This window comes from Oryx dammah, unplaced genomic scaffold (assembly GCF_014754425.2).
Source record: "Oryx dammah isolate SB20612 unplaced genomic scaffold, SCBI_Odam_1.1 HiC_scaffold_14, whole genome shotgun sequence".
NCBI classification, from domain to species: Eukaryota; Metazoa; Chordata; class Mammalia; order Artiodactyla; family Bovidae; genus Oryx; species Oryx dammah.
The window spans coordinates 38,576,395-38,647,784 of NW_024070198.1; the positions used below are offsets into that span (position 1 = coordinate 38,576,395).

At 46.7% G+C, this 71,390-nt stretch overlaps 1 protein-coding gene across 1 annotated transcript; it reads left to right on the top strand.

Moving 5' to 3' along the window:
* The first annotated feature begins 12,248 nt into the window (after positions 1–12,248).
* Positions 12,249–35,085, top strand: BAG3 (BAG cochaperone 3). Its single transcript, XM_040254868.1, has 4 exons — positions 12,249–12,778; positions 27,973–28,296; positions 30,099–30,503; positions 33,709–35,085. Exons 1-4 carry the CDS (start codon positions 12,593–12,595, stop codon positions 34,522–34,524), a joined length of 1,731 nt encoding a protein of 576 aa, XP_040110802.1. The 5' UTR covers positions 12,249–12,592; the 3' UTR covers positions 34,525–35,085.
* Positions 35,086–71,390: the final 36,305 nt, after the last annotated feature.

Genomic DNA, 71,390 nt, shown 5'->3' on the forward strand with positions numbered 1-71,390 from the left:
TTTAAAGCACATTTTCAAACAACAGTGCATCTTATTTATTATTTATGTACCCAAAATGAACACCACTAAAATAAATCCAAACAAAAATAAAGGAAATGCTGCTAATTATTCCCCTCTATTTACTAAGGATAATGCATCTTTTGGTGAGTGAAGAGTGATAAAAAACTAAACCAGTTTGGCCTGTCAGGGTGAATAGTTGCTGCCCAGTAGAAGAATTCGACCTTTAAACACAAAAACGAAACCTTCCCCCCAAAAACATTAAACTAAAGAGGCTGAGTTTCCAGGGAGAGCTAAGGAAAAAAATGAAAAGGGTCCTTCAAATTGAACACCCCATTTTGTATAAAATGGAAATGGCTCCAGAGAAATGCCCTGAGAGGTCTGTTCCCCACAGTCTTGGAAGGGGAAAGGAAAATGTGTATTCAAGCGCAGCAACAATGAAAGACTGTGTGTGCAGCAGCCAAGAGGCCGCCCAGGAACACCCAAGCTGGGCAAAGCTTAGATTCTGTGAGACTCTCTCTAATCTGCCCAACCCTCCTGGAAGGCAGGGAAACCGTGTGTCTGACTTTTACCTTTGTTTTCAGTCCCTAACACACAGCAGTAGGTGTGCAATGAATATGACAGTCCTGGTTCAAGAGCAAGCTAAAATTCTGACAATGTGGCAATAATAACAAGAATGGTGATTTTAAAAAAATTGTTTTTGTTAGAGAGGAGACTTCCCTGGCAGTCCAGTGGTTAAGACTCGGCTCTTCCACTGCAGGGGACTTGGGTTTGATCCCTGGTTAGGGAACTAAGATCCCACATGCTGCGTGGCCAAAAAAATATTTGTTTTTAACTGAAGTATAGTTGATTTACAATGTTGTGCTAGTTGCTGCTGTACAGCCACGTGAACCAGTTATACATATATCCACTTTTTTTCAGATTCTTTTCCCATATAGGTCATTACAGAGTATTGAGTAGACTTCCCTGCACTGTACAGTAGGTCCTTATTAGTTATCTATTTCATATACATTAGTGCATATATGCCAATCCCAATCTCTCAATTTATCCCTCCCCCCACTTTCACCCCTTTTGGTAACTGTAAATTTGTTTCCTCCATCTGTGACCCTATTTCTGTTTTGTAAATAAGTCCATTTGTACCATTTTTTAGATTCCACATGGAAGTGATACATGGTATTTGTCTTTCTCTGTCTGGCTTACTTCACTCAGTATGACAACCTCTAGGACCATCCATGTTGCTGCAAATGGCATTATTTTGGCAGTTAAGGGTGATTTAATGTTATTTAATTTCCATCTCATTTCCAGGCAGTGGGACTACAGAAGTTCTATTTTCTATTTGTCTGCATTGTCCGAGTTGTTCATGAGTACGTTTTTTAAAAATAAAGGAATAAAATTATCTCCCCATTGGGACATAGTAATTCTCTTAACCATCACTGCCAATTTCTTGACCCCTTTTGGAACAAGGTTGGGAATTCATTCTTCCATAGATTATAATTCAATATGAGGACAAAGTGAATGCCTTCACTCCATAAATATTTATTTAACACTGACTCGTGAAGGATCTAGGCAGGCATGGGGAATACGCATGCTCAGAAAATACCAGTTTCCAGCCTGAGATGGAGTCAGACATTAAGCACATACTTCCACTAACAAGGTCCAGTTCAGCTGCAGAGGAGAAGGGGCCTGGAGCCAGGAGCCCAGTGTCTCCGTCGAGTCTTCTGCGTGGGTCTCACGCCACAACTTTCCTCTGCTGTCTCCCCTCCCAGAAGGCCCTTCCCCTTTCTTGCACCTACCCAGACTTGACCTTGCTTCAGAATCCTCCTCAGCTTTCCAGGACTTGCTCAAGGCCCCCCTGACTCCCGAGGCCCCCACTTCCTCCCTCCGCTCAGCATCTCTTTCCACCTGGGCTGAGTCAGATACTGCCTGGAGGGCCACACAACCCACAGTCATTACATTTGTCAGAGTTCTCCAGACAAACAGGACCAACAGAGTCCATCTATCCAGCTGTCTATCTGCCTATCTATCTACAGAGTGATACAGAGGAGAGAGGGACAGAAAGACATTTATTTTAAGGAATTGGTTCACACGATTGTGGAAAGGCAAGTCCAAAAGCTTCAGGGTAGACCAGCAGGCTGGGGGCCCAGTAAAGAGTTTTAATCCAAGTGCAGTCTGCTGCAGGACTCCGTCTTGCTCAGGGGGACATCACTTTTCGTTCTGATTAAGACCTTAGTGGATTAGACGGGGTCGACTCACATTATGGAGGGCAATCTGCTTTACTCCAAGTCCACTATTTTTAAACCTTCATCTCATCCAAGACACATCTTTACAGAAACATCCAGAATGTTTGACCAAGTATCTGGGCTCTGTGGCCCAGCCAAGTTGACACAGACAATTAACCATCACAGTACTCTTATTCCTCTAATTAGGGTCTAACATTTTGGAAGCCACAGGTCAGCTTCTACATGTCTGAGTCTGTGGGAACAGGGCCAAGCCCAGGGACTACTGTCAATAAATCCACCAAGAATGGAAGAATGGAACAATGATACCTGACAGACCCTCTGGAAGCCACCTCATGCACTTTCTAGAAACAATAGAGGGTGTGTGACTGACATCTGCCTGATTCCCAGAGTACAAACCACGTGACTGCAGAGACACCAAAGCATAGCTTGATCCTTTCTCAGTTCTGAAAACAACTCTTCAGACATCCTCAGTCATACCTTCCAGGAAAATAAAGACAGGAGAACAACAACACAAAAGCACGTTGTGGCCTAGAGAGGAATTTCTGAACTTGGCCGCTGACTGTCTTGTTAGGACATACGGTCCTGTTTTAGGCTTCATCTCTTTCCTAAATCGATCACTAATTCAAGCCACGAGCTCCAACCTCTTACGCCCCTACCTCCCCTCTACCAACTTTAATCTGCCTGTTGGAGATAAACCAGGCTCAAGAGGAGGGGCCTAGTGATTTCTCAGACAATTTACAGTCCAAGCTCAAATCTGCAATTCTAGACCTAGAATGTAATTTCCAGACTTCCCCTCGGTACCTGAGAAGGCTGTCGCTCAGGGTGGAGGAGGAGGAAAGGCCTGGCCCAGATATCTCAAGCAACTGCAGAGGTGGTAGGTCCTCAAGCTATTTTTCAATGCCAGTCCTCATCTTCCTGTGCCCCACAATTATCCAGTCCCTTTTAAAATTCCTTCTTGCTGCATCTGTAAAAATCCTTTTCATTCCTCCTCAGTTCCAGCAGAAAAATGGGCAAAGGATAGGTACAGGCTGTTCAAAGAAAAAGAATACCAAATATCTCTTAGACAGATGAAAAGATGCTTGATTCTGCTCATAATAAAATAAATGCAAATTTAAAGTACAAAGGGAATATTTCAGATTGGCAAAGATCGGAAAGTAAGGTACACAGTCTGGAAAGATTGCAGGGAAGCAGGCACTGTAAACACAGTTGGGGCAAGGCCGACCTTTACTGACCTCCTTGGAGAACAATTTGGTAAAACATCTCAAAATGCACTGGTTCGATGACCAAGCACTTCCCCCTCCAGGTATTAATAGATGTACTTGTATATTCATGCAGAATGACGTATGCCCAAGAATATACATTGTGCTGTTGTTTGTAATAGGTCTCTAAAGGTCTATTAACAGGGTTCCAGTGAAATAAATTATAGCCTATTGTACAGCCACTTAAGGAAATAAGGAAGGTCTGTGTGGACTGATGTGGAAATTTTCACAGGGTATTAAGTGAAAAGAATAAGGAGGTTTCCAGTGCATGTGATGTGCTAGAATTTGTGTGGGGGAAGAATGTAGATACATTGCTGGGAAATGCATGGAGGACCCCTGGGGATATTGGTTGCAGGGATTTGGCAGCCAGAACCCAGCAGACTTGGGAACATCTGAGAAAAATAATGAGATTTACCTTTTTTCTTAATACTGTTATGGGTTGAATTGTGACTCCCAAAAGTTATTTGCAGAAGCCATTTATCCTCAGTATCTCAAAAGGAGACCTTATTTGGTAATAGGGTCATTGCAGATGTAATTAGCTAAGATGAAGTCACACAGGAGCAGTGTGGGCCCCTAATCCAATAGGCCATGTATCCTTATACAAAGGGGACATTTGGACCCAGACAGGCACACAGAAAACACTGATGATGTAGACAGAGATTGAAGTCATTCTCAGCAAATTGTTAGAAGCCAGGAGAGAGGCATGGGAACAGATTTTTCTTCCCTTGCAGTTCTTAGGAGCTATCAACCCAGCAGACACCTTCATCTTGGACTTCTAGCTAGCAGATCTATGAGACAGTACGTTTCCATTGTTCTAAACCATCCAGTTTGTAGTACTTTGTTACAGCAACCCTAGCAAATGAAAATAGTTTCCCTGGGTGCCCTTTGGAGGTGTGTAAGCAGGCAAATGTATTACCCACTAAAAAATAATTTTTTTTCCAGTATAAATGTCCAGTGCTCCCTGAAGCCATCTCAGATTTGCCAGTCTGGGTTGATTTCTCTGTCTTTCTAGCTCTTAGAACATTTTATTCTCTGCCACAACATTTTGACTGTTTTGTTATGTGATTTAACTGTTCACGAGGTTCTCACCTCCACAAAGGGGACTGAGCCCACATTTCATCCATCATTATGATCCTAGAGACTGGCCCTCAAGTGTCAGGTGGAGTGAATGAATACTTAGGTAACTAGGCATTTTTCACCCCTTCCTCCATTTCTATTTTGTTTTTGGCTTGATAAACTATCAGTTCATTGATGGTTAGAATAACGTCACTGCAACCTGACCCTAAGATTTGGAGAATTTGATAGGTGAAAGGAAAATTAAAAAAACTCATTTAAAAATGCACTTAGGGGACCTCCCTGGTGGTCCAGTGGCAAAAACTAATTCCCACTGCAGGGAACCCAGGCTCTGTTCCTGGTCAGGGAACTAGATCCCACATACCACAGCTAAGGTTCAGTTCAGTCGCTCAGTCATGTCCGACTCTTTGCAACCCCATGGACTGCAGCACGCCAGGCCTCCCTGTCCATCACCAACTCCTGGAGTTTACTCATATCATGTCCATTGAGTCGGTGATGCCATCCAACCATCTCATCCTCTGTAATCTCCTTCTCCTCCTGCCTTCAATCTTTCCCAGCATCAGGGGTCTTTTCAAATGAGTCAGTATTGGAATTTCAGCTTCAGCATCAGCCCTTCCAATGAACACTCAGGACTGATCTCCTTTAGGATGGACTGGTTGGATCTCCTTGCAGTCCAAGGGACTCTCAAGAATCTTCTCCAATACCACAGTTCAAAAGCATCAATTCTTCGACGCTCAGCTTTCTTTATAGTTCAACTCTCACATCTGTACATGACTACGGGAAAAACCATAGCCTTGACTAGAAGGACTTTTGTTGGCAAAGTAATGTCTCTGCTCTTTAATATGCTATCTAGGTTGGTCATAACTTTTCTTCCAAGGAAGAAAGTGTCTTTTAATTTCATGGCTGCAGTCACCATCTGCAGTGATTTTGGAGCCCAAGAAGTCTGTCACTGTTTCCATTGTTTCCCCATCTATTTGCCATGAAGTTATGGGACCAGATGCCATGATCTTAGTTTTCTGAATGTTGAGTTTTAAGCCAATTTTTTCAGCTAAGGTTGGGCACAGCCAAATAAATAATAATAAAAACAATATACAGAAACTCAAAACACATTCAAGTGTTTCACTTCAAATGAATTGAGAGTTTAGTATTTTGCAAGGGAGATCAAACCAGCCAATCTTAAAGGAAATCAACTCTGAATACTCATTGGAAGGACTGATGCTGAAGCTGAAGCTCCAATACTTTGGCCACTTGATGCAAAGAGCCAACTCACTAGAAGGAACTAATTCACTGAGGAACTAACTCCTCAGACAAGGAAAGCTGATTTGGGACGATAAGGAATTAAGAAAGTCTTCCTGCCTGCATGGCTATTCTTAATGAGGGACAAGTGAAACAATCTGTCAATTACGCTTCAAAGGGTAGTTCTTGTTATGGATTACAGAGGCAACGTTTGGGACAGGCAGTAGAGATTGAGAGTATGGCTGCTATATCAGGTTCCTAAGGCTGCCTTAACTAAGTACTACAAACTAGATGGCTTAAAACAACAGAAATTTACTGTCTCAGGACAGGATCCCTCCTTACCTCTCCCAGCTTCTGGTGTTTGCTGGCAGTCCTTGGCTTGTAGGGGAATCACTCCCATCGCTGCATCACATGGTGATTTCCCTGTGTGTTTGTGTCTGTGTATCCACATTTTTCTCCTCTTATAAGGACACTTGTCATTGGATTAAGGGTTGCCTTAATCCCCTGACCTCATCTTAACTTGAATACATCCGCAAAGCAAGGTCACATTCCTGGGTTCTGGCTAGATATGAATTTGGGAGGAACACTATCCAAGCTGGGCTTCCCTGGTGGCTCAGTCGGTAAAGAAGCTGCCTGCAGTACAGGAGACACGGGTTTGATCGCTGGATCTAGAGATCCCCTGGAGAAGGAAATGGCAACCCACCAGTATTCTTGCAGGGGAAATCTCATGGACAGAGGAGCCTGGCCGGCTGTAGTCCATGGGGTTGCAAGAGTTGGACACAACTTAGCAACCACCAACTACCACCTATCCAACCCAGTACAGCTGCTCACCTGGGTCTCACTGAGGGTGGAGAAGCACAGGCTATAGAATCAGACAGATTTCATTTCAAATCCTTATTCTACCTGCCAATCAACTGTGTGAATATGGGCAAGTTACTCACCATCTCTAAACCTGTGTCCTCCTCTGTGCAATGGGCTTAATGCCTCCTAGAATTGCTGAGTGGAATAAAGGTCCTGGGGTGCTTAGCACCAGTGCCTGATATTTTAAAAAATTAGATTTTAACACTAGAGTCCCCATTTCCAATGCTCCTGCCATCCTTTCAGGGAAGAACATAGACAGTTAAATAGCAAAACAGAATAGTTTATGATTAAAGGCCCAGCGGCCTGGAACAGGCTGTACCTGACTCAGGAGGTCAGAGAGCACAGGGCTGGAGCAGGCACAGACTTTAACTTTTAATAACAAACAGATGCAAAGTTAGTGCTGAAATCTGAAACTTTGAGCTAAACCATATTGATTTCCCCTCCCCCTCTGCAGGGCATATATCTAGAGCTTATTCTCGAGGTCTCTACAGCAGAACCAGACCAGGTATCTATTCCTCTCTCCCATCAACTACCTCCTGCCTGTGGCCTTCTCCCAGTGAACCTGACCATCAGGACATTCCAAGAGGCCAGAGCTTCCATCCTAATGGCCCTGGCCTCCCCTAGTCTAGGCTGCCCATAGAGGAAGGGTCCCCTTGGGAGGCCCTGGCTGGTGAAGCTGTGCATGTGTTGATCTCTGAACACATTCCAAAGCAAACAAAAACAACTTGGGATACTCAGCATTTTGCACAGATCAGGGAGAACTGGCTGTTCTACACCAGCTCATGCGTTCCATTAGAAATGGATTAAATCATCCAGACACAGAGATCTTTCAGGTGACATTTTCATTTAGAACTCACCATTAGAGCTGGGCTTGAGTCCCTTCTCGGTGACCTGCACTATGAGTCAGCCAAGCCTGTCCACACCGTTGACAGGACAGGCTGTGATCATCCACAGCCGTCCGCTGCTGCCCTGGTTTCCTTGGCATTGAGAAGATAGTATGCACAAAGCTCTGTTTCTGGATGTTAGTCACTCAGGCGTGTCTGACTCTTTGAGACCCCATGGACTGTAGCTCGCCAGGCTCCTCTGTCCATAGGGATTCTCCAGACAAGGATACCGGAGAGGGTTGCTATTTCCTTCTCCAGGGGATCTTTCCAGCCAAGGGATGGAACCCAGGTCTCCCACATTGCAGGCAAATCTTTTACCATCTTAGCTACTAGGGAAGGATAGGAACTAAATTTTTTTTACCTTGGTGACTAGTGGAAAATAAGCCATCAATTCACTGACTGGATTTATCGAGTGCCTGGTTAGAAACATAGGCTCTAGAGTCAATTGACTGAGTTCAGATCTCACCTCTCCAAGTCATGAGCTTTGGGACACTGAGCAAGTTACCTAGTGTCTTTAAACCTTAATTGAGGAGAATTTTAGTAATAAGTATCCATTAGGCTACTGGGAGGATTGTTCCAGGGTTAGTTCCTTGAGAAGCAGATGGTGAGAGAGAAATTGGCCAACAGGATTTTATGAAGGGATCCTCCTAAGAGTAACACCAGTAAAAGTGAGACCAGGAAGCAGGACTGGGCAGAGGGAGAAGCTGAGCTGGGATGCAGTCTCAAGCAAGTAGCAGCCCACCCCAGGCGCACGCTCTGGAGCTGGGAGAGCACATTAGCAATGCCTTGAGTTGAACCCAAAGGACAGGGTCCTGGCGCCCCTCAGTCAAACAGTCACTGGATCCAGGATGCCCTGAGAAGGAGATGTGACCTTGGGCAAGACAATTTTCATCAGCTTAGTCAGTCTGCAAAGGACGCTGGTGATTGGTTTCCTACAGTGTTCTCAACATCTAGATCCTTCATTCCTCCAAGGGGATTACACTCACTATCACAAAGATTAAATGAGATTATCCACATAAAGCTCATACCACAGTACCTGGCATTCAGTAAATGCTTGCCACTTGGCCACCATTACAATCATTGTTTTTACAACTATTTATTGCCAGGCACTGTGCTAGAGGCTGGGGACTCAGTGCCAATCGAGATTCTGCTTCTAGGCTCAAGAAACTCAGTGCCTAGCAAATCAGACCATCAGGCAAGCAACTGCAACGCAGTGCGCTTGATAGGGTGCCCCAGGATTTGTATGGGAGCATCTAGAAAGGACACATGACCCAGACTAGGAAGGCAAAGGAAAGTGATACCAAAGGTGATACCTGGAGATGGAGCGGAGTCAGCCAGGCAAAGGGTGTGGGAGCTGTCAGCAGTGGCGAAGAAGGTTGAGGAGGTAGTGTGCTCATGATATAGTCCAGCAGAGCCAGCAAAGAGTGGGCATCAGAGAGAGTGGAAGAAGGGTCTTTTATACACCAGGCCAATGAGTGTTGGATTTGGAGATAAAAAGGGCGATGGGGAGCCATTCAAGCATTCTAACCAGAGAAAGGACATGGCCCACTTGTGCTTGAAAATGGTCACTCTGGCCACCATTTTGGCAATGGATTGGACATGAACAACCTAAGAGGCTGTTTCCAGGGTCCACATGAGGGACAAGGATGACCTGGACTAGGCTGGTGGTACTGAAGAAAGAGAGGATACCCATAAACAAAGAGTACCGAGGTGATGCCATCTACAGACTTGATGATGATTGGATGGAAAGAGAAAAACGGAAATTCAGGGTCATGCTTCAGCTTCTGATAGGCAAATGAACCGCAGAAGGCCTTGTGTCTTGGTCCATTCGAGCTACTATACCAGACTAACTCAGACTGGGGGCGCTTATAAACAATAGAAATTTATTTCTCACAGTTCTGGAGGCTGGAAATTCCAAGATCAAGGCACCAGCTGATTCAGTGTCTGGCAGGTACCAGAGGACAGCCATCTCCTCACTGTGCCTTCACATGGTGGAAGCAAGCAGGCAGAGAACTCTCTGGGTTTGAAAAAAAAAAATATATATATATATATAAGGGCATTAAACTCATTCATAAGGGCTCCATCCTGATGACCTAAGCATCTCTGAAAGGACCCACCTCCAAATGGCATCACATTGGGGAATATGTTTCAATATATGAGCTTTGGGGGACACAAATGTTCAGTCTATAGCCCCTGGGGAATGAGTGTCATAAGATCTAGAAAAAGAAAAAGCCATCAAGAGTAGACATGTGCCTCATTATTCAGCACGGCTTAAAGGAGCTTCTTCTAGACAGTTCTCCAAGATTTATGACTCCATTGTAGACAAACCCACTTGAAACCCCTGATGGGCTATAACTCTCAGAAGCGGGGTATGTTAATCCCAGAGGAAACTGTTTCCTCCCTGTTTCTCTAGCAAATCTAACAAAAAAGCAAACAAACGTTAACACTAGCAAAGAATGTTCCATCTTTAAATGTAGTTGTAGTGAAATCGAGCAAAGGAAGAAAATACAAATAAACATTCACTTTGGAATCAACCTTCAATAAACATCCATATTTATTGAATATGGACTCTGGGCCCAACCTTCTGCTCAAGGCTTCAGAAATAAGGAAAAATATGAGAGCCACTGGGATTTCCCTGGCAATCCAGTGGTTATGATTCTGTACTTCCAATACAGGGGACACAGATTCAAGATCTGATCAGTGAATTAAGATCCCACGTGCCACCCAGTGCGACCAAAAGTAAAAATAAAAAAGAGGCCCACTGACTAGTGCCCTTGAGGGCCCAGCTCTTTCAATAATAATACTTCTTATGGTAAATTTGGCTCAGACAGTAAAGCATCTGTCTACAATGCGGGAGACCCAGGTTCGATCCCTGGGTTGGGAGGATCCCCTGGAGAAGGAAATGGCAATCCACTCCAGGACTATTGCCTGGAAAATCCCATGGACAGAGGAGCCTGGTAGGCTACAGTCCATGGGGTCGCAAAGAGTCGGACACAACTGAGCGACGTCACTTCACTTCATGGTAAATTGGTGCACTAGCATTTGAGTTTATACCTCAGTCTCTTGTGTATTTGGTGGTGACTTGAGTCAGTTGTTGTTTAGTCACTAAGTCATGTCTGACTCTTTTGTGACCCCATGGACTGCAGCCTGCCAGGCTCCTCTGTCCATGGATTTTCCAGGCAAGAATACTAGAGTGGGTTGCCATTTCCTTCTCCAGGGGGAACTTCCTGACCCAGGGATCAAACCTGCGTCTTCTTGTTGGCAGGTAGATTCTTTACCTCTGTGCCACCCGGAAAACATGACCTAGTACAGGGGCTTAAACATCTCTGTGTTTTCACAAAGCTGAGTTTTTGTACTTTAAAGCTGATGAGTAGGCATATGTAAGTGAGACCCCCTTTCCACTGAAAATGACTGGCAGGTCTCTTCAGCATTTGCTCTAAAAGGAGTAATTTGGGGGTGGGAAGAGACCCCAAAAAAGTGTTTCTGAGGGTTCCAGAATGTCCTCTGCATTTGAGTTGGAATATTGGGCCCAATATTACTTTAGCCCAAGGCACCTTCTCAAAAATGTTTCTGGGGAAGGGAATGAGCCTGCAGGCCTAAAAATCTAAAATGAGACCTCCCAACATACCACCTCTGGGGGCATACTTTCTCTCTCTCTCCCAGAGGAATTGAGGTGCTTGGTGGAGGTTACAAGTGCAACCACCATTTCATTAACCACACAAATTTTTTTTCATAATTTGTATTCTTTCCTACTTTCCAAAGGGCTTCCCAGGTGTCTCAGTGGGTAAAGAATCCGCCTGCAGTGCAAGAGACATGGGTTTGATCCCTAGGTCGGGAAGATCCCCTGGAGAGGGAAATGGCAACCCACTCCTGTATACTTCCCTGGACAGAGGTATCTGGAAGGCTCCGAAGGGTCGCTAAGAGTCGGAGGTGACTGAGCACGCATGATTTACACTACTTTCCAAATGAAGGTCAGATTAAGATAGCAAGAACCAACTTGCACCATCAACAAGCCCCAAACCCCAAAGAATGTTTTTTCTTTAAAGTTCTTCACTGCAACGACAGAGTCTACGTTTAAGACATGTGCTTCAGCAACATGCACGCGCTGATGCAATCTTTCTTTAGGATTCGAAAGAAAGGCAGGTGAATTTCTATTTGTACTTCCATTATTCTCCCTGGCTTGCTTCTGGTGTCGGATCAACATTCCAGAGCCCTTTCCGGACGGCCCTTAAGCCCATGGGGAAAAAGTGATTAACTGACGGTCACCAATGTCCCGGAGTATCAGTAATCTGGGGGTACAAAGGCGAGGTGGGAGAGACTCTAGTTTAATCCCCAACGACTTAAAAGGCTAACTATGAGTTTGTTTTTACGCGAAGGAGCCAGTCCCGGGAACAGCCACGCGGCTCGAAGACGACCAAGCCAGTCTGAAAACCGAAACCGGCCCAGGACACACAGATGACGTCCCCGGGAGTTCGCTCGACCTGCCGCTCGGCGACACAGGGATCCCGCGGTTGCAAACCCCCTGCCCAGCTCAGGGAAGACTCCGCCAGGAGCCCCAGACCCCGGGAGCCGCGAATAGGGGTGAGAAGTGGCGGGGTGGAGGAGGGGCGGTCGGCGGAGGCCCCGCCCACGCCCCGCCCACGCCCCGCCCCGCCCCGATTATAGCTGATGACTCAGGGCGGAGCTCCGCATCCAACCCGCGTCGCCGCCAACTTCTCTGGATGGGACCAGAAGTTTCTAGCCGGCCAGTTGCTACCTCCCTTTATCTCCTCCTTCCCCTTTGGCAGCGAGGAGGCTATTTCCAGACACTTCCAGCCCTCTCCGGCCACGTCACCCCCTCCTTTAATTCATAAAGGTGCCCGGCGCCGGCTTCCCGGACACGTCGGCGGCGCTCCCGACTTTCCGCTCCGGCCGCGGCCAGCGAGCGACCCTACACCTGGAGGTCCGGCACCCCGCGACCCCGTGACCCGGCACCCCGCGACCCGGCACCCTGCAACCCAGCACCCCGGCGGCCGCCCCTCCGGGCCGACCCCGACCCAGCATGAGCGCAGCCACCCACTCGCCCATGGTGCAGATGGCGTCCGGCAACGGCGCCAGCGACCGCGACCCCCTGCCCCCCGGCTGGGAGATCAAGATCGACCCGCAGACAGGCTGGCCTTTCTTCGTGGACCACAACAACCGCACCACGACGTGGAACGACCCGCGCGTGCCCCCCGAGGGCCCCAAGGTGAGCAAGGCCCGCGCCGCACCCTGGCCAGCGGCTCCCCCTCCACCTTCCCCCAACCCCCCATCGACGGCCAGTCTGGGGACAGGGCCGGGCGGGGGCGGCTGGACTGGGCCCGGCTGCGGAGACGCGAGGCGCCAGGTGCCCGCCGGCCGCAGCCGGTGCCTCGGAGGTCAGTGAAGGCCGCCTGGAATGCACGGATCCCCAGGAGGACGCCAGCTCCCAGGGGGGGTCGGCCTGCTGCGCCCCCAACGAGCCCACTCTCCAGGCCCGCCCTTGGCCGGCGTCTGGGCCAGTTTGGGGAGCTTCCCAAGAGGAGTGCCCTCCCTGGGCCGTGTTTGGTTTCCGGGGGTCGGGCGGGAAGCGGGACCCGCGCGGTGGCACCAGCTCCCGTCCACCGGCTCCATTCGAGGGGCCCTGGGCCAGGAGACGACGGGTGGCCGGCCTGCTCAGCACCAAGGCCCGGGCCAGGCCCTGCCACGGTCTCCACCCGGCTTCCAGGGCTCAGATCCTCGTTTCTCTCTGCTGACCGCGCTTTGGCAGACGCCAGGGGACCGTTGGCAAGCTTCTGTGGCGGTCCTTTAGGGTCTCTTAGGAATTTTACATCCTCAAGTTCCTGAACTTGGTTGAGGGTATCTTGACTTCACTCTCCCACCTCAGGCACACAGTGACTCAGGAGACTGATGTCAATGCATTCCTTTTCTTTTTTTTTTTTTTCCCTTCTGTATTTGAAATTAAAACTGTAGTATCGTTTGAAAGTTGTGTTCACTAGGAATACATTCTAGTATGACTTGTTAAAATAAGATGCAATCTTCCAGGCAATTTCTAAACTGAAGATGCGAGACTGTCTCCTAGTTGGCTATTGCCTTAGATACTGCCTCACCCTGGTCAGAAAGAGATTAAAAAAATATATATATATCAATACATTCCCTTTCTCCTTATGCTACTAAAATATTTAGGATTTGTTTCTTATCCCCAATACACAAATAATTTAGTAGTAATACTTTTGTTTTAGAAGTATGCCTTATTTACATATATGCAGGGGTGTATATACTACTTAATCCCTAGAACCATGAAAATTTGAAAATATAAACTTGGAATGAGTCCGTTAATTTAAAAAATTATAACTAATTGTACTGCTCTTGTAATTTTCTATAACTTTGAGCTTTTTCAAAACGTAAAGCTTGGCAAAAATAAATAGTCTGGGCAAAATAAAAGATAAAGAGCTGGTAAATTATTTTGAAGATTTAAAAATTCACAGAATTAAAAATGTTTTGTAAACCATTGTTTCAGAAGAAAAAAATCTGTGTTAACCATCTTCAGTTTTATGCAGCTTTTTCCTTTAAAATATTTATGAAACTCTGGTACCCAACAGTGAGATATTGTATAATCAGCAGCTTATACTTATAAGAAATTAATTGTATATTTATTCTTGAAAATTATTTCAAGAGGCTGTAATTAGCTGGGATTGACATAACCGTGTATTCCTTTCGCTTGTCTGTTCAGCCCATTTTTGAGTGAAACTAAAGCTCATTTTAAACCAGCTCTGTTACTGCAGCCTGCAAGGGTGTAGATCTTTACTGAGGCCAAAAAAAAAAAAAAAAAAATCCTGTCTTTTTGAGGCTTCCTTCCTATAGAGACAGGAACCTATAGAGACAGGAAGAGTCAGAATCCACTGGCGTCGGTGGTGGTAAGTGTAGGTCAAGTAGGAACATATCCACTGTGAGTTCAGTGTACATGCCACATTGCTGGCGCTTGATTTTCAATGTGAAACTCACCCAGCAGGTTGAGATCTTATGTATGATGGATGGGTTAGGCTGTGGTTTTACAAACTTTTTCAAGGGGTGGGGGAGAAACAGGTTAAGTTACTGTTATTTTTCTCAACAAGTAGAACATAAGAGCTAGTAAATCAGAAGTTTGATGCCGTAAAAGTTGATTTGAAAATTTAACAGAATTTTAAAGTCAAAAGATAGTTTAAGATCTTTTAGCTCGGCCTCTCTTTTTTCTGAGAAAGGAACCCAGAGAGTTCATGTGTGTTTCCAAAGGCCATTCAGCCAGTACCAATAGCAAAGAGAGACCTACACCGGAAAGTCCTAATTAAGAGGCAGTTTATTGTTCAGAGGAAGGTAGAAGAGTCTTAAATTTCTATGAGATTTAAGTGTGAATTGTGCAGGCTGGAATACTTGATTGTTTTTCTGCCCTTCTGACTTTTGTGACTACTTGGATGGTGATGGCTGGATGTGATCAACTCAAAAAAAGAGCTGCTTACCAAAGTAATTGAGATTTCTCAACGTGGCACTAGAACATAAAGGGAAAACTAACATTCACTTTGTTAGCTCTGTGGGCTTCATGGCTTTCAAGACTGTGCTTTGATGTACACAGAACAACTATGTGACTAATTCACTTTAACTTCTGTGAATGACACCTCACTCCAGAATAAATACAGTGGAAAATTTTTCAGTCAGTTCAGTCAGTCAGTCATGTCCGGCTCTCTGGAACCCCATGGACTGCAGCATTCCAGGCTTCCCTGTCCATCACCAACTCCCGGAGCTTACTCAAACTCATATCCATTGAGTCGGTGATACCATCCAACCATCTCATCCTGTCATCCATCCCCTCTCCTCCCGCCTTCAGTCTTTCCCAGCATCAGGGTCTTTTCCAATGAGTCAGTTCTTCGCATCAGGTGGCCGAAGTATTGGAGTTTCAGTTTCAGCATCAGTCCTTCCAATGAACATTCAGGACTGATTTACTTTAGGATGGACTGGTTGGGTCTCCTTGCAGTCCAAGGGACTCTCAAGAGTTTTCTCCAACACCACAGTTCAAGAGCATCAATTCTTTGGTGCTCAGCTTTCTTTATAGTCCAGCTCTTACATCCATACATGACTACTGGAAAAACCATAGTCTTGACTAGAAGGACATTTGTTGGCAAAGTAATGTCTCTGCTTTTTAATACGCAGTCTAGGTTGGTCATAGCTTTTCTTCCAAGGAACAAGTGTCTTTTAATTTCATGGCTGCAGACACCATCTGCAGTGATTTTGGAGCCCCCCCCCCCAAAATAAAGTCTCTCACTGTTTCCATTGTTTCCCCATCTATTTGCCATGAAGTGAATAGCCTTCTCTAGCACTTTATATCAAAAATTGGTTTCTTAATGTGGATTGAGAAAAGAGCTCTGGCAAAAAACAAAGGGTCATTTTAGAGGAACTGAGCTAAGAGGACCCTCTGAGCATCCTTACCTTCCAGGGAAGATGCTGTCAGTCAATAAAGAGCTATTCACTGAACATGAAAAGCAGAGAAAGCCCTCTTCAGGGGAAGACGGTTTCTGGGGTGTTTGCAGTTTAATCATATGGGTAAATGAATGAATTTCTTGGAAAGAAGAAGACTAGAACTTTGTGTATGGTTTAGTTTTATTTGCTGTTGTCTTAGAGTTGATCCTCTCTCATTTCCCTGAGGTGTTTAGAGTGACCTTTCATCCCATTTTTAAAGAGGGGGCAAGTGAAAGTATCTTGCCCTTCACTGCAGAGGCAGGACAGCTAAAGGCAAAGGCTCTGGGCCTACTCCAGCTCCACTCTGAGAATCTGAACCTCCCCACCTTCAGTCTTCCTGGATATCGATTTTCTGCACACGTCTCCTGGCAAGTTCCTACCAGTCCAGGCCCCTTCTCTGGAAGAGGGCTTGGCATCCTCTTTGAGATGTACAGTTTCTATGCAGGCCGCTCCTCTGGCTCGCCTTGTGAAATAAACAGAGGCCGGATGCTTTGGAGTGTGGCGTTGTGCCGCTCCCTTGCAAACCTCCCTGGGCAGAGGAGCAGGGCAGTTCTAGCTTTTCCGGTCCCGGAGGTGCCTGGGCACGGATTCCCGAGCCTGGCAGTCTCCAGGGAAGCCTGAGGAGAACACAGGTTGCCAGCTGTGAGTACTCCCTTGTTGGATCCAGGTTGTTCAGGGTAGGACCCAGAAATCTGTATGTCAAAAAAAGCTGCCCTGTTGGTTCTTGATTGTGGCGCCAGGGCACTTGGGAGTCACCAAAGGACAATGATCCCACATCCTAGAGGGGGTGGCGTGGGGGAGCTATGACTTTGTGTGCACCTGTGTGAGCCTTGGCATCCTCAAGGGAGCCTGCTTCACATCTAAACCTGCAGAGCTATCTCCCAAGCCTCCCTTCCTTCCTGGTGAAACTCAGCAGGTGCCTGAGTTTCTGGGGGTGACCATGAGGATAGCAGGGGGAGGGATGGAGCCTGGCAGGGTGCCAGTGCCAGGTGTGGGGAGGTGGTCCCCAGACCCTTGTGAACCCCAGGAGAAGCAGGCCAGAGGCTTGCCCTGCCAGCTGAATCTCACCACAGTCATTTGACAGATTATCCTCAGGCCCTATAGGAAACAGATAGGAGCATCCTTGCAGAGGAACTCAGAGCTGGTTTGAGTTTCAGTTGAAGCAGAGACCCATTTGTTCTCCTTCACATTCAGGAGAGCTTCCTGAATATTCCGAGAGATGAGATCATCTTGTGGTTTGCAGATCGATCGCAAGCTCTTGTGCCTCTTAGAATCAGAACACAGGAAAGGAGCGGCCGTTCTTTCCTTTGTATTTCCAGCCAGTTGCAGTGACTGGAGCAAATGTCTGTATCACAGATGAATAGCAATTTGCTGAGCATTTGATAAAGAACATGGCCAAACAAATACCTTTGGAGCCCAGCTCATCCAGGACCTTCATTCTCCCCTCTGACGAACAGTCTGTGTTTGGGCTATGCAAGACCTGACCAATAACTTGTCGCCTGTGTCGCGGTGTATATTTGCCCTTTACAGGGGGTAGAGACAGCGCGCAGGAACTGTGGCGGTGGTTGACGTTAGCCAGGGCCGGGAAGGCTTAGCTGTTTGATGCTGCTGGGGCTGCCTGTGAGTCAGAAAGCTTCATACCACCCATGAGGCTTGATTAGCGTTGTCCTCGTTTCTGGAATGACACATAGTTGCCTTATATAAACCACTCTACACGTTGGTTCCTTCCCATTGACATTTAAAAATGACCTGGCATTTTTCGTAAAAATTAGGAAGCCATGCATAAATCCAAACCTACTCTTTCTCCTTCATAGTTTTGCTCTGTTAATGTTGCTCTTAACATGTTTAAGACGCCTTATATAGAGAAACTGGGAGCAGTAGCTGAAGGCTTTGCTTATTGGGAACCTCTGAGGATCCTCTAGTGTTGATGAACTGCAAGGAAACCTCTCTCATACCCGACAGTAGAGTTGTCCAGGCCCTCGCGGCTCCCCATGGCTCGTGAATCAAGTCTGCATGCCCGTGATCCTTTTGTGCCTCAGCTCTCAGATAAAAAGCTGGACTTCTGAAGCGAGGCTCCAAGTCCCCTCCTTTTGCAGATGTGAAAGTTGATCTCCAGCCCTTGTTTGGCATCGTGCGGCCGGGTGAAATAGCTGGTGGTGTTCAGTCTTCACATATTTCTAGGACGATTTCTTTGGGGGCCTCAGCAGCTTTTCAGCCAGTCATGCAGCTCGCAAAAGCTTAATCAGAATTTCTGTAGGAAGGGAGGAACTGATTTTTCCCATCTGTCAACACCTTTGCAGACATGTGCCAGACACAGGTGGGTGCTTTTACAAACCTTATCTGTTTAAACCCTCAAAGGCGCTCACAAAGGTGGAAGCTGTCAGATTCACCTTATACACGAGGAGGCAGACGTGGAGAGAGGGGAGGTGCCTGGCCTGAAGCCTGTCAGCTGTGACAGAACAGACTGCTGTGAGCAGAGCTTTGCCTCCACCCCAGGTGACAGACTCGCTGCTAGCAGGCCTGGCTGCTGCTTTAAACTTAGACCTTTATACTCCGAGCTCACCGGGCACAGCCCCGATTTTAAACAGCCTTGAGTCCATCTCCTACAGCTCGTCAGGCACATTGGCTCCTTTCCTGAGCCTGGATCTGAGCTGAGAAGACGAGCTCCGGTCTCCACTCATTCATCTCTGCCGAAATTTTTTGAGTGCCCGCTCTCTGCAAGTCATGGTGTTAAATGTCACACAGAGGACAGTTCTGCCTCCTTCAGGGCCATTTTCCACAAAGCGTTTCCCCCATCTCTCGGATTGGAAGCAGCCCATCCCGGCTCTAGATGCTACCTTACTTCAATTTGAAACTTTCCTCCAAAAGGCAGCACGTTCCTGCTTTGCCTCAAGGTCACGTCCCTGTGGGCTGAGCGTCCCAGAGGCAGAGGCAGACTCTGCGTCTCTTTCATCTCTCTGCCTCTTCAGGGCCTGGCAGGGTCCACGGGGTCAGTATGTGCGACTCTGTGCGGAGAAGAGGAAAACGTGGGCCTGGGCTCCGGAGTGGACAGGCTGTTGAAGAAAAGCGTCCCTTACTGACGTGCGTGTTGCAGGAAGCCTTCTGTCGGTTCCTAAGCGGCGTCAGCCTCATCCCCAAACGTCTCCCAGTTGCCGGTTCCTTTTTATTGAATTTCTGAATGGCCTTTTCTCCACAGGGGACATGGGTATTGATTCCCTAAGTTCATCCTTACACGTCTGGATGTCCCCGCCAGTGACACAGCATCTTAGAGCCGGCCTGCCAGGGAGGTTGGTTGCTCTCAGCAGCCAGACGCCACTAAGCCAGGGCTGTGCGAGGAGTCTGTCTCCAGTTTTTCCGTTTGTGAGGCTGGCAGTAAGGTCAGACGCTGCAGAGCGGCGGAGCCTCTTACTCACTGTTCGTTCTGAAGAGCCCAGGATTGTAGATTGCTCGCTGCCTCTATAATATTGTGTATAGCGTGTGTGTGTGCTCAGTCATGCCCGACTCTTTGTGACCCCATGGACTGTAGCCCACAGGCTCCTCTGTCCGTGGGATTTTCCAGGCAAGCATACTGGAGTGGGTTGCCATTTCCCACTCCAGGGGATCATCCCGACCCAGGGGTCGAACCCACGTCTCTGTGCCTCCTGCACTGGCAGGCGGATTCTTTACCACTGTGCCACCTGTGAAGCCCTATGTACATTAGGTGCCTCCTGAGAGGCAGCCCCCAGAGCTGCGTCCTGAGTGAGGGAAATGAGACTTAGCCCTGAAAATTCCCTAGCATCCTGTGGAAGAACAGGCATTTCCTATTTTGAAGTAACTTCCTCTGTTTCTTGAAAATTTAAAGTAGAATTGTGTTTTTTTCAATTACATTAAAAATTCTTTCTTGGACAAAGAATGAATGAATGAATGGTTTAGAAGTGGAAATGGCAGGAAGATAGGAAAGAACACGTGTGTAGCAGGGAAGGCAGCCACATGGCTTTTTTGAATGTTCCAGATTATCCCACGGAGCCTGAGGGTCAAAGTAGGACCCGGCTCTGCTGCTGGGCTGGACCTGGGTTTGCTTCCAGCAGAGGCCCTGGGCTGGGCCTGAGGAGTCTCCGGTCTGTGGTGACTCAGAACTGAGTGCCCCACTCTCGCTGCCCTGCCTCAGCCAGGCGGTGACTCAGCATTGAGCCTTGGCTCCCCGGCCCGGAGCACACTTGAACTGAATGTTCCAGGTCTGCGCCTCAGCTCAGCTCCACCAGGTGAAATGAAATGCTTTCCCTCCTGCTGCGATTTCACCCCCGAGAAGACGAAGGGTTTGCAGATGTTCATTTGACCTTAGCCACCAACAGTGATTAATCCCACAGTGTACAGGTGTGGCAGGAATAGCGAAAGGGTTCACATGTCCGGTGGTCTCAGGTAAAATCACTCACCTCCCCACCCCCAGCCTCAGTCTCCCCTTCTGAGAAATGGGCGTACACCAGTACCCGTCCAGCAGGGTTGTGAGGAGCCAGGGCCTGACCTGAGGCGTGTGTGCAATCTGCGGGGAGACCCCCAGCCTCCACCAAGAAGTCGGAGGGGATTCTCGGAGAGGGGCTCTGCTTCCCCACACGGTAGAGAGTGCTGGCTGGATGTGGGTCTGCCGATTCCCAAATGGGCATGAAGTCTTGTTTCCCAAGGCAAGGGCTCTTCTTACCCTGAACCACCTCAGCTGATTGTCCTTCCACCAGTGTCTGGACGCCCTCAGCACCCTTCCCTGGAGATTCCTATGCCCCTCGTGGGGGATGCACAGGAGCTGGGCAGGAACTCAGCACGGGCATCAGCCTTCTGGAGCCTCAGCCAGACCTGTGGCCCACAGCCCCAGCAGCTTGTAGCCTTGGCCCCAGATCCCCTGCCCAAGACAGGCCAGGGCAGTTGTGTGTTCTGTGTTCTTCAGGGAGTGCTGTGTTTACCCTCAACCCTGTCTGATCGAGGGGAGGGTCTCTGGGCCTGAGGACAGTGCCAGCAGCAACCAGGTGCCCAAGGGTGTTGGGGGGCGGGGGGCATCGGCCATGTGCACAGGTGTTCTGGACCCTGCCCTAAGGGGTGGAAGAAGAGGGACGGGGTTTCTAATTTCCACCATCCTCTTGAGGGAGTGTGGTTGTTGGGAAAGGAGTGCTTTGAGAAGCTGCTTAGGTGGGGAGGAATTCCCCGCCCCCCCCCCAAGAACTTCCTCCCAGGCGTTACAGTCACTGCAGACTGGGTGTTGATTGTCTGCAAGGCAGCCCCTCCAGGGTTGGGGGCCTCCTGAAGGCAGAGGAAAGTGTAGGGCTCAGGCCTCTGGAGTTGTCTTGGGCTGTGTTTGCCTCCAGTATGAAACATTAGATAACGTCTTAACAGAGAAAATGGCATCCCTGCTAATTAGTGCTCTTAGGACTCTCAGATAAAAGGGCTTCAAACTTTTAACAGGCTCATTACCAACTTGGGTGAGACCACTGAGGAATCAAACCTGAATTTACAACTTTCTGAATAGTAGGCCCAACCAGCAGTTGCTTGGGAGAAGCTGGGTCCATCAGTCACTATTTGTGGAATGGAAGAGCGCAGTTGTACAGGGCACGGGACAGCTCAGAGTTCACAGAGACTTTCTTGTGCCTTATTTCACTTAAATATGGCAACAGGCATGGGGATTTTTATAAGCTAGGGGACCTGAGGCTCAGTAGCAAGGAGTCCTGTCTGAGAGCACACAGCTGGCAAGCAGCAGGGCGGGATTGGAGTCTAGGATGGCAGCTTGGAGATGGGGGCTCACGCTGGTTCATTCCTACCTATTGGGACACAGCTGAAAGGAGAAGCAATGTCATGTTTTTTAAAAAAAATTTTCCCTAGTAAAAGCGCATAGGGACACCCATCTCAGTAATCCCAGGATCAGGGCCACATACTTCTTTTAAAAAAATTGCTGTTGGGATATAGTTGATTGACAATACTGTGTTAATTTCAGGTGTATAGCCAAGTGGATGAGTTATACATTACCTATATCCACTATAGGTAATGTACTCTTTTTTAGATTCTTTTCTCATGTAGGCCATTACAGATATATTGAGTAGAGTTCCTTGTGCTATTCAGTAGGTCCTTATCAGTTATCTGCTTTATGTATCATAATGTGTATATGTCAATCCCAATCTTTCAGTTTATCCCCCCTTCCCCGCTGGTAACCATAAGTTTATTTTGTACATCTGTAACTCTGTTTTGTAGAGAAGTGTACATACTCTAATAACAGGTATATTAGATGAAACCTTCAATCACTGGGACTAGATTGCTTAGAGTGTAGACTCTTGTCCCACCAGGAGTGCTGTAAACAGACTTTGGTGGATGTGGTCTTTGCTTATTATTCAGAGTTTGCCCAATGTCTCTTAATGTGCCCCCAAGCAGGGTTGGGGGCAGTGGAAGAGACCCTTTACCACACGCTAGTGGGAGCTTAGAGTTTGGCTGTGGGGATGTAGGTATCTGTTTATATATCACATTGGCAATAATTCCTGTTTCTCTTCTGTGGCCTATAATACCAAGCGGAAGGTTTTGTAGGACCTTGAAGCTCAGGTCTCTGTGTGTGCTTTAGAAGGAAGCTTTTCTTTTGTTTTGCTTCCTGCCTGAGAGAGGCAAGCCCAGGCCACTTTATTTTGATCCAGGTCCTTGCTAAATGGGGAGTCCCAGGATTCTTATTTCCCTTCATCTTTTTTTTTTTCCCTTGTTTTAGAAGTCTTGGAAGTATCATTAGTAAAAGTCACTAGCTGACAGGCATGAGGCTCTTCTGGCCTAAAAACCCAGTTAATAGAGTGTGTCCTACTTAAGACTCCAGCGCTGTCAAGGCGGTGGTGCTCTGAGTTGCCTTTGTGGCTGTTCCCCTTCATTCAGATCATGGTTTGTAGCGGCTAGCCCACGTTTTAAAGAACACTGCACTGTGGAGCTGAGGTTGGGGCTCACGGGGGCACGGTTTTCAGGGCTTATGGTCCCAGCCTGCTTTTAAGGTCCCAAATCTACTGGATAGCACAGGGAACTCCTCCTCTTCCTGGAACTTCGGGGCGCCTTGAGTTCCAGCGATTATTGATGTGATTTAACTGAGTACAGTTAAGAGTGATCATTTTTAGATTTCTGCAGCATCAATTTTTCCTTGTGTTTGAGCCTTATGTAGGTGTTTACAGCTAGGAGAGATCTTGGGATCAGAGGTCAGGGAGAAGGTCAGCTGGAAGGACCCTCATTTAGAGCTGTGCTCCCAGGGCCGTTGGGGCTGGGTTTCCCCACAGACCTTCTGAGTCAGACTTTGTTAGGACTGAACAGCGAATCTGCATTTTTTTTTTTTTTTAATTTCCTGGGTGTTCCAGACGCCCCTAGAGTCTGAGAACCACTGCTTTATAGCACATTATTTCGCAGCTCAGGAAACTGGAGGTGGGGGGGGTAGGAGTAAGCTGCTTCCGTAGTGCCTCCTTAGGGGCAGAGCTGGCTCTGGGACCACGCTTTCCAAGTCTCTTTCCAAGTCTACTAGCTGTCCCTTAGTGCCCACACTGTTACTAAAAATCAGTGGTGAAGTGTAGTCATCCTCTCAGAGTCCCTTGGACTGCAAGAGATCCAACCAGTCAATCCTAAAGAAAGTCAACCCAGAATATCCACTGGAAGGACTAACACTGAAACCGAAACTCCAATACTTTGGCGACCTGATGCAAAGAGCTGACTCACTGGAAAAGACCCTGATGCTGGGAAAGATTGAGGGCCAAAGGAGATGGGGACCGCAGAGGATGAGATGGTTGGATGGCATCACCAACTCAATGGATGTGAGTTTAAGCAGACTCCAGAGATAATGGAGGACAGAGGAGCCTGATGTGCTACAGTCCATGGGTTTGCAAAAGTTGGACACAACTTAGCAACTGAACAACAACAATGAGTAAATAAGACCTGTTTGTAAGCCACACCCTTGTCCAAGCTCAGAACCTGACCCCAGGCTTATCTATTAATAACACCTGATAGTTGCTAGGGCAAGTTTTGGCTCATCTGAGGCAATTTTTCCTGCTTTTCGTCCTGGCCTTCTCGTGGAGTTGTTTGGCACCTGCCGAGGATTTTAAAGTAATGCCCAAAGAAGAAGAATTGGCCGGTTCATTTTATAAATTAGTGCAGTGAGATAAGTGGTGGAGTCAGGCTTTGATTTCCTAATTGGATTTTGTATGAATGTATTCCTGATGGCTCTGCCATCAGATAAGGATAATGAGCTGAGCTGCCTGGAGGGTAATTCCTGGGATGCTGTCACCGCTCCTCAGGAAGCGAGGCAGGCGGTGGTGGGAAGGCTGGGCTGGCCGTGGTCTGCTGGGCCACTTCGCTGGCAACCCGTCCCTATTGCAGGGCCTCGCAGGAGCGAAACCCCCAGGAAACGGAGGCCCCAGGCCCCAGCAAGGTCAGGGCGGGCCAGGTAGTGCATCTTCATGACACATGCCGGCCAGCATAACCAAGAGGCTTGGGCTTGAACTTGAGAACACTTCTTATGGGACTAAGGAGGCATGTTCTAGACGTTTTCTAGGAGAATTATAAATATTTATAATAGATATTTATTATATACATTTGAATGTATAGAAAGAAAGTGAAGTCACTCAGTCATGTTCGATTCTTTGCAACTGCATGGACTGTAGCCCACCAGGCTCCTCCATCCATGGAATTTTCCAAGCAAGAGTACTGGAGCGGGTTGCCATTTCCTTTTCTAGGGAATCTTCCTGACCCAGGGATCGAACCCAGGTCTCCTGCATTGTAGGCAGACGCTTTACCATCTGAGCCACCAGGAAAGCCATTTGAATGTATACTTATTTTAAATACATATAAATACTTTAATATAAATTAAACATTTTAAAGTCTTCCCCCACCCCACCCCTGGAAAAAAAGTACATCTTTTCTTTCACTAGACTCTAATGAAACACCGCAGAAGGTTAAAAGGGCAGTATGGCTCTTCGAGGTCCTGCAGTTTGGTTTGTAGACCTGAAGCATTTGTTGCTGACAGGGCTCTAACGAGAGCAGAGTGGGAACGGAGGCGGCATCAGCACCCCGTGCAGACCTTGTCATGGGCGGGCGTTTCACTCGGGTTTAAATTTTCGTTCACGGAGAAGTGTCAGTTTTCTAATCCATAGACGTGAGATGGTTTTTTTAAACTTACCTCAAGCAGTGTTTTCTAAGCAAAGCCTGCCACACACCCCCGCCGCTGCCCACCAGAGTATCAGGGCGCCTGCCTTCTTTTAGACACGACAGTCATGAACAGATGCATGGGGTTTTTATTAAACGGCATAAATGAGCCATTCGTTCACAGGAACCGGAAGTGCAGGCCGCAGATCTATAGGAAAGCAGCCTCCGGGCCCCTCCCAGCCTCCCTTCTTTCCAGCTTGGCCCCTGACGCCCCCACCCTGGCCTACAGCGACCTCGTGCTTCCCTCCACTGCCCCAAGACCCAGGCCTGGTATTGGCTGTGCTCTCATAGCCCCAGGGCAGGCAGAACTGCTCCTCTGCCTCCTCCCCTTCTTCCTTCCTTTTTCTTCCCTTTCCGTTTTCAACTGAGGCACAAAATATATTCGGCGAGATGCATAAAATGTATTGGCAGGCCCGCCCTCGGACCTTCTGGATCCAGGGGCTTCCCCCAGGGGTGGCCAGGCCTCACTCAGCCAGGCCTCTCTAAGGTTTCCAGGCCCCGGGAGGCTCTGAGGTGGAGGCACGGCTAACAGCAGGGTGGTGGGGGGTGGCCGCCCTCAGGGGTTCAGCCTGGGTGGACTGAGGCAGGAGATGGACAGCGTGGGGGCTCCAGAGACAGGAGACTGTGAGAGACTGCTCTTATACATGGGTGTACACTCATTTATCTCCACCACCCAGAGAGAGAGAACTTTTCCATCTCCTCAGAGGGTCCCTTCCCAGACGACTACCATTCCTCCAGGTGCGTCCACCTTCCTGACTCCGGTTACCACCGGTTAACTGAGTCCTTCAGATTTGATTCCTTTGATCCCTGGGCGTCTTGAGTTGAAGCATCCTGTGCCCGTTTAAGAAGGGAATGTCTTTCAGCCCCCTGGGCAAACCCCTCGCCATGGGCGCTCGTAATAGCTCACTACAGACCTGTGAAGTGGGTGTTGCTAGCTCCACATTCTAGCAAAGGGGATTAAGGCTCTGAGAGGTGAAGAGACTTACCCCCAATGAAAGAATGGTTACTAACGGAGGTAAGAAAGAACGGGAGCCCTCTTTAGGAAACCCCACCCTACTAGAAAAGCCCAGATGGGCCCCTGTGCTCTCCAGGTGGTCATCCTGTTTGTTTCATGCGGCCCCCGGCCGGCAGGGATTGAGCCTTGCTGGTTGTAAACCATGGTACCCAGTAGCTTGGGAGCAGGGCATTCACCAGGGGCCAGCCAGTGGACGAGGGCTGCTAACCTGCCCATCTCTGCTCTAGTGCATGGCCAGGAGGAGGCCAGCAGGGACACCGCCCCCCGCACTTGTCCAGGCTCCACTCCAGGCTGGAGGGATGGTGCCCCAGGGTGAGGACGAGGTGCCTAGCCGGCCTGTGATGAGTCAGCACCCAGCAGCACGGGCCTCCTTCAGCGCTGCTGCTGCCTTCCTTCTGGTGCCTGTCTCGTGGCAGGAATGCGCTTCTGAATGTGACGCCTGGACCCACTCCCTGCTCTTGGGTGACCCGAGAGTTAAGCAGGCTAAAATAATGCCGCCACCCTGAGCACGTGAGTACTAATCTGAGAGTACTGCCTGTCTGCCGGTGTCCCCAAGGACACGGCAACACCCGGGCCTCTCCTGAGTGCTGGGAGGCCCACTGGGGGGGCCAGCTCAGCAGGAGGCCAGAGGGAGGTTCACAGGTCTGAAAGATCTAAGGTCCAGGGCTTGCCCTCCTTGTGACCAGCTTCGCTCCAGCGGGAATAGAGCCTCAAGCCTTCTGGTGTTTGCCGTTCAGGGGGATGCCTCGTAAGGAGGCATAATAGCTTGTCCACTTGGATCCATGGAAGTGGCACGAATCCTCAGCCCCCTCTGTGAAAGGACCCTCTAGTGCTCAGGAGATGGTCAGGACAGAAAGCCGCAGGGGTCCCTGGCTTCAGTCGCCCAGCCTCTGCTTGGTGAGGAGTGACATTGCCTGGTGAGTGACTGGCTAGCCTTGTTGTCTGAAACAGGATCTTTCTCTGTGGTACATCTGGAACTTGGCCTTCTCAAGGGTCCCAAAATAGCCAGGCCACTGAAGGGAGAACTCCATGAGAGGACATAGGAGGGACCCCAGCCGCTCCTCGCCAAGCAGGCTTTGTTGGCATCACAAGACCAGCACAACTAATCCCTGGGTTTTGTTCTCATCCTGTGCCTCTTCGATGCATTCCTCGGGTATCTCCCTTTCTTGCCGCTTGTTCTGAAAATATTCCTGAGCCTGCCCGCTGCTGCCCCTTCTCTGCAGATTTCTGAGCTGTGGACTGTGTCGGGGTCCCACGCGAGTCTGCATTGTCAGGAAATGTGAGGACCGTTTAGGAAGCCGAGATGCTGGCTGTAATCCCCCTTAGCGAGTTGGCATTGAATCCTCCTAGCATCTTCTGATCTGGGTCTCTGAAGGTTTGGGAGGCTGTCGGGGACTCCGCTGTATGCAAGGCTGCCTTGTCATCCAGAACAAAAACCTCTTACCAGCTGGGGAAACTGGGACTTCTCCTGTGCACTACAGATACCTTGCTTGTCTCTTGCTTTCTCTTGATGCTTCTCATTCTTAAACTGCTGGGCCAACAGCAGCTTCAACAAGGGAGGAGGTGTCTGGAAGAAGTAGGGGATCAGGGGAGGTACCCACAGTTTCTGTGCTCAGCTGTCCTGGCTCCTGGCTGGCACCATGGGGCCCAGAGTCACTCTGGAAGATTGGAGCACATGGCATTGTGCTTTCTTCTCCTCAGGGCTGTTTCCTTCCCAGTTTCTAACAGGTCTGTGTGTCTCCTCTCACTTTTAGGAAACCGCATCCTCTGCAAATGGGCCTTCGCGGGAGGGCCCCAGGCTGCTGCCCACTAGAGAAGGTCATGCTGTGTACCCCCAGCTCCGGCCAGGCTACATTCCCATCCCCGTCCTCCATGAAGGCGCCCCGAGCCGGCCGCACCCTGTCTTCGCCTACTCCCAGCCCGGGACGCAGCGCTTCCAAACCGAGGCTGCTGCAGCGGCTCCCCCAAGATCCCAGTCACCCCTGCGGGGTGTGGCGGAAGCCAGCCAACCAGATAAACCGAGTGCACCGGCAGCAGCTGCTGCAGCAGTCCAGCCTCCAGCCTCCCATGGACCCGAGGTAAGGAGAGCCCTGGCTCACAGGCCAATATGACCGTGACCTGCGCGGGCAGGGGGAGGGATGGCGGGGAGCTGGGTTTCATGCTTCCTGGGCTGCCCCAGACCACAGATGACCCCAGACCCTCATGGCAGCCCCGTGAGATGTGGGGCATCGGGGCCTGGCCGGCGTCACCCAGCAAAGATCGCTTGCTGACAGCCCCATGTCCCCCCAGCATTTCACAGGCTGGTTTTTCAGATGAGCAGAGGTTGTGGTTTGTTTCTGAAGCTCAGGAATTGGGGCTCAAGAAGGGGTAAACAGCTTGGTCCAAAAGCATAAAGTTGGAAGTGGCACTGTAGGGCCCGAAAGCCTGGCTTTTTGGCTCTTCCTAGGACACCCCTCATTCCCCCTGAGCTTTCTGTCAGAAACACAGAGAGACTCTGTGGCATTTCACTCAGTTCAGTGTTCACGGGTGAGTCTTAACTGCTCGGAGCTACGCTGACTTGAAAATGAGACCGCATGCCTGCCCTCACAGTGTCCGCCGTTTAAAACAAAACATAAAATAATATTTTCAGGCTTTAAGTCTGAGGTCAGCATTTCCTTGCACTAACATTTAAAGCATAGTGCTTAACTTGGTTCTTAGCTGAGACTTGAAGGCGAGTCGACCCCAGCAGGAACCCTGAGCCATAGGCCCTCTGGGTTTTCCTGTTGGCACACCATCCCGCTGTGTCCCCCGCACTGCTCTTGAGCAGAAATGCTCACTCCAGGCGAAAAACATAGTTAATGGAAGCGTCAGGTGGTGCAGTGGTAAAGAACCCACCTGCCAGTGCAGGAGAGGCAAGAGACGTGAGTTGGATCCCTGGTTTGGGAAGTTCCTCTGGAGAAGGAAATGGCAATCCACTCCAGTATTCTTGCCTGGAAAATTCCATCCACAGAGGAGCCTGGTAGGCTGCAGTCCATGGGGTCACAAAGAGTCGGACATGACTGAGCACAGTCTCACACAGGAGGCACTTTCCCTTTCTTGGAGTGCATTTGTAATGTTTTTGTTGTAAAAATCAAAAGTGATGCGTCAGTCAGAGAAATCTTCACAAATTTAACCTAGCAGGGGCCTTAGAAGCCAGCTGGGGAAACACTCTTCTGCTCTTCCAAAATAGAAAGTAGGCAGTCAGGAAGGGAGAGGGGCCTGGCCTGCCTCGGTCCACATGGGGACGTGGTTCCCGCTGTCCCCTGGGTTCTCTGGGGATAAGCAGGAAAAGAGTCCAGGAAAGCGGAAATGGAAGTGACAACAATAACTAAAACTTAGTGAGCACTTCCTGTGGGTGGTGCTGGTGCCAGACACACCCGCTGATTCTTTTATAGACTCTTCAAGTCAGTCAGGTGAGGAGGGGTTACTCTTTTCTGTACTTTAAATGCAGCTCATTAACAGTAAAGAATCTGCCTGCAATGCAGGAGACCAAGATTCAACCCCTGGGTCCAGATCCCCTGGATGAGGGCATGGCAACCCACTCCAATATTCTTGCCTGAAAAATTCCATGGACAGAGAAGCCTGGTGGGCTTCAGTCCATGAGGTCCATGAGGTCGCAAAGAGTCGGATGCGACTTAGCGACTAAAACAGCAAAGCTATCAGGCTGTTGAGAATTTGAGCCCAGGCCTCTTGACTGCTGAATTCCCTATCTTACCAGTACATGTGGACACTGGAAAGGCTTAACAGGTGGGAGGTTGTGTTAAACCTGCCACCCTGAGCAGGCGCGTATTGGGGGCAGAGTCGGCGAGCCAGGCAAGGGGGGTTCACAGGGCCATGTGGCTGTGTGTTCTGTGTCTTGCAGCGGTCCCAGTCTCCAGCAGCCTCGGACTGCTCCTCGTCCTCCTCTTCAGCCAGCCTGCCTGCCTCCTCCGGCAGGAGCAGCCTGGGTGGTCACCAGCTCCCCCGGGGCTACATTTCCATCCCTGTGATACATGAGCAGAACGTCACCCGGCCAGCAGCCCAGCCATCCTTCCACCAAGCCCAGAAGACGCACTACCCAGCTCAGCAGGGCGAGTACCAGACGCACCAGCCCGTGTACCACAAGATCCAGGGGGATGACTGGGAGCCCCGGGCCACGTGGACTGCATCCCCCTTCCGGCCTCCCGTCCGGGGTGCGTCCAGCCGGGAGGGCTCTCCAGCCAGAAGCAGCACACCGGTGCCACCGCCGCCATCTGTCCGTGTGCAGACCACGGTCGACAGGCCTCAGGTATGGGAGTCGGTGTTGCAGATGGACTGGGGTGGCATCTCTCCAGGGCCGGAGGAGCTCTGTGCGGGTGTCCTGGGTCCCCTGCCCTCAGCCCTTCCTGGGGAGACTGAGATCCTGGAAAAATGCTGGTCACCAGCAGAAATGCGGGTGAGGGCTGTGAACCTCCGGTGCCTTCTACAGCTTTTGCTCGTTCTTTGTTGCAGCTGCCTCAGGGGCAGAGTTCCAACCACCGTGATGGGGAAAGGTGGGCAGAGCACAGTGTCACACATCTGGGGCCCAGGTGTCCTCTGCCCATCATGCCTTGCCACACCCCACTCCACACTCCAGCTGCAGCCTCCATCTCCTGCCTCACAGATACCCCTTCTGCACCCTGCTGGCTCTTTCATCTGTTGTCTCTTCTCTTGTTTCTTTGCTCACACTGAACCCACTTTCTGAGATGCCTCCACAATCTAAACTTTTCCCATCCTTCAGGGGACAAGCCGGTCTTGCAGCTTCCATGCAGCCTCCTCATCTTTTCCCAGGGTGCCTAGTCTCTTACAGCTCAGCATCTGATTATTCTATGCATTTCGGAAGTGTTCATCTGCTCTCTTCAGCTCTGCTCTGACCTTGACCACAGGCAGCATGTCTTACCCTTCGCAGTAAAGGACCGTGTTGCCCGGCTGATGCCCAGCCGGCTGGTTGGCTGGGAAACCTTCCCGCCTATCTGGTGAAAGTCACAGGCAGTGCCCGTTTAACCTTCGGTAGAGGCATGCACTAGCTTTCCAGGTGGCACTAGTGGTCAAGAGCCCAGCTGCCAATGCAAGAGATACAAGAGACGCGGGTTCGATCCCTGAGTCAGGAAGATTCCCTGGAGGAGGGCATGGCAACCCACTCCAGTATTCTTCCTAGAGAATCTCATGGACAGAGGAGCCTGGTGGGCACAGTACAGAGTTACAAAGAGTCAGTCATGACTGAAGCGACTTAGCACAGCACACAGCACAGAAGTGTGCAGGCACTGATCCCTGGGGGAAGCAGTCTTCTAGTTCTAGAGCCACAGAATACCCAGCATCCAGGGCCCCTCAGCTGCTGAGTGAATTCTTGACCACTGTTCTTAAAAGGAAAGCCCCCTGTAAACAAATGGAGGGCATCTTCTTCCTACAAATGGGGACGCTGTCCAGGGCCCTCTAACAGAGTGCTTTCCTGTTACTGGCTTTTGTTTTTGTTTTGTTTTTGTCTTTTCTATTTGGAAATGATTCCAACCTTACAGAATGGAAGTCCAGTATACATAAAGGTCATGAAAGCAAAGATTCAGCCATATTCACTGTTTACATTTTACTCCATTTGCCTTGTCATTTTTCCTCCCTCCATATATTATGTATATTTTTGTTTGAGATTTAGTTATAAATAACATGCCCCTGTACCCCTAAACATGACAGCAGATGTTTGCGTAAGAGAGCTACCTTCTCATTCATAACTACATTAGAAATATCAGATGTAGGACGGTTAACATCCTTACGACATTATTGTCTCATACACGGTTCATTTCCACATCTTTAGAGCAGTTTCCCCTTTGTTCTAGGATGTAGTCTAAGATCATGAGCACTGCATGCAGGTGTCATTTGCCTTTAGTCTCCTTTAATCTGGATCAGTTTCTCAGTCTTTTTCTGCTATCCTGACCTTGAAAAGTTTTTGAAAAGTACAAGCCAGCAGGCACACCCCCTCTTAAGTGTTTCTAAAATCACTTATTCAGCTACTGCTTTAAAGTCCAAGGAGAGGTGTGTGGCTAGTTCATGAATGCTAAGGGCCAAAGTTGAGGACTTCTGGTTGGCAGAAGAGATTTGATGGAAAAGGAGGCTAGTAGTGTTCAAATAGCCAAGCGTCCATCAGATCCTTACTTAAACTCAGTAATCCCTTAAAATGGGAAAGAAGTGCTCATTTGCAAAGCTGGCAGTGTTTCCTCTCATATCTTTCCTATGTATTTTGTGTAACTGGTGAAACAATATGTAATCCTATTTCCACTTAATCTTACTTGTTTATAGTGGCCTACCTTTCACAGCTTGTTCAGAGATCCCATGTTGGAGGCTTGCAAAGATTTGACCTAATTGAATATTATAGTGGGATTTAGTGTTTTTAATATGGAGTACTTTACAAGTGTTATCATCTAACTCCTGTTTCCCAGTTGATGAAATCAGAGTGTGTGAGATTTTTTTAAGGGGGTTTTAGATATTCACTTGAATGTTGCAGGCATAGTTCATTTTTTAGAATACGCCTGTAGCTTATAGTCACGTTAAAGAGTATCTCACGTTAGAGTATCTCAGTCACGTTCAAGAGTATCTCAGCCTCTGTAGCCGTGTCGTCAGTGTGGAGGTGCTGCACTGTGCCAATATCAGCTCTGGCACAAATGCGTCCAAGCAGAAGTCTTATAGGGTTACCCGTTTGGGGCATCTTGCTTATTCTCAAAAAAATACATCAGTCTGGGCAGAAACCACAAGGCTGTCATAGGTTTAAAAAAAAAAGACGATTATAACTTTGCTGAAACAGGAGCTGGGAAGGTCACACCCTGAGGAGAGACTGTCACACAGAAGGGGTCAAGTGGCAATGATTACTCCACGGCTCCATCCCCTGAAAGTCAGTCACCCAGGACTTTGCTTTGAGCTAAAGTGACTCAGGAGTCAGCATGAGTTTGGGGTATTTTCCTTTTTGAAAAATCATGTTGGTTTTCTTTTCATCGCCATAACAATTCCGTCTCCAGAAAAAGTCAGTAAGAGATAACAGACTGAGAGACCGGGGTAACAACCGGAAGCGTAACAATGGTTTGGGTACATATAAGGCATGTGTGCTGGTCACGCTGTCTCTTTGGTCATGTCTGACTCTTGGGGACCCCATGGACTGTAGCCCACCAGGCTCCTCTGTCCATGGGATTCTCCAGGCAGGAACACTAGAGTGGGTTGCCATGCCTTCCTCCAGGGGATCTTCCTGACCCAGGGATCGAACTCACCTCTTTATCTCTTGTGCATTGGCAGATGGGTTCTTTACCACTAGCCCCATAATACATGATGAGTACCATATTTTATTCAACTACTTTCAGTTGACTTTGAAAATCTCTTTTATACTGTTAAACTTTTTAAAAGTCATTCCCATTTCCTTCTAGTCAGTACTAGCTACAAATGACCACTTGTGACTCTCAGCCATTAAAATTGTCTGTGTCCTTGCCTCTTCCCCACAGCCCATGACCCATCGAGAACCTTCACCTGTTCCCCAACCTGAAAACAAGCCAGAAAGCAGGCCGGGCCCAGTTGGACCAGATCTCCCTCCCGGACACATCCCGATCCAAGTGATCCGAAAGGAAGTGGATGCTCAACCTGTTTCGCAGAAGCCCCCGCCTCCCTCTGAGAAGGTGGAAATAAAGGTTCCTTCCGCTCCAGTGCCTTGTTCTCCTAGCCCCGCCCCTCCTACCATCCCCTCTGCTGTCCCCTCTCCCCCTAAGAATGTGGCTGCAGAAGAGAGAGCAGCTCCCAGTCCTGCCCCTGCAGAAGCTGCACCCCCTAAACCAGGAGAGGCTGAAGTGCCCCCAAAGCATCCAGGTGTGCTGAAAGTAGAAGCCATCCTGGAGAAAGTGCAAGGGCTGGAACAGGCTGTGGACAACTTTGAAGGCAAGAAGACGGACAAAAAGTACCTGATGATAGAAGAGTATCTGACCAAAGAGCTACTCGCCCTGGATTCGGTAGACCCAGAAGGGCGAGCTGATGTCCGCCAAGCCAGGAGAGATGGGGTCAGGAAGGTTCAGACCATCTTGGAAAAACTTGAACAGAAAGCAATAGATGTCCCGGGTCAAGTCCAGGTTTACGAACTCCAGCCCAGCTCCCTTGAGACCGATCAGCCACTACAGGAGATCATGGAGATGGCTGCAGACAAGAGCAAGAAGAGTACTGGAGATGGAGAAGACCCCAAAACCGAAACCCAGCCGCTGGAAGCCAAAGCAGCAGCAACTCCAGACCCCAGCAGCACAACAGACACAGCTGCTAACCCGGCAGCACCGTAGTCTCCACGAAGTGAAGCGTCAGCCCCGGAGACTGGGAACTGATTGTGTGCTTTAGGGAATTATAAGTTGCATGCATTTCAGGGACTTAAAATCAGTTGGTTTTTACTCTTCATAGCCGCTTGGTACGCAGTAACTTGGGTGGAGGCAAAACACACTAATAAAAGGGCTAAAAAGGAAAATGATGCTTTTCTTGTGTTCGTATTCCGTACAAATAAAGAAGTTGCTTGTTACAAGTTTAATAACCCCATAGCTTGTTGTTTTGAAGCCTTCTCTGTATGGGCCCCACGTGTTAGCCATGGATGTGAACTGTCTTTCTAGCTCTAGATTGAAGGAGTTTTTTTCGGCTGGGGAAGTAGATGGGGCGTCAGTTTCTCATCACTAAATATGAAGCCCGTTTTTCAGAAATGTTGCCATTTTAATGGGATGATTTTTGTCATCTCATAGCTATGATACTTTAGATAGAATAAAATGTGTAAGGAGCCATAGAAATATCTGTATGTGGGATGACTTTAATGCTATGTGTAAAAAAAAAGGAAAATAAAGTAATAATGTAACTCAAAATGTCTTCTGTGGTTTCTGAATTTTGAAGAGTGGCACCATCAAGATAAGACTTGCACTGGCTTCAGGAAAAATAAACAGCGGGTGCATTCACAAGCCTGCTCTGGGATTAGTGACGTCCCTACTGGTAAGATGAGAAAATGAGTCATTTTTCTGTCTCAGGTCGCAGCTGGAACCTGGGAAGACCCAGGGCTATAAACCCAGGTAATGGGAATGTGCCCATCACACCTCTCTAACTGCCCTAGCCAAGGTGCCTCTCTGCCCACCTGGCCCCAGGCCACCTGCAGGCCTCACCAAGCAGCTGCCTGGGTTCAAAAGTGCACAGAGAAATCAGTTCCCAGTATTGCCTGAGGTTGGCCCACGCATTCCTGGAGTCCAGGTCTCTGGGGCTTGGGCACGTGTTCTGTGAGTGTCTTGGGGTCATCTTGATCTGACGTTTCTCTGAGTCACCAAGCCAAGCTGGGACCAGGTATATCTTCCCAGATTGGGTTCCTCGAAGTCACTGGGGTTAGGGATCAGATGTACTACGAAGCCACTGGAGGGGAAAGGATCTTTCTGGACTAATGTATTTTAAGAGCTTGGGAAGTATCCCAGCCCCAGAATGTGGAGATATGTTTTGTCACATAAGTGGAAGTTGAGAAGAAAGAGAAAGATGGGCCTGAGATGTCAGAGCTGTGAGGAAGCCTGCTGACTTGAGTCCCTGAGCTGAATTCCTCATGACTGTATTGAGTTTAATATTGGTGCCTGACAGTGCTGCACAAAAATACACTCCGGTGTGCTTGCCACTCAGCTTGATGAGAAAGGCTGAAGTCATTCCCATGGGAGTCCGCCAACATCTTTACACGGTGAACTCATTTGAGGAGTATAAGCTGACCGCTAACAACACTGATTCTAGAAACACAAGTGTGTAAATAGAAAAAAGCCTTCTGGACTGTTTTTTTACTAGATGAATCAATGTAAAGAACGTGACCATCTTTTTGATGACTTGGGCATCTATGCTCAGTTCAGTTGCTCAGTTGTGTCCGACTGTTTTCGACCCCATGGACTCTAGCATGCCAGGCTTCCTTGTCCATCGCCAACTCCCTGAGCTTACTCAAACTCATGTCCATCAAGTCGGTGATGCCATCCAACCATCTCATCCTCTGTCGTTCCCTTCCTCTCCTTCAATCTTTCCCAGCATCAGGGTCTTTTCCAATGAGTCTGTTCTCATCAGGTGGCCAAAGTATTGGAGTTTCAGCTTCAGTATCAGTCCTGAAACTCCAGTACTTTGGCCATCTGATATGAAGAACTGACTAAATGAAAAAGACCCTGATGCTAGACCCTGATCCTATGCTCAATGGATCTCAACATGAAGGCTTCTTATGTGGTCACTGAATGAGGTGGATATTTTATCGCTGAAGATCAGGTAGCCCTTTGGTGCAGTTAGAATGTTTCCAGCCATCAAAATTACATGGCATGTGGGTATTGGGCAGGAGTTACCCAGCCTGTGTTGGTGGTCCCTTGGCCTTGCATGGTGGTGACAGGCTGGGTGTAGGGCTGGCTGCAAGGCTCTTAATGTGCCTATCCTGCTTCTGTGGTAGTCAGGGACATAAAGCAACTGTCTCCCTAGTGTCATAGGGGTTCAGCTTATTTAATTATGCCAGTGCTCTTTAAGAGAACATTTTAGTTCAGAACAGTCTTGACTTAGAACTCCTGGGATCAAATCAAAGCCTCATGGAAAAGCTCTGGAACAGTGGGCAGTTACAGAGCCTTTTCTTTCCTGGTTTCCTCAGCTGTAAAATAGGGGGTGGTAGTTGAGTCACTAAACCACCTGGGGATTGAACCTAGGTCTCCATTGCAGGCAGATAGCTTAGTCTGTAGTGAATCTGCCTGCAATGCAGGAGACCTGGGTTTGATTCCTGGGTCGGGAAGATCGCCCTGGAGAAGGAAATGACAATCCACTCCAGTATTCTTGCCTGGAAGATCCCATGGACGGAGGAGCCTGGCGGGCTACAGTTCACGGAGTTGCAAAGAGTTAGACATGATGGCGACCAAACCACTAAACCATCACCATCTTTACCAACTGAGCCACCAGGGAAGCCCATAAACGGGGAGGTGGGGGTGGTTAAATGGAACCAGACTTGGGAAGCAGTGAAAGCGGTGCTTGGCACGTGACAGACCTTAGCTGTAATTGGCATCCTTGTGTGACGGGTGCCCGCAGACCTAGGAGCAGGAGAAGGATTGAACCAGAGCCCAGGAGACGTGAAAAGTGCATTCCGGTCTCCTCATCTTTAGCACCAAGACAGAAAGGACTCTGTGTAAGTACCACAGAAATTTGAGAATCCCTCACCCCTCCCTTGGTCAGAGAGTTGGTTCTTTTTTTTTTAATATATTGTGTCAAAATCCTATGAAATTATTCCTGCTTCCCAGATAAAACAAGGGACTTGGAAATTTTATTTTTCCTTTTGGCTGTGCCAGGCATCTTGTCGGATCCTAATTCCCCCTCAGCGGTGAGAGCAAGGAGTCCTAACCGCTGAGAATTCCCAACTTGAAACTCTTCAGTAATGGCGTCTATGCTAGGGTCTCTTGCCGCCCAGTGGTTTCGTTTCCAAAGGTTCCTGGAGCTCCCCTCTCCCCTTCACCTTGCCTCTGCTCCCCTCCAAGCATTCCCACCTGAGTCGACACCCAGCCTGGGGGCCCACCTCTCTGTGAGACCTTCTCTGCTGGGATATAACCCTTCTTCTCAGACTTCATTTCCCAAAACTCCCACCAGCCTTCGGCTTGTTTGCCAGGGGTCAGTTGTCCAGCTGTTTTAGCATCTAGTCATTTCCCAAGCAAGACTCTTAAGTCCCCTGAGGGCAGGTCCACTGTGACACCTTATACCCACCTTGTTGTCCAGACCTGGCACATGGGCACCCTAGCTGACCACGAGGCCCTTGAACTTCCTTAACTTGACTTAGCATTCCAAGGCTAAAGTGATGATGACTTAGGAATAAACATCTGTATTAGCAATCAGGATACATTGTAAAACACAAGGAATGTAGTTAATTTTCTTTTACAGTAACTATAAGGGGAGTAAAACCTTTAAAAATTGTGAATCATTATACTGTACACCTGTAGTAAAAGTGAAAATGTTATTCGTGTCCCACTCTGCAACCCCATGGTGTGTGTAGCCTATCAGGCTGTCCATGGGATTCTCCAGGCAAGAATACTGGAGTGGGTTGTCATTCCCTCCTCCAGGGGATCTTCCCAACCCAGGGATTGAACACAGGTCTCCTGCATTGGTGGGCAGATTTTTTACCATCTGAGCCACCAGGGAAGCCTTGATACCTCACTTATATAATATTGTACAGCAATTGTACTTGAATTTTAAAACAGGAGAAAAAAATCAGTATTATTTGATGAGCAGTTAAGGGCTGCTCTTCCAACAGCTTTCTCTTGTAATCCCCAAACTGTAAGTTTGGGTGTACCATTCCCCTCTCTGGGTCTTTTTCTCCCCATCTATGGCAGGTAAGCACTGACCCAGGCCCTGCTCCGTGGTCTGGATGAGTCTGGCGAGCCAGCACTTCTCCCTGTTGTGGTCTCTGTGCTTCCTTTTTCTCCAGCACGGAGCCTCATCCTGGGCTGTGCATTCCTGCAACGCCCATGTGAGTGTGGCCGCCGCTCTGTAACATTATACCAAAGTAATCATATGCCAAGGGACAGGATCCAGGGTTGCAGTTATTTTGGGATGAACAGGAGCCTGTGGGAAAATGCTGGAACATGTCTGAGTCACCCAGGCAAATACCTTTCTTTCCGTGTTCCAGCGTGTTTTGAACTTTCAGGCAGTGCAAAAAAAAAAAAAAAAGCCCCGGCGAGGGCACACGCCCTCTGTGTCTTTGAGCCCTTCCTGGGCTGTGCCTGTTTCTAGGCTGTGCCACCACATCCTCTGAGCTCTGAAATGTTTGCAGGCAGAGCAGCAGTGTGAGGCAGGGCTGGATCAAGCCCTCGGAGGCCCTATATGTTGTGATTCCTCCCACGGTGAAATTTAAGATAAAATCTAAGCCACCAAAGAAGAGCAAGGATGATCCGTATTTGCCAGGTTATACGTTCTTGTTACTTTTTAAAAATCTCTCCATCTGTGTGTGTGTGTGTGTGAGGTTGGGGTGTCCCTACTCAAACTGCCTGCTGTCCGACACTGCCCACTGGGAACCAGTGGAGATCAGGGGAGAGTGCGGAGCCTCTCGGCAGTGCAAGGAAAGTCCAGGAGCAGAGGAGAGGGCAGTTGAGGCCAGCACGGTGCCATCTGCTCACTGTGGAAGGAGGAGGGGCAGCCACAGGTCATCTGCTGGGGACCCCACACCTGGGATCCCAGGACAGTGGTGTGGGGGGAGAGTAGAGTTCCCAAAGCATCTGGAAGGCAGCCTAAAGGAGGTGCAAGGAAGTGGGGAGGGCACTGGAAAAAGAATTCCAGGCAGAAGGGACCTTTTTCTGGAACACTCCTGTCCTTGCCTGCCCTAGCTAGCACTTGGTCCTGACTGTCCTGGGTGGCCTGTGTGGAGCTGTGCTTTCTTCTCAGCCCTGTTGCTGAGGGAGAAGGTCTCCCCTCATCCACAAAGAAATCCCACCACTCTGTTCAATGTTATGTGGCAGCCTGGATGGGAGGGGAGTCCGGGGGAGAATGGATACATGTATACATGTGGCTGAGTCCCTTTGCTGTGCACCTGAAACTATCATGACATTGTTAATCAGCTATACCCCGATATAAAATTAAAAGTTTAAAAAAAAATAAGACTAAGAGAAATCCGACTACCAGCCTCTCCATTTCTTCCTTTCCATTGCACCTCTCTTCCTCTCCCACCTGTCTCCTTCCTTCTCCTGAGCCTACAAAGTACAAATTAAAAAAAAAAACCATTTTCCCTTCAATCCTCAGTTTACTTTATTATTAAATATCTGGGAAGTGCAGATGAACTCACCGCCTGGTCTCCAGGCTCTGCCCCTCCCACAGTGATCCACTGCCCTGCCCGGTCCTGTGGCCCAGGCTGCAGTCTTAGGGCGGCCCTCCCAGCAGAACTACCCAGACTCACCTCGGCCCCCGCCCACTCCTACTCTGAGGTCTCCCAAGCGCCTGTCCTCATCCCACTGCTCCCATCGCTGCGTGACAGTTCTGCGTCAGCCGGGCTGCGTGATGGCACCTAGTTACTAAGCGGACGCTAGTCTAGGTGTTGCCGTGCAGGTATTCCGTACACGTGGAGGAGATCACGACCCTCATTCATGTGCGTGGGCTTTATACAGTCGGTGGAAGGCCTTAAGACCACTAACAGATTTCTTGGAAAAGAAGACATCCTACCTCAAGCCTGCAGGATCAGCTCCCGCTGAGGAGGTGGTGTATATGATGAGGGAGGTGTCTTTCCCATCAAAATCGCTTCCCATTCCCCTCCTGCCTGCTCTCCTTTTGGTCACTTCTAGAAAGCAAAGTGAGATAAAAAACCAGAGCATCCGTTTATTATTTCATAACTGCCTACCTGATAAAATCTAAAACATCAGTATCCTCTCTTTACTAAATAATAGAAATAAATTTAGAAAAAATATATACATAAACACACACATTTTCTGGAGAAGCCCAACTAATGATACATCCTGTCTATGTTCTCACTGGATCACTGACTTTTACTTCCCAAACCCCACTTACCTCTGGGTGTGTGTTTCTTGTACGTACTTCCTCCTGAACACCAAACTCCTATGTGCAGTTGCCTCCAGGGCACCTGGGAAAGTGAGCATTCACTTCTGCCTTCCAGGAACTCAGAATCCCGATTGCAGAGTGCCTTCAGCCCCGTCAGCGCTCTCACACAAGCCTTCCGTCGGGGCACAATCCCAAATGTTCACAGAGGCCACGGGCTGGAGGGGCAGCGGACCCAGGTCCCACAGTGGCGGGTAGGGACATCCCTGCTCAGTCTCAGCCCTTGGCTGCCACGGGAAGACGTGGGGCCAGTGTTGTAAGGGGTTCCTAACTTCCAAGAAAGCCAGAAATCTGGAGGGTTTTTTTGCGTGTGAAATTTCTCAATTTTAAAATATTTTTAAATGTTTAAAAGTACAGGGAAGCCTGGCGTGCTGCAGTCCATGGGGTCACAAAGAATCGGATGTGACTGAGCGACTGAACAACAAATGTTAAAAAAAAAAAAAAAAAATTGGATCCAACAAAACCCATCTGCAGGCCAGATTTGGCCTCCAACTGCCCATGTGCAAGGCTCGAGTCCTACTGTACTGTGAATACTTAATTCTGTCTCGGCCTTCCTTCCTTCCCTCTACGCCTGGGAGTTGAGAGAGCAAAGCCCTGTGCCCTGGATTCTCAGAGCCCTGTGCCTGGGGTGGAATGCGTGACTGGGAGAAATGGCAGCAGAGACAGAGCTCGGCTCCCTACTCCCCTCTCCGCATCTTGCTGAAATCCTGTTTTATTCCCCACCACGTCCAAGGCTTTCATCCTACCCCTCAAGACCACAAACGGTGCCAGCAGTGTCTAGTTCAGAGTTGGCCTGCCTTCAAGGTCCCCAGCCCCCAACCACACTGTTTCAAAGAAGTCAGCAGCCTGCCTCCAGGTCCCCTCATGCAAACACACTTTCGGGTCCAGCTCTTTTGCTGGCCCGCGTGCTTCACACATGTTTTACGGTCATCCACTGGGAGTCGGCTCTGGTGTCAGGTAGGCTGAGCCCCAGTCCTAGCTTCCTCACTCAGTAACTCTGCCTCCTTAAGACACGTTCTTGACCTTTATGAGACTGGTGTCTCCCTCAGTTAAAGGGAAAGTTGTCGTTGTTGGTCAGTTGCTCAGTTGTGTCAGACTCTCTGCGATCCCACGGACTGCAAGACGCCAGGCTTCCCTAACCTTCACCGTTTCCCGGAGTTTGTTCAAGCTCATGTCCATTGAGTCAGTGATAAGCACCTGATTCTATTTTGTAGTGATGTGGATGGACCTAGAGTCTGTCATACAAAGTGAAATAAATCAGAAAGAGAAAAACAAATATATTAACATATTCATGCATATTTATGGAATCTAGAAAAATGGTACAGATGAGCTTATTTTGCAGGGCAGGAATGGAGATACAAACATGGAGATACAAACATAGAGAACTGACGTGGGCACAGCCAAGGAAGGGGCATGGGTGCTAAGTTGCTTCAGTTGTGTCCAACTCTTGGCGATCCTATGGACTGTAGCCCACCAGCTTCCTCTGTCCATGGGATTCTCCGGGCAAGAGTACTGGAGTGGGCTGCCATGCCCTTCTCCAAAGGAAGGGGAAGGTGGGACAAATGGGGAGAGCAGCGCTGACATATATACACCACCATGTGTAACAGAGAGCTAGCGGGAAGCTGCTGTGCAGCACAGGGGGCTTGGTTTAGTGGTTTGTGATGGGGGTGGAGGGACAGGAGGGAAGCTCAGGAGGGAAGCTCGAGGGGGAAGGGGTACGTGTATACGTGTATACGTGTATACACTTACAGCTGGTTCACTTTGTTGTACATTAGAAAGCAACACAACATTGTAAAGCGATCATACTCCAATCAAAAATAAATTTTACAATATAGAGTACCTAACTCTACACAAAGTAACACATTTAATCCTGGGGACAACCATTTGCCCAGTTGGTAGCATTGTTTCTACCATCCTTCCCTACACATGCCCTGATGACAAGAAGAGGAACAAGAACAGGTCCATAGGTCCTGCTCTGCAACCTCAAGATGGGATCTGGGCAGAGTCCGGGGGAGGAATAATTGCACATGCCTTGGTTTCCTCTCGCCCTGCCATCCCCATCCATCTCTGCAACCCCCCACCCCCAACCACCACCACTCAGGCCTGGATGGCATCTTTTTTATTTATTTATTATTATTTGGCTGTTTTAGGCCTTAGGTGTAGCACATGGGATCTCCTATCTTTGGTTGAGGTATCCGAATGCTTAGTTGTAGCATGTGGGATCTAATTCCCCAACCAGGGCTCGAACCCAGGCCCCCGCATTGGGAGTGTGGAGTCTTAACCACTGAACCACTAGGCAAGTCCTCAGATGACATCTTTTTATAGTGAGTGCCAGGCAAAGATTCCACAGTTCCTAGAAACTGGGAACAGAGACCCCTTCCCCTCATAGGACCTCAAGCAACAGGGTTTACTGCAAAGATCTTTGACATAGAACTTCAAGCAACAGGGTTTACTGCAAAGATCTTTGACATAGAACTTCAAGCAACAGGGTTTACTGCAAAGATCTCTGATCCCTAAAACCCAGGAAACACCCAGGTCAGGCCTTGAGGCAATCAGGAACTGAAGCAAGGCTGGGATCTGGAGAGGCCCAGGGTCTGCCATTGGACTAGGCTACCAGCTCTTTCTTAAATTGCTCTGCTGTTGTCTCCCCAACAATGATTAGGACATAAGAATCAGGGTGCATGATGCCATCAGGGAAGCACTCAGGCTGGCAACCACTGGCCATTCCAACCTCTGTGAGATGGAACTTTTGGAAAGAGTGACCTTGGCAAGGAGACCAGGAAACAGCATGGTTCCTGGGAGCTGGAACCTGCTGTTGGTAAACACAGGAATATACAAATGGGGGCTATAAGAGCATGCCAACCCTTAATGCCCCTGACAGTTAGTACCTAACCATGGCAGTCACCATTCAGGGCCCTTCAACTTCATGTGTATGGAAGGGAACAGTCCAATTCCAAAACTGAGACGCAAAAGATGCCCCTTTATACTTTTCTAAACAAAATGTAAGCAGTCAATCCCAGGTGGTGGTGTGTTGAGCCAGACAGAGCATGCATGAGGGCCAGCTCGTGACTTGGAGTCTTCAAGGCATCTGTGCCCAAAACCCACCTGCTTTCCTAGCAGCCTCCCAAAGATACTGGAGGGATGTGACAGAACAGACAAGTTTCCAGCAAAAAAGCCTCGGTCAGGAATCAGCCACCTGGAAATTCACAAAGGACAAGCTCCAGGAATACCTATCACGAGGCTTTTCATGACCTATAGATTCTTGGAACTGCTTATCTTCAAATGACCAAGCCAGTGTGGTAATAATGTGAGTATCTATGTGCATGTGTGCATGCGTGCGTACATGCTCAGTCATGTCCAACTCTTTTGTGACCCTATGGACTGTAGCCTGCCAGGCTCCTCTGTCCATGGGATTTTCCCAGCAAGAATACTGGGGTGGGTTGTCATTTCCTCCTCCAAGGGATCTTCCCAGCCCAGGGATAGAACCTGAGTCTCGGAGGATTCTTTACCACTTGAGTTATCAGGGAAGACCATGGACATGAGCATTAACTGTCACGTGAGAAGGCTACTCTGGAGGACAAGGGGGTACCTCTGCTGGCTCACAGCTGGGTGAGACAGAGCTCTGGGAAGTTGTAGAGGAGTCTTTAGAGATGGTGGCAACCGCACTGGGAGCAGAAAGACTTAATCATGCACCTCCTCCTTTCACTCCTCCCTAGAGATGCAGCTTTTACACACTCACAGCTTCGGTTTACACAGGTTGCTCATGGCCAATTTGTCTTTCTTTGTATCTGAGCCTTTTTGCTTCCTCTGCCACTGTTCACTGTTTCATTACCTACATAAGCTTTTTGGTTTTGTTTTATTGGGGAGCTCTGCTGGGTCTTCATTGCTGCGTGTGGGCTTTCTCTCATCCCAGCGAGCAGGGAGCTACTCTCCATTACAGTGAGTATGGTGCACGGGCTTCTCATTGCAGTGACTTCTCTTGTTGTGGAGCACAGGCTCTAGGCATACGGGCTTCAGTAGGTGCAGTGCATGGGCTTAGTTGCTCTGCGGCATGTAGAATCTTCCTGAACCAAGAATCGAACCTGTGTCCCCTGCACTGGCAGGAGGATTCTTATTCACTGAACCACCAGAGAAGTCCAAGTTTTTTTTTTTTTTAATATTTACTTTTTTTTTTTAACTGGGATGGGTCTTGGTTGTGGCTTGTGGGATCTAGTTCCCCAACCAGGGATCAAACCCGGCCCCCTGCATTGGGAGTCCTAGCCACTGGACCACCAAGGAAGTCTCCCATGTTTTTTTTTTTTTTAACTTCAGCCTTCAGTTCAGTTCAGTTCATTCGCTCAGTCATGTCTGACTCTTTGTGACCCCATGAATCGCAGCACTCCAGGCCTCCCTGTCCATCACCAACTCCCGGAGTTCACTCTAACTCATGTCCATCGAGTTGGTGATGCCATCCAGCCATCTCATCCTCTGTCGTCCCCTTCTCCTGCCCCCAATCCCTCCCAGCATCAGAGTCTTTTCCAATGAGTCAATTCTTCACATGAGGTGGCCAAAGTATTGGTGTTTCAGCTTTAGCATCAGTCCTTCCAATGAACACCCAGGACTGATCTCCTTCAGAATGGACTGGTTGGATCTCCTTGCAGTCCAAGGGACTCTCAAGAGTCTTCTCCAACACCACAGTTCAAAAGCATCAGTTCTTCGGCGCTCAGCTTTCTTCACAGTCCAACTCTCACATCCATATATGACCACTGGAAAAACCATAGCCTTGACTAGAAGGACCTTTATTGGCAAAGTAATGTCTCTGCTTTTTAACATGCTGTCTAGGTTGGTCATAACTTTCCTTCCAAGGAGTAAGCATCTTTTAATTTCATGGCTGCAGTCACCATCTGCAGTGATTTTAGAGCCCCCCAAAATAAAGTCTGACACTGTTTCCACTGTTTCTCTATTTCCCATGAAGTGATGGGACCAGATGCCATGATCTTAGTTTACTGAATGTTGAGCTTTAAGCCTAGTTTTTCACTCTCCTCTTTCATCAAGAGGCTTTTTAGTTCATCTTCACTTTCTGCCATAAGGGTGGTGTCATCTGCATATCTGAGGTTATTGATATTTCTCCTGGCAATCTTGGTTCCAGCTTGTGCTTCCTCCAGCCCAGCGTTTCTCATGATGTACTCTGCATATAAGTTAAATAAGCAGGGTGACAATATACAGCCTTGATGTACTCCTTTTCCTATTTGGAGCCAGTCTGTTGCTCCATATCCAGAGGTCTAACTGTTGCTTCCTGACCTGCATATAGGTTTCTCAAGAGGCAGGTCAGGTGGTCTGGTATTCCCATCTCTTTCAGAATTTTCCACAGTTTATTGTTATCCACACAGTCAAAGGCTTTGGCATAGTCAATAAAGCAGAAATAGATGTTTTTCTGGAACTCTCTTGCTTTTTCCATGATCCAGCAGATGTTGGCAATTTGATCTCTGGTTCCTCTGCCTTTTCTAAAACTTTACTCATATATAATTCATGTACCATGTAATTATCTCATTTAAATGTACAATTCAGGTTTTTAGTATATTCACAGAGTTGTGAGACCATAACCACAGTCAATATTAGAACATTTTCATCACCCCCTAAACGAAACTTCATACCCATTAGTATTTACTCCCCATTTCCTCTTAACCCTCTCCCTACACCCAGCCCTTGGAAACCATTAATCTGCTTTCTGTCTCTGTAGATTCATCTCTTCTCAACATTTCATAGAAACGGAATCACTCAGTATTTGATCTTTGGACTGGCTTCCTTCACAGTGTAATGTTTTCAAGATTCATCCATGTTGTAATATGAATCCAGATTTCCTTTTGTTGCTGAAAAGCATCTATTGTGTGGATACACCACATTTTATTTATCCATTCCTCAGTTTGTGGACATTTAGGCTGTTTCCACTTTGGGGGCTATCATGAATATTGCTGCTATGAAGATCTGTGTGTAAATTTTTGTGCAGACATATGATTTCATTTCACTTGAGTATATACCCAAGTGAATATACTTGCAGGGTCACATGGTAACTTTTTAACTTCCTGGGAACTGCCAGACTGTCTTCCAAAGTGACTGCACCATTTTTACATTTCCACCAGCAGTGTAGAAAGGTTCCAATTTTTCTGCATCTCATTCTCTATGTATCTTAGTTACAATGTTTGAATATAGATTGAACTGACAGGGCATCTTTTACCACCAGGATATACAGTTCACTGTCTAGCCCATGGACTCTGCCTTAGGTCGGATACTCAGTGTTGGTCAAGTCACCTTGGGCCAGGGTGACGAAGCAGACTAACATATTCAAAGCAAAGCTGCAGAGCGTCCATACCTTCAGCATAGCCCATGGGGAAGAAAAGAGGTTTGAACGATGTGATTCCCTAAAGACAGAGGCCTTGAGGATGAAACCAGCTTCATCTCAGGACCATCTGTGCACAGAGGGCAGCTGGCTACAGAAACAAAACGGTACTGCTTTTCTTGAGTCTCTCAACAAGGCAAATTAGGAGACCTCATAATGAGTTTCATCTGCTTCAGCCAATGCTGTGGAGTCTGCATACAGTCAGGTCTCTAATTTTTCCCTTAGTAGCTAAAGCATCTGCATGCCATTGTGGGCAAGAAGCCCAGTGTCTCCATCGCAAGGCCTCTCCTTTCCTCCCTGAGTTGTCCAAGAATCTCAGGGGGCTCTAACTCAGGTCAGGGGGGTCCATCCTGCTGCAGTTGCGGAAAGAGAGAGAGGACAAGGAGTTGGCTTTGTTCACCAGCTACTGTCTAATAGGCACTTCAGTGTCACCACTGAAAGCAGGCCTTCTTTACTGGGTGGACACTTGCTCCTTTTGCAGAGACCTGACCCGGAAGCCTAAGGCCACCACCTGCAGCCGCATTCCAGGCTCCAAGTTCAAGGCGCTCTTGGACCACACTGATACAACCAGCAGTTGAGTCCAGAGCTTCCTTCTCAGCCATACCCACTGTGGGAACCACATGCGGTCCCCATGAAGATTCATCCCAGGATGAGGCCCAGGGCTTATGGACATGGACCTTTCCAGCTCATTGGATCACAGACTCACACAGCTATTAGCATAAGCAGATAAACAACTTACTTGTTGTTCAGTCACTAAGTCATGTCCAAATCTGTGTGACCCCATGGACTGCAGCATGCCAGGCTCCTCTGTCTTCCACTGTCTCCCAGAGTTTGCTCAGATTCACATCCATTGAGTTGGTAATGCTATCTAACCATCTCATCCTCTGTCATCCCCTTCTCCTTTTGCTTTCAATCTTTCCCAGCGTTAGGGTCCTTTCCAATGAGTCAGTTCTTCGCATCACGTGGCCAAAGTATCGGCGCTTCAGCTTCAGCAACAGCCTTTCCAATGAATATTCAGGGTTGATTTCCTTTAGGATTGACAAATGTGAACTCCTTGAAGTCCAAGGGACTCTCAGGAGTCTTCTCCAGCACCATAATTCAAAAGCATCAACTCTTCGGCACTCAGCTGTCTTTATGGTCCAGCTCTCACATCTGTGCACTTTGACATAAAGAATATGCCTGCTGAGAGGGGTACTACGAAGATGTGCAGAACATGCTTTGCTCACAGACGAGCATGGAAATTCACTACATTTGTCAAATGGCAAAACCAGGAGGGGCCCTGAGATACCCTCCACTGGGCTGCACGTTGACTGTTTACCGTCTTTCCCAGGTGTGATGCAGAAGAGGTGTTTATCACCGTAAGAGGACTCTTCAACCAAACTCCAGAAGATGGTGAAGGACAGGAAAGCCTGGAGTGCTGCAGCCCATGGTTTCGCAGAATCGTACGTGACTTAGTGACTGGACACGACTCTTCTCAACACCTTCACCTGAACAAGCCTCTTAGCCAACTTCAACAGAACGCAGCTGAAAATAGTCAGCCAGTTTTTTCCTGTGGACCTCCACCTCTGGGCCTCCAGGTATGTCCTCCTGTGAACCCTCGCTAAGCTCCTTGCAGCCTTCCAACCATTTCCCCATCCTCACACTCACACTTCTGGTCTCCAGTTCAGAACTCTCTTACACAGTTTCCCTTGGGGCTTTTGGTATTCTCTTCTGTCAGCAACCTTTCATTTATCCCAACAGGTTTTCCTGTCTTTGAATCTCAGAGAGAAAGGCTGAGATTTGGAGATTTTACCCCGACAAATCTCCTTTACTGTTGAGTGTGTGCGTGCTCGGGCATGTCTGTTTGCGACCCTGTGGACTGTGGCCCACCAGGGTCCTCTGTCCATGGGATTCTCCAGGCAAGGATACAGGGGTGGGTTGCCATCTCCCACTCCAGGGGATCTTCCCGACCCTGGGATCAAACCTCCTGCATTGGCAGCTGAGCTCTTTACCACTAAGCCACCTGGGACGCCAGCCTTCTTTACTGTTGGACAAATTTATATTCCTTCTCCTTGACCACTGGATTTGCTTATCAAGAAGTATTCAGGGAGAAACGGGCTTCATCAACCCTTTAAAAAAGCTTTATCACCTTCCATTAGGGCAATGAGCGCCTACTTGCTCAGAATTTTCATAACTGAAAAATCTACATGAAGACTCTTGCCTGAAGATTCCACCCTGTGACACAATCATAATTACGGCATAATTTATAAATTTCTCTCAATAGGTGCCCATTTGTATTTCTCAAAATTTTTAGATAATTTTGATGAATTATTGTGTCGCAAAGTTCTTTCAGACAAAAAGAGACAAATGATCATTGTTCTTCATATATTTTTTAACTCTTAGGATTTAAAAATACTAAAAAATATGGTAACTTCCATTTTGTTCATTATGTTTCACTCTAATGATCAAGATTTTATAAAAATAGTTTAAAAATAAAACATTTCATAATCATATGATGAATGGATTTAAGGATTAAATTTCTTAGAATGAAAAACAAGAGAGAGAAAAAGAGGGGAAGGGAGGAGGTGGGGGGAAGGAGGAGAAAAAAGGGAGGGGGAGAGAAGTGGTCCCAAGAATAACTTTATTAATTAGTACAAAATGTATGGCTGAGATGGTTTATTTTATTATACATGTGATTTTATTTGTGGTACGTTGGAATGCAAACCTTGAAATAGTTATTTAAAGTAAGGCTTTACTAAAAGCTATTTGAAAGTTACAAATCTCCAGGGGAGTTAATTTACAAGCACAGGCTAAAGCTGGCAGCTACTGGCCTGGGTGAATGGACTGTGACTATTACATTAGGCCCTAGAGTCCTGAGATCTTGGTTCTTCACCCCAGAATCCTCAGTAACTCACTGTGTGTATTAGGGACTCGCTTCCCTTGGGCTGTTGAAATTCTGCTTCAGTTCCATGACTGTTAATACAAGACTCAACGCCACAAATAATCAAAATCTGAGGTCAAGGATTTCACCCCATTGAGCGACAGGGGGCGACTCATGACTATGCCTTTTGCTTTTACCCCAGCTGGAAGAAAACCTTTCCTGCTTTCACAGGAAGTCATTCCTGAGACTGTGGGCTCCATTTCAGAATGAATTCCTTCTTTCATTATTTTTTATTTCTTATAACACAATTGATGCAGTAACAAAGACCAAAGCCTTATTTGAAGACCAAGTTAAAAAAAAAAAAAAGTACAGGATGTGGTGCTGATCTAAGATTAGGACACAGCTCTGGAATGGGAGGGCTTCCCTGGTGTCTCAGCTGGTAAAGAATCCGCCCGCAATGCGAGAGACCTGGGTTCGATCCCTGGGTTGGGAAGATCCCCTGGGGAAGGGAACAGCTACCCACTCCAGTATTCTGATCTGGAAAATTTCATGGATAGTATAGCCCATCAGGTCACAAAGAGTTGGACACGACTGAGTGACTTTCACTTTCATGCAGTCATTCATGCTTTCATTCCATGAATCAATGAGACACCTCCATTTTCTAAAATTGGAAAGATTTATGAATCAGAAAAAATATACAGTCTGATTATAATTCTATTCCAATAATGAGAAGTGACCACTTGCATTTGAGATGATATATAGTATGTTACGAGCCATTCATATCTTGGTTGATTTTCTAGCAATGTAAGCCGGATTTTCGGACATGACTGAGCGACTGAACTGAACTGAACTGAAGCCTGATTTTGAGGGGAAAGGCAAGTGTTCTTAGCACTTCTGTTTTTGTCTTTTAGCTGCTAAGTTGTGTCCAATTCTTTTTCGACCCCATAGACTATAGCCCTCCAGGCTCCATGGGATTTTCCAGGCAAGAATACTGGAGTGGGTTGCCATTTCCTTAGGCCAGGTTTGTTCTTTCACAAAGAGCAGGGTCAAAATAAAATGTCTTTGTATGAGATGGGGCTATTTTATCCTCGTATGGGAATGGGAAAATTAATGAGTCACATTTATTTCTTAGATAACTAGTAAGAAACCTCGTCACCCCACAGCTCTCTCCCATAGCTCTAGCTGGTGGCAGCAATTATGGGAAATCATAGCATCCATCATCATTCCTTCTACAGGGACTAGAGCTGTCCCTCTCCAGGCAAACGGACAAGGTTATGAGCAGAGAAGAATCTCAGCATCATGGCAAGGTCTAAAACCTGCATTTGAAGGACTGGAGAAAAATGAGAAGCAACATCTTCTCCCTGGGGAAAGTGGTGATTTCATAATATCAGATGAGTTCTATTAAGAATAGTGAGGAAAGCTCAACAAAACATCGAAGACAAGTGTGTGAAGGTGAATTACCAAGGTTGTGAGGGTTTGAGGGCCAAGATCCCAGAAAAAAAGGTTAGCGGAGAATTTACTTTTGAGATATTTGCCCATTCTTAAGAGGTAGAGACATTTCCAGCCTCTTACACTAAAGGGACAAAAATTGGAGTTCAGAGCCCCCAAGGATGAGGAGCCCATGTAATCGCCTTGGGCGTTCAGCTGGGAGTTCCAATGCGCTACACCGAGGACTGGGATGAAAATAGAGAAACTCTCCCAGAGATTGAAACCCAGCTTCCCATCAGCTCAGTTTTTGATTGGGTTAAGGCAAGGTTTCTCAGCCTCAGTGTTATTATCATTCAGGGGCAGCTAATGGGCTTCCCCAGTAGCTCAGTGGGTAAAGAATCTGCCTGCAATACAGGAAACAAGGGTTCCATCCCTGGTTGAAAAAATCCCCCAGAGAAGGGCATGGCCAACCACTCCAGTATTCTTGCCTGGAGAATCCCCATGGACAGAGGAGCCTGGCAGGCTACAGTCCATAGGGTCACAAAGGGTTGGACGCAACTGAAGAGACTTAGCACGCACACACACAAATGGGACCAGCCTGTGCATTGGAGGATGTTGAGCAGCCTCCCCTGTCTTCTACCCACTAGAGGCCAGTAGCACCCTCTCCCAAGTTCTGACAACCAGGCATTGCTAGTGTCCCCTGGTGAACAGAATCCTCTCTGGTTTAAAACCAGAGTGTGAGGGTATCTCCCAAGACCTTACTGCCTGCCAGAAACAAAAGTAAATCCTACCATCATCCAAAGCCTCAAATTATACCTGTAATTTTTTCATACATGATATCCAGTACCAAATAAAAGCACCATTTTAAAACAGATGATAAAGTTGATGGACATGAAAAGAAATAGACAATCCACAATCATGGTGGGATATTTTAGAACACATTTTTCAGGAATGGATAAAATAAATAGGAAAAAAAAATCAACAAGGTTGGGCAATGGGGTTAATAACCTGTGAAGAAGGGAGAGTTTCTGGAAGGAAAGAGGAGGGCAGTTCCACAATGGTGAAAGCGGGCTTGCTGGAGGAAAAGGAGGCATTAGGGAAGATGAACAGATGGCGAGCAACGACATGTCTTTGTGGCCCACTTATGCTGAAAGCCTAACGCTATAAGACCTCCTCACTGTGGGTGGTACAAGGGAACTGCCCAAGTGAAGAGTTTTTTTGTTCATTCCTCTAAAGTCTATACTAGCTGCTCTGTGAGATCTCTGTTCATCTCAGTCCACAACTGTAGCCTCCATTGTGTTCAGTGATGCTTGTGTTAGCAAAGAATAGTAAGGCAGGCAAAGGAGTGGTAAGTGCTTTCTGATCAACTGCAGAGTATGTCTCCAACAGACCTGCAGCTGAATTCTTTTTCCCAGCCCCCTGCCATGGAGGCACCACCAGTTGTCACCAGACTTAGCATCCTATTATCTAAGGGCTTTTTCCAAATTAGGGCACAACAGGACTGACTGTCTGATTCCTGTTCCAACCCTCCCCTCAAAGTGTTAGTTACAAAAAGCCCTCCAGGACACAGAAGAGGGGCCTGTCCCACCTGGGTTACACGGGTATTACTGATACATGCTATATGGCAGACATTATTCTAATTGCTGCCGAGACACAGAGAGTATAAAACTGGGACATAGAGATAGGTAAGACTGTCCTTTGCTTCCAGGGAGCTCCTCCCAGCCTAGTGGGAGTAAAGGGGTGAGTGGAGCAAACCAAGTAAACCAATAGCTTGAACACAGTGTGTGGAGGCTGTGCATGGCAGAACATAATTTGCTAATAAAATGCAGGTATAATCGGGACAAGTAGTTCATGGAGAGAGAGAACAGTAGATCAGGGGAATCTGGGTTAAGTGTCTTCTGGGGAGCAGGAGTGATAGGAACAAAAGTCTGCAGGTAGAAAAGCAACAAGTTCATTCAGAGAAAATTTTTTCTTAATATTTATTTTTATTTATGTGGCTATACCAGATCTTAGTTGCACATGGAGAATCTAGTTCCCTGATCAAGGATTGAACCCAGGTCTCCTGCACTGGGAGTGTAGAGTCTTAGCCACTGGACCACCAGGAAAGTCGCCATCCAGGGAAATTTTTACTCAATAGTTGTTGAGCACCTACTCTCTACCAGGCATTGTGCTAGGAGGGAGATGGATGTCGGCAAGCAAGACTCAGTCCTCTCTAGCTTGCTTAGGGCTGATCCAGTAGTGAAGTTTGAAAAGGAAACAGGCAATTTCCAAACCTTGATGGGGAGAAGTTCTACAGTGAGCTGTCTGGAGTAGCTAGAGCATGGAATGCAGGCAAAGAAGTAGTGGGAAATAGTGAATCCATCTGTGAGGTTAGGCCTTAGGCTTCCCAGGTGGCACAGTGGTAAAGAATCTGCCTGTCAATGCAGGAGATGCCAGGAGTTGCAGGTTCAATCCCTGGGTACAGAAGATCTCCTGGAGGAGGGCATGGCAACTCACTCCAGCATTCTTGCCTGGTAAATCCCAGGAACAGAGGAGCCTGGCAGGCTACAGTCCACGGGGTCCCAAAGAGTCCGATACAATTGAGCATGCACACATATTATGCCTTAAAACTTAAGGTGAAGGAATTCCCTGGTGGTCCAGTGGCCAAGGCTCTGTTCCCAATGCAGGGGGCCTGGGCTCGATCCCTGGTCAGGAAACTAGATCTCACGTGCCGTAACTAAGAGATCGCATGCTGCAACTAAATATCCCACATGCTGCCACTAAGACCTGGTGCAGCAAAATAAATAAATATTTACCAAAAAAAAAAAAAAAGGTGAGGCTTTATGTGTGTGTCAAATTTGATTGGTAATAGGGAGCAACTGATGTCTGTTGGATAGAGAATTTGTGCATTACACATGTGAATTATTTAGGTAAGATGCCATCTTGTCCTTGATTCCTGCCTCCACCAAAGCCAAGTCAGAGGTCAAGGTGGAATGGACACCAGCATGTGTGTGATTGATAGGGTGGATCTTGAGGCCTGAGTTCAAGCTTGTGCGGCATGGAGGTCCCCTGTTAATATCCATCCTATTCCCCTCGCCTGAGAAGATAAGATACCTGGCTTGACAGAGAGTTGATACTCAGCAGCTGACACTCAGTTTTTTTTCTGGAAAAAAACTTTTTTTAAAGCATGATCACTCTTTATTATCCCAGCTCATCTGCTAAAACCAGTATTTATAGTGTGTATGTGAACTATGTATATAAACTGCCAGAACATAACCAACCCCATCTTTGAAGCTCTGTGTTAGAATCAGGTGCTACTAAAGTCCAACAGGAAGCATTCACATGTAGTGGTCAAATGTTACTAGCCAGTGACTCAGCAAGCCTATGAGGCATTTGACATGATACATGATACCTTGAACCCAAGCTGCTAACAGCCTGCTAGAATGGAATGGTGGATTATGACAGAGCAGAGTCCTTGTGGCTCCTCTCTTACTGGGAGGCATGGTTAGTGGGCAGCTGAGAAGAGACCCACTCTGACCTGGGGAGCAGATGCTAGTCAGATGCATCCATGCCAATGACACTGGGCCCATGGGCTCTGTTCGTGAATGATCTCACCACCCACCTCTTCCGAGACCTTTCTTTATCCATTATCTCAACACTCTTGTGTGTCCAGCTTCTGTCCCTCACTTGATTTTCCCATCAGCATTAAAATATCCTCAAGTCATTCTCATCCCTCTATTCAGTTACTGCTCCATCTCTCTCTTCCCTTGCAAAACCCAGTTCCTGAAGGGAGTTGTCTCACCACCTCTACGTCTTCACCTGTTTTGTTCAAGTTCCTTTAGAATAGAGACCCATCTGGCTGGCATGAGGGAGCTGCCTCTTGCAGGGACACACAAGAAACTGTGTGCAAATCTGGAGTTAAGATAATGAAATAAAGCTAGTCCCATAGAAACTTGAAATAAGGATGGCATGTCCATCAGGATCAAATTCTCCTCACCTTTCCTCCCTTCCACTCCACTCGCTTCCCCTTCCCTCCTCTCCTCTCTTTCTCTGTTTCTCTCTGTCCATCTATTCTCTTCTCCCATCTCTCTACATCTCACCTAGTGCCCTCTCATAAGGATGTCATCAGCTCCAGCCACTTCAGAATCTTTAGCCTGGCTCCTACTGTCAACAGACATATGCCCAAGAGAGATGCAATGTAATTAGCCTGGTAATTTCCTCAATAGAGGAGAGGAGTCAGGTCTCTGACCTCATATTATAGGATGTGACTATTTAGGGCCAACGGATCATGCACAGGGCAGCTTCTGTTAGAAGCGTCTGCGGAGGAGGAGAGCAGACCATCAGAAGCATCTTTGTTTTCCTGCCATTCACTCTTCAACTCAAGGCAATTGGCTTATGTGCTCAGCAGCCCAGAAGCTGCCCTCACCGAGATCATAAACAACGCCTTTGTGGTTGAATCCAATGGCTAATATTCATTTATTTCTGTCTATGAACATTCCAAGGCTTTTAAACTATTGACCCTTTTCCACTTCCTTTTCCTACAACTTCTGTGACATTTACACTTCTTAATTCTCCCCTTACTATTCTGGCTGCTCTCCTCCAGCCTGTCTTGTGGGCAGCTCTTTCTCCAGCTCTCCTTTCAATGTCGGCCTCCCTCTGGGCCCAGATTTCCTTTCTTCTCCAGAGTCCTTCCTTCTCCAGGCCACCTGGTCTTCTGACATGGCCTCAATCACCAGCTCTATACTAAGAGCTTCCAATTTTCTGTACCTGCCTGACCTGCTCCCAGAACTCTTCACCAACTGGATTGCTCCACCTTGATGCCCCCACAGGTACCTCAAAGTCCCTGTGTGTACACCTGAACTCACCACCTTCTCCCTCAAACTTTTTCCTCCTTGAATGGTTTCAAGTTCACAAGATGGCACCACCCCCTTGCTCAAGCCAGAAACTGGGCTCATACTTTATGCCTCTCTCTGCCTCACTCTCCACACCCAACCAAATACCAAGCAAAAAAGAATTGATAATAACTCCTTAATATAGCAAATACCCAGTATTCCACTTTCTAAGAGTCTCTGCTATTTTTTCATTTTCCCTCCTGCCATCACTGTTACTTCTAGGGTCATTCAAACAGCCTTGAACCCAGGCTCTCTACCTTCAGTTTTCCAACCTGTCCAATTCAGTCACCCCACTATGGCCAGGCTGTTCTTTTTCTTTTTCCTCTTTAAAAACAATATAGTTTTAGTGCTTTTTTAAATACTCAAAGACTCAAACCACTACAAAAAATGGAAGCGGGGACTTCCCTTGTGGTCCAGTGGTTAAGACTAGGAGCTTCCACTGTGGGTCGCATGGATTCCATTCCTGGTGCCCAGCTGGGGAATGAAAATCCCACATGGTGTTTGCACAGCCAAAAAAAAAAAGAAGAAGAAAAGAAAAAAAAAATGGAGGTAGGCCTGCCTTAATATGAATATGCATATGTACTTTTATTACTTTTAAACTTTTTATTATGCAGAATTTTGAACATACATTAAAGAAGACAGAATACTATGATACTATATGTTCCTATTCCCCCACTCCCAACAGCCATCAGCCCAGGACAGGTCTGCTGAATTCCTGTCTCAATCTGCTCCCCATTCACATGATATTTTGAAGCAAACCTATGATTTTATTCCTAAATAGTTTAGTTCAGTTTAGTTCAGTCCCTCAGTCGTGTCTGACTCTTTGCGACCCCATGAACCACAGCACACCAGGCCTCCCTGTCCATCACCAACTCCCGGAGTCCACCCAAACCCATGTCCATTGAGTCGGTGATGCCATCCAACCATCTTATCCTCTGTCGTCCCCTTCTCCTCCTGCCCTCAATCTTTCTCAGCATCAGGGTCTTTTCAAATGAGTCAGCTCTTTGTATCAGGTGGCCAAAGTATTGGAATTTCAGCTTCAACATCAGTCCTTCCAATGAACACCCAGGACTGATCCCCTTTAGGATGGACTGGTTGGATCTCCTTGCAATCCAAGGGATTCTCAAGAGTCTTCTCCAACCCCACAGTTCAAAAGCATCAATTCTTTGGCGCTCAGATTTCTTTATAGTCCTACTCTCACATCCATACATGACCACTGGAAAAATCATAGCCTTGACTAGATGGATCTTTGTTGGCAAAGTAATGTCTCTGCTTTTTAATATGTTGTCTAGGTTGGTCATAACTTTCCTTCCAAGGAGTAAGTATCTTTTAATTTCATGGCTGCAATCACCATCTGCAGTGATTTTGGAGCCCAGAAAAATAAAGTCTGACACTGTTTCCACTGTTTCCCCATCTATTTACCACGAGGTGATGGGACCGGATGTCACGATTTTAGTTTTCTGAATGGTGAGCTTTAAGCCAACTTTTTCACTCTCCTCTTTCACTTTCATCAAGAGGCTCTTTAGTTCTTTTTTACTTTCTGCCATAAGGGTGGTGTCATCTGCATATCTGAGGTTACTGATATTTCTCCCGGCAATGTTGATTCCAGCTTGTGCTTCCTGGATTTCTAAAAGATAAAAGATTTTTAGAATACCATTATCAGACTTAAAATAACAATATAATTCCTTAGCATTAAATATCTAAAATATCTAGTGTTCAGATTTCCAATTGCGTCATAAATGTCACAAGTTTTTAAAAACTTAGGATCTAAATGAAGTTTATACATTGTAATTATTGCTGTATCTTTATCTTTTTAGTTTTTTTACTTAAAAAATCTTTATTTGTTTGGCTGTGCCTGATCTTAGTTCTGGCACGTGGGGTCTTTGATCTTCATTGCAGCATGCAGGATCCTTTAGTTTTGGGATGTGACCTCTCAGTTGTGGCTTGTGGGATCTAGTTCCCTGATCAGGGATTGGACCTGGGCCCCCTGCATTGGGAGCAAGAAGGCTTAGCCACTGGGCTACCAGGGAAGTTCTTGCTGTATCTTTAAATGTCTTTAACTCTGTTTCTTCTCCTTCTCTCTCTTTTCCTTGCAGTTTATTTACTGAAATTAAGAGAAAAGAGACATATTGTCTTGTCCTGTAGTGATTCCCACATTCTGGGTTTTGCACCCCATATTATCATTTAACTAGATGCTCAGTCTTCTATATTTCCTATACATTGGCCATTGGACTTAGAAAATCTTTTAGTCAGTTAGGGCCTTCATAACAAAATACTGTATGCTGGTTGGCTTCAACAGTAGAAATCTTTTTTTTTTTTTTCCTGGGCCACCAATGAAGTCCCTCAAGTTTTCAAATGCAGTGACTCTACCTTTAATTCCCTTTTTGGGGACAGTGCGCAAGGGGGATAGCAAAAAGAGAAATTTAATCTTCCAGGGTAGAATTTCTACTGTTTGATGCCAGAAAACTTGCTACAAGTCACTCAATTATTCTGGCCTATCATAAAGCTCTGAGAATTCAAACTGAGAAGGTATGCACAAAGAAATCTCACCCCTGGAAGGGGCCAACACCCATTATACCTTATACCTGATGAAGCTGTCTGAAGTTTCCCTCAGTTTGACTAAATTTTATTTTTTAAATATAAATTTACTTATTTTAATTGGAGGCTAATTACTTTACAATATTGTATTGGTCTTGCCATATATCAACATGAATCCGCCACAAGTGTACACGTGTTTCCCATCCTGAACCTCTCTCCCACCTTCCTCCCCGTACCATCCCTCTGGGTCATCCCAGTGCACCAGCCCCCAGCATCCTGTATCATCCTTGGAACCTGGACTGGCGATTCTTTTCACATATGATATTATACACGTTTCAATGCCATTCTCCCAAATCATCCCACCCTCTCCCTCTCCCACAGAGTCCAAAATACTGTTCTATACATCTGGGTCTCTTTTGCTGTCTCGCATACAGGGTTATCATTAACATCTTTCTAAATTCCATATATATCCATTAGTATACTGTATTGGTGTTTTTCTTTCTGGCTTACTTCATTCTGTATAATAGGCTCCAGTTTCATCCACCTCATTAGAACTGATTCAAATGTATTCTTTTTAATGGCCGAGTAATACTCCATTGTGTATATGTACCACAGCTTTCTTATCCATTCGTCTGCTGATGGACATCTAGGTTGCTTCCATTTCTGGCTATTATAAACAGTGCTGCAATGAACATTGGGGTACTCGTGTCTCTTTCAATTCCGGTTTCCTCGGTGCGTATGCCCAGCAGTGGGATTGCTGGGTCATATGGCAGTTCTATTTCCAGTTTTTTAAGGAATCTCCACACTGTTCTCCATAGTGGCTGTACTAGTTTGCATTCCCACCAACAGTGTAAGAGGGTTCCCTTTTCTCCACACCCTCTCCAGCATTTATTGCTTGTAGACTTTTGGATAGCAGCCATTCTGACTGGTGTGAAATGGTACCTCATTGTGGTTTTGATTTGCATTCCTCTGATAATGAGTGATGTTGAGCATCTTTTCATGTGTTTGTTAGCCATCTGCATGTCTTCTTTGGAGACATGTCTGTTTAGTTCTTTGGCCCATTTTTTGATTGGGTCATTTATTTTTTTGGAATTGAGCTGCAGGAATTGCTTGTATATTTTTAAGATTAACTCTTTGTCAGTTGCTTCATTTGCCATTATTTTCTCCCATTCTGAAGGCTGTTTTTTCACCTTGCTTATAGTTTCCTTTGTTGTGCAGAAGCTTTTAATTTTAATTAGGCCTCATTTGTTTATTTTTGCTTTTATTTCCAATATTTTGGGAGGTGGGTCATAGAGGATCCTGCTGTGATTTATGTCGGAGAGTGTTTTGCCTATGTTCTCCTCTAGGAGTTGTATAGTTTCTGGTCTTACGTTTAGATCTTTAATCCATGTTGAGTTTTTTTTTTTTTTTTTTTTTGTGTGTGTGTGTATGGTGTTAGAAAGTGTTCTAGTTTCATTCTTTTACAAGTGGGTGACCAGTTTTCCCAGCACCACGTGTTAAAGAATTGTCTTTTCTCCATTGTATATTCTTGCCTCTTTGTCAAAGATAAGGTGTCCATAGATGCGTGGATTTATCTCTGGGCTTTCTATTTTGTTCCATTGATCTATATTTCTGTCTTTGTGCCAGTACCATACTGTCTTGATGACTGGGGCTTTGTAGTAAAGCCTGAAGTCAGGCAGGTTGATTCCTCCAGTTCCATTCTTCTTTCTCAAGATTGCTTTGGCTATTCGAGGTTTTTTGTATTTCCATACAATTGTGAAATTATTTGTTCTAGCTCTGTGAAAAATACCGTTGGTAGTTTGATAGGGATTGCATTGAATCTATAGATTGCTTTGGGTAGTATACTCATTTTCACTATGTTTATTCTTCTGATCCATGAACACGGTATATTTCTCCATCTATTAGTGTCCTCTTTGATTTCTTTCACCAGTGTTTTATAGTTTTCTATACATAGGTCTTTAGTTTCTTTAGGTAGATATATTCCTAAGTATTTTATTCTTTTCGTTGCAATGGTGAATGGAATTGTTTCCTTAATTTCTCTTTCTATTTTCTCATTATTAGTGTATAGGAATGCAAGGGACTTCTGTGTGTTGATTTATATCCTGCAACTTTACTATATTCATTGATTAGCTCTAGTAATTTTCTGGTGGAGTCTTTGGGGTTTTCTATGTAGAGGATCATGTCATCTGCAAACAGTGAGAGTTTTACTTCTTCTTTTCCAATTTGGATTCCTTTTAATCCTTTTCTGCTCTGATTGCTGTGGCCAAAACTTCCAAAACTATGTTGAATAGTAGTGGTGAAAGTGGGCACTCTTGTCTTTGTCCTGACTTTAGGGGAAATGCTTTCAATTTTTCACCATTGAGGATAATGTTTGCTGTGGGTTTGTTATATATAGCTTTTATTATGTTGAGGTATGTTCCTTCTATTCCTGCTTTCTGGAGAGTTTTTATCATAAATGGATGTTGAATTTTGTCAAAGGCTTTCTCTGCATCTATTGAGATAATCATATGGCTTTTATTTTTCAATTTGTTAATGTGGTGTATTACATTGATTGATTTGCAGACATTGAAGAATCCTTGCATCCCTGAGATAAAGCCCACTTGGTCATGGTGTATGATCTTTTTAATGTGTTGTTGGATTCTGATTGCTAGAATTTTGTTGAGGATTTTTGCATCTATGTTCATCAGTGATATTGGCCTGTAGTTTCCTTTTTTTGTGGCATCTTTGTCAGGTTTTGGTATTAGGGTGATGGTGGCCTCATAGAATGAGTTTGAAAGTTTACCTTCCTCTGCAATTTTCTGGAAGAGTTTGAATAGGATAGGTGTTAGCTCTTCTCTAAATTTTTGGTAGAATTCAGCTGTGAAGCTGTCTGGACCTGGGCTTTTGTTTGCTGGAAGATTTCTGATTATAGTTTCAATTTCTGTGCTTGTGATGGGTCTGTTAAGATTTTCTATTTCTTCCTTGTTCAGTTTTGGAAAGTTGTACTTTTCTAAGAATTTGTCCATTTCTTCCAAGTTGTCCATTTTATTGGCATATAATTGCTGATAGCAGTCTCTTATGATCCTTATGTTGTCTGTTGTGATCTCTCCATTTTCATTTCTAATTTTATTGATTGATTTTTCTCCCTTTGTTTCTTGATGAGTCGGCTAATGGTTTGTCAATTTTATTTATCCTCTCAAAGAACCAGCTTTTGGCTTTGTTGATTTTTGCTATGGTCTCTTTTGTTTCTTTTCATTTATTTCTGCCCTAATTTTTAAGATTTCTTTCCTTCTACTAACCCTGAGGTTCTTCATTTCTTCCATTTCTAGTTGCTTTAGGTGTAGAGTTAGGTTATTTATTTGACTTTTTTCTTGTTTCTTGAGGTATGCCTGTATTGCTATGAATCTTCCCCTTAGCACTGCTTTTACAGTGTCCCACAGGTTTTGGGTTGTTGTGTTTTCATTTTCATTCATTTCTATGCATATTTTGATTTCTTTTTTCATTTCTTCTGTGATTTGTTGATTATTCAGCAGCGTGTTGTTCAGCCTCCATATGTTGGAATTTTTAATAGTTTTTCTCCTGTAATTGAGATCTAATCCTACTGCATTGTGGTCAGAAAAGATGCTTGGAATGATTTCAATTTTTTTTGAATTTGCCAAGGTTAGATTTATGGCCCAGGATGTGATCTATCCTGGAGAAGCTTCCGTTTGCACTTGAGAAAAAGGTGAAATTCATTGTTTTGGTGTGAAATGTCCTATAGATATCAATGGTCTCTTGTATCATTTAAAGTTTGTGCTTCCTTGTTAATTTTCTGTTTAGTTGTTCTATCCATAGGTATAAGTGGGGTAGTAAAGTCTCCCACTATTATTGTGTTAATTTCCCCTTTCATACTTGTTAGCATTTGTCTTACATATTGCGGTACTCCTATGTTGGGTGCATATATATTTATAATTGTTATATCTTCTTCTTGGATTGATCCTTTGATCATTATGTAGTGTCCTTCTTTGTCTCTTTTCACAGCCTTTGTTTTAAAGTCTATTTTATCTAATATGAGTATTGCTACTCCTGCTTTCTTTTGGTCTTTATTTGTGTGGAATATCTTTTTCCAGGCCTTCACTTTCAGCCTGTATGTGTCCCTTGTTTTGAAGTGGATCTCTTGTAGACAACGTATATAGGGGTCTTGTTTCTGTATCCATTCAGCCAGTCTTTGTCTTTTGGTTGATGCATTCAACCCATTTATGTTTAAGGTAATTATTGATAAGTATGATCCCGTTGCCGTTTACTTTATTGTTTTGGGTTTGAGTTTATACCCCCTTTTTGTGTTTCCTGTCTAGAGAAGATCCTTTAGCATTTGTTGGAGAGCTGCTTTGGTGGTGCTGAATTCTCTCAGCTTTTGCTTGTCTGTAAAGCTTTTGATTTCCCCTTCATATTTGAATGAGATCCTTGCTGGGTACAGTAATCTGGGCTGTAAGTTATTTTCTTTCATCACTTTAAGTATGTCCTGCCATTCCCTCCTGGCCTGAAGAGTTTCTATTGAAAGATCAGCTGTTATCCTTATGGGAATCCCCTTGTGTGTTATTTGTTGTTTTTCTCTTGCTGCTTTTAATATTTGTTCTTTGTGTTTGATCTTTGCTAATTTGATTAATATGTGTCTTGGGGTGTTTCGCCTTGAGTTTATCCTGTTTGGGACTCTCTAGGTTTCTTGGACTTGGGTGATTATTTCCTTCCCCATTTTAGGGAAGTTTTCAACTATTATTTTCTCATGGTCTTTCTTTTTGTCTTCTTCTTCTGGGACTCCTATGATTCATATGTTGGGGCATTTAACATTGTCCCAGAGGTCTCTGAGATTGTCCTCATTTCTTTTAATTCACTTTTCTTTTTTCCTCTCGGATTCATTTATTTCTACCATTCTATCTTCTACCTCACTAATCCTATCTTCTGCCTCCATTATTCTACTATTTGTTCCCTCCAGAGTGTTTTTGATATCATTTATTGCATTATTCATTATATATTGACTTTTATTTCTTCTAGATCCTTGTTAAACCTTGCTTGCATCTTCTCAATCCTTGTCTCCAGGCTATTTATCTGTGATTCCATTTTGTTTTCAAGATTTTGGATCATTTTCACTATCATTATTTGGAATTTATCAGGTAGATTCCCTATCTCTTCCTGTTTTGTTTGGTTTGGTGGGCATTTATCCTGTTCCTTTACCTGCTAGGTATTCCTCTGTCTCTTCATCTTGTTTATATTGCTGTATTTGGGGTAGGCTTTCTGTCTGGCAATTTGTGGAGTTGTCTTTATTGTGGAGTTTCCTCGCTGTGGGTGGGGTTGTACTGGTGACTGTCAAGGTTTCCTGGTTAGGGAAGCTTGTGTTTGTGTTCTGGTGGGTGAAGCTGGATTTCTTCTCTCTGGAGTGTAATGAAGTGTCCAGTAAAGAGTTATGAGATGTCAGTGGTTTTGGAGTGACTTTGGGCAGCCTGCATATTGAAGCTCAGAGCTGTGTTCCTGTGTTGCCGGAGAATTTGTGTGGTATGTCTTGCTCTGGAACTTGTTGGCCCTTTGGTGGTGCTTGGTTTCAGTGTAGGTATGGAAGCGTCTGATGAGCTTCTGTCGATTAATGTTCCCTGGAGTCAGGAGTTCTCTGGTGTTCTCAGGATTTGGATTTAAGCCTCCTGCTTCTGGTTTTTAGTCTTATTTTTACAGTAGCCTCAAGACTTCTCCATCTATATAGCACCATTGATAAAACATCTAGGTTAAAGATGAAAAGTTTCTCCACAGTGAGGGATACCCAGAGAGGTTCACAGAGTTACATGGAGAAGAGAAGAGAATAGGGAGGAGGGAGATGGAGGTGACCAGGATGAGATGAGGTAGAATCAAAAGAGGAGAGAGCAAGCTAGCCAGTAATCACTTCCTTATGTGTGCTCCACAGTCTGGACCGCTCAGAGATGTTCACGGAGTTATACAGAGAAGAGAAGAGGGAGGAAGGAGACAGAGGTGGCCAGGAGGATAAAGGGGGAATCAAAAGGAGAGAGACAGATCCAGCGAGTAATCAGTTCCCTAAGTGTTCTCCTGGAGAAGGAAATGGCAACCCACTCCAGTGTTCTTGCCTGGAGAATCCCAGGGATGGGGGAGCCTGGTGGGCTGGTGTCAATGGGGTCGCACAGAGTCGGACACGACTGAAGTGACTTAGCAGCAGCAGCAGCAAGTGTTCTCCACTGTCTGGAACACACAGAGATTCACAGAGTTGGGTAGAGAAGATAAGGGGGAGGGAGGAGATAGAGGCAACCTGGTAGAGAAAAAGGAGAGTCCAAAGGGGGAGAGAGCAGTCAAGCCCGTAATCTCACTCCCAAATAAAAATGGGTACTGAAGATTGGGTTCTTAAAGGTACAAAATTGATAACAAATACCAAAAAGCAAAGATTAAAAATCTAGAGTAGAGGTTGGATTTTCAAAAATACAATATTAAAGAAAAGAAAAAAGGTCACAAAATTATATAATATATATATATGAAGTTTGCTTTAAAAAATAGGGTCTCTCTTTTCTTTTAACAAGGTAATAGTAGGTTATAAAAATGAAAATTAAAGGAGTAATAGAGGACTTAAAATTTTTTTAATAAAAAAAATAAAGAATGATAGTAAAAATAGTAAAAATATATTTAGGACTTTCTCTGGTGTTGTTGTGGGCAGTGTTGGGTCAGTTCATTTTTAGATAGTTCCTTGATCCGGCTTATATTTCTCAAGATCTATAGGCCCCTTCCTATGTAGTCAGTACTAACTACAGGGTTTTAATTTATCGCACCTGTCACTTCCAAGGCGGTTCCCTCTGTTTTAGCTTTTTCAGTTTGCTGGTCTCTTTGGTGTCTAATTTCTGCCCTGACACAAGGGGGCAGTGGTGGACACTTTTTTAGGCTCACTTGTTCAGTTGTGCTGTGGGGAGGGAGGGACACTGCAAACAAGTAACACTTGTGTGTGCTCGCAGTGTCTCGGTCACACTGGGTTTGCCCCCGCTCACGGCGTGTGTGCTTTCCCTGTCCACACTGCTTAGGCTCTAGGTTGCTCTGCCAGGAACTGTCTGAGGCCGGCCCTGGGTTGTATGCATTTCCCAGGTCTAAGCCGCTCAGGTTCAGGTACTCCGGTAGTCCTCAGAGGCGCAGACTCGGTTGGGCCTGCATTTTGTGCCCTTCCCAGGTCTGAGCAGCTCAGGTGACCAGGTGTTTGGTGAGCACGGTCGCTGCGACTTATCGTCTCCCCTGTCCCTGCCACTTGGTTTTCTGGGTGTACAACTGGCACACCTTCTCAGGCAGATGTTGACCGTCCAGAATCCCAAGAAGTCTTAGTTAGCAATGCAGCCTGCTTGCAGTTTGGTAGATAATGCCTCTCTGGGGCCACGATTGCCCTCTTCCAACTCTGGCTGCCTGTCACCGGAGGGGGGATGGTCTGCAGCTGGCTAGCTCTGCTCAGTCCTTTGTTCTGTGAGCAGGCCTGACGGTGTCTTAGGTTAGCGCTTTTCCTGTGGTAGCTATCCCACAGTCTGGTTTGCTAGCCCAAGTTAGTTCCCTGATTGCCCTTGGGCATTCAGGCCCAGTCCTTACTTTAAGCAATGCAGCCCCTGCCTCCATGCCCAACCCCCGCTTGCTAGTGGCGGATGCAGGCATCTGTGCTGCTTCTCCGCTGAGGGAGTTACTGCTGGGCACGTAATCTGTGGGTTTTAATTATTTATTTATTTTTCCTCCCAGTTATGTTGCCCTCTGTGGTTCCAAGGCTCGCCACAGACTCGGCAGTGAGAGGGTTTCTTGGTGTTTGGAAACCTCTCTTTTTAAGACTCCCTTCCCAGGACAGAGCTCCATCCTTACCTCTTTTGTCTTTCTTTTTGTCTTTTGTATTTTTTCCTACCTCCTTTTGAAGACAATGGGCTGCTTTTCTGGGTGCCTGATGTTCTCTGCCGGCATTCAGAAGTTGTTTTGTGGAATTTACTCAGTGTTCAAATGTTCTTTTGATGAATTTGTGGGGGAGAAAGTGGTCTCCCTATCCTATTCCTCCGCCATCTTAGGGCCGCCTCTCAACAGCAGAAATCTATTCCTCACAGTTCTGGTAGCTGGCAAGTCCGGGATTAGGGTACCAGCATTGCTGGGTTCTATGAGGACCCTATTCCTGGCTTCTTGCTGTGTCCTCACATGGTGGTGAGAGAGCTCTGATCTCTCCTCCTTTTTTTATAAGGACGCTAATTTCATCATGGGGGCCCCACCCTCATGACCTCACTTAAAGGGCCCACCTCCAAATAACATCACACTGGGAGTTAGAGCTTCAGAAAATAAATTTGGTGGGGAGGAGGGGAGGGAGAGAGGAGTACAAACTTTCAGTCCATAACAGAGAATGTATTTTTTTTATTAGCAGCATCATTGCATCAGACTCTTAATATTTAGGATCTTAAGGTTGATTGGTTTTCCTTAGTAGTTTGAATTTCCTGGACAAGTAGACATGTCTAAATCTTATTACATCCTCCTCTAGTTAAAATCCTTGGGCAGTGCTCCTCTTTCCCTCAGGATAAAGGCCACAGGAATGATCTTGTTATTGTTCTCTGGCCACTGCAATTGGTCAAGGGATGATTATGTGACCAAGCTGTGCCAATCGGAGCCCTTTTATCAGCTTTTTCTTCTGTAGCTGCTGAGACTCTCTTGTGCTGTTTACTGACCCTAGGTGCTGCTGCTGCTAAGTCGCTTCAGTCGTGTCTAACTCTGTGCAACCCCAGAGATGGCAGCCCACCAGGCTCCCCCGTCCCTGGGATTCTCCAGGCAAGAACACTGGAGTGGGTTGCCATTTCCTTCTGCAATGCATGAAAGTGAAATTGAAAGTGAAGTCACTCAGTCGTGTCCGACTCTTCGCGACCCCATGGACTGCAGCCTACCAGGCTCCTTCATCCATGGGATTCTCCAGGCAAGAGTACTGGAGTGGGCTGCCACTGCCTTGGTGAGGCATAGAGAAATTCTTGTGAAAGTTCTCTTGTTTCCATGAAGGGACTTCTGCACATGTTTCTTAATCCTGGTTGCACAACCAGAGAGATTTTTAAAAATACACTAGCCCATGAAAGAAGCCAGACACTAAAGACCACATATTATGTGATTCCATTTTATGAAATGTCCGGCAAATCCACAGTGAAAGAAAGTAACTTAGTGGTTACCAAGGGTTAGAGATGAGGAGAAATGGATGGTGACTGTGAATGGATCTGAGGTTTTTTTTTGGAGGGGGGGGTGATGAAAATGTTCTGAAATTAGACGGCAATCATAAATGTATGACTTTGTGAATATATTGCTGCTGCTGCTAAGTCGCTTCAGTCGTGTCTGACTCTGTGCGACCCCAGAGACAGCAGCCCACCAGGCTCCCTCATCCCTGGGACTCTCCAGGCAAGAACACTGGAGTGGTTTGCCATTTCCTTCTCCAACGCATGAAAGTGAAAAGTGAAAGGTGAAAGTGAAGTCACTCTATCACTTTTGTGGGTTTTTTGTTTGTTTGTTTTGTTTTTGGCTGCACCTTGCAGCTTGTGGCTTCTAGTTCTCTGACCAGGGATTGGGTTCAGGTGCTTGGCAGTGAAAGTCCAGAGTACCAGCCACTGGACCACCAGAGAATTCCCTGACTTGTATACTTTTAAAAGTGCATCTTATAGTATATGAACAATTTCTCGACAAAACAATTTATAAGCCTAGATTCTCCCCAGGCGTGGATACTTTTGGAAAGCTCCCCAGATTATTCTAATAGCAGAAAGGCTTGAGATCCACTGTTAGAGTAACACACCTACTCCCTCCCTTCCCTACTCTCTTGCCTCCAGGAGAAGTGGAGTAACTAGAGAGAGAGCTTTGAGTCTGTTTGCTTGACTTCCGTCTCTGTACTTCCCTTTCTCTTTCTCTTCCATCTCTCAGATCAGTTCTGCAGGAAAGATCTCAAGATGCCCAGTTATGGCTGTAGATCTCAGTCTCTCTTATGGACTGAATTGTATTTCTCCCATTCACATGTATTCACTTGGTGTGAATCTCTTTGGGCATAGGGCCTTTAAGGGCTTCCCTGGTGGCTCAGTTGGTAAAGAATCCCCCTGCAATGCCGGAGACTTGGGTTCCATCCCTGGAAGATCCCCTGGAGAAGGAAAAGGCTACCCACTCCAGTAGTATGGCCTGGAGAATTCCATGGACTGTTTAGTCCATGGGGTTGCAGAGTCGGACACAACTGAGCAACTTTCACTTTCACTGGTGACTCAGCGGTAAGAAAAGAAATCCACTTAAAGGAAGGTGGTTTTGATCCCTGGGCTGGAAAATCCCCTGAAGAAGGAAATGGCAATCCACTTTAGTATTCTTGCCCAGGAAATTTCATAGACAGAGGAACCTAGTGGGCTACAGTCCATGGAGTCCCAAAGAGTCAGACATGACTGAACATGCACACAGTCCCTTTAAAGTGGTAACCTTGGTAGCTCAGTTGATAAAGAATCTGCCTGTAATGCAGGATATCCTGGTTTGATTCCTGGGTTGGGAAGATCCCCTGGAGAAGGGATAGGTTACCCACTCCAGTTTTCTTGGGCTTCCCTGGTGGCTCAGGTGGTAAAGAATCTGCCCGCAATGCGGGAGACCTGGGTTCGATCCCTGGGTTGGGAAGATCCCCTGGAGGAGGGCATGTCAGCCCACTCCAATGGAGATTCTTGCCTAGAGAATCCCCATAGACAGAGGTGCCTGGTGGTCTACAATCCATGGGGTCACAAAGAGTTGGACTGAGTGACTGAGAACACAGCACAAGGCTAAATGAAGTCATCAGGGTGGGGCCTTGTCCTCATCTAAAGAGGAAGACACACAAGGGATGAGTTCACACAGAGAAAAGACCATATGAAGAAAGAGAGAGGGTGCCATCTGTAAGCCAAGGGGAGGGTCTCATGAAAAGTCAAATGTGCCAACACCAGCCTACAGCTCTCTGTTACTGCAGCCTTAGCAGACTAATACAGTCTCCAATCCAGTTGTTTTGGTAATAGCGCAGGAGGTAGGCAGTCATATCTGTATATAGTGATAATTTTGTCTTATCTTTTCTAATTTTTATGCCTCCAACTTTTAAAAATTGTGTTATTGCAGTGTCTAAAACTTCCAGGAAAAATGCTGAATGATATGAGGAATAACAGACTTCCTTGTCCTGTTCCTTGACTTAATGAGACTGCCTCTGGTGTTTTATGGATAAATATGACATTTGCTTTTCATTTCTGATTTCTAAGTCAGGTTGCTATAACAAAGTACCACAGACTGGGTAGCTTATAATCAACGAATATTTATTTCTCACAATCCTGGAGGCTGAAAGTCAGGGTGCCAGCAGGTTGGGATGATAGCTCTCTTCTGGGTCACAGAGTTCTTATTGTATCATTATGTGGCTGAAGGTGTTAGAGATCTCTCTGGACCCTCTCTTAAAAGGGCACTAATCCCATTCATGAGGACTCCATCCTCATGACTTAACCACCTTCCAAAGACCTTACCTACTAATATCATCACCTTTGGAGGTTAAGATTTCAACATAAGAATTTGGGGAGGTCATAAACATTCAGACTGTAGCAGACTCTTTTCTTTCAACTAACCCATCTTGACAAACCACCTTCTTCCTGCCCACCTGTCTAGACACTTCCAAGTTTTCCTCTGCACACTCACCAGGCTATAAACAAAATGAACTATGGGGTATTTTTTGGACTTGCCATGCCCTTTCACGGCTTCATGCCTTTGTACATCCTCTTCTTCATTCCAGGAACACCCTTAACAATATTCAAACATCTGGCAGGTGAAGAAGAACCAGATAAAATTTTATTTCCTCTTTAGACCCAGAACATAAGGAAGAGGGGCTTCCCAGGTGGCACTAGTGGTAAAGAACCCACCCATCAAGGCAGGAGACTCAAGAGATGTGGGTTCAATCCCTTGGGAAGATTCCCTGGAAATCCCAAGGAAATGGCAACCCACTCCAGCATTCTTTCCTGGAGAATCCCATGGACAGAGGAGCCTGGTGGGCTACAGTCCACAGGATTGAACAGAGCTGGCACGACTGAAGCAACTTAGCTCAAGAAAGCACGTAGGGAAAAAGATTCTTGCTTCTCTTCCCATTTGGGATAATATCAGAGGAAACATTCCCATCAACCTTGCCCTCTCCCAGGGAGAGGTGGACAGGCTGATGGCACTGCTCTCATCAGTGAGTGGGGTGACTGGTCTTTAAGGCGGGGCCTGGGCTCCACCCTTCTTTCACTTCCTGAGTTCACACATGGTGCCAGCCACATGGGTATGTTTAGCACCTCTTGACAGGGCCACCCTCCTCAGGGAGGGGGAAGCAGGGATCTGTCTTTGTCTCTTTTCTAACATCTCCCTGAGACTGGATGGGGAGATCCAGTGACCCTTGCCCTGGGGTCCTGCTCTGTTCACTCAGCAGAGGGATAGGAGGACTATGTCTCCCTTGGGCCTAGGTTTAAGCAAGTTCAAGTTCAGCTTTTACTGGAACTTTGCATGAAGCCTGGTTTTCTATTTCCTGTTTGGCTGGAGATCCTCAGACATATCCTATTCAGT

Coding starts and splice junctions, on each gene's coding strand:
- BAG3 (XM_040254868.1), top strand. CDS start 12,593: ATGAGCGCAGCCACCCACTCGCCCATGGTGCAGATGGCGTCCGGCAAC. Junction 28,297..30,098: donor CAGCCTCCCATGGACCCGAG/GTAAGGAGAGCC, acceptor TGTGTCTTGCAG/CGGTCCCAGTCTCCAGCAGC. Junction 30,504..33,708: donor CCACGGTCGACAGGCCTCAG/GTATGGGAGTCG, acceptor TCTTCCCCACAG/CCCATGACCCATCGAGAACC.